The sequence below is a fragment of the Nicotiana attenuata genome, chromosome 2 (genome assembly GCF_001879085.1).
Source record: "Nicotiana attenuata strain UT chromosome 2, NIATTr2, whole genome shotgun sequence".
Taxonomy (NCBI): Eukaryota; Viridiplantae; Streptophyta; class Magnoliopsida; order Solanales; family Solanaceae; genus Nicotiana; species Nicotiana attenuata.
Window position 1 is genome coordinate 20,704,273 of NC_031990.1, and position 72,089 is coordinate 20,776,361.

At 38.0% G+C, this 72,089-nt stretch overlaps 3 protein-coding genes and 1 long non-coding RNA gene across 5 annotated transcripts; 2 read left to right on the forward strand and 2 right to left on the reverse strand.

Annotated features, from left to right (window-relative positions):
• On the forward strand, nt 18,542–26,775 carry LOC109245005 (arogenate dehydratase/prephenate dehydratase 1, chloroplastic). The gene is made up of 11 exons (XM_019412180.1): nt 18,542–19,205; nt 20,006–20,073; nt 20,165–20,257; nt 20,336–20,536; nt 20,753–20,833; nt 20,899–20,994; nt 23,247–23,324; nt 23,406–23,495; nt 23,574–23,641; nt 25,071–25,152; nt 26,287–26,775. The coding sequence occupies exons 1-11, from the start codon at nt 18,920–18,922 to the stop codon at nt 26,341–26,343; spliced, it is 1,200 nt and encodes a 399-aa protein (XP_019267725.1). The 5' UTR covers nt 18,542–18,919; the 3' UTR covers nt 26,344–26,775.
• LOC109245014 (putative lactoylglutathione lyase) lies at nt 27,148–30,964 on the reverse strand. 2 transcript variants are annotated; one of them, XM_019412187.1, is made up of 9 exons: nt 30,857–30,964; nt 29,838–29,959; nt 29,619–29,743; nt 29,058–29,122; nt 28,766–28,978; nt 28,225–28,272; nt 28,033–28,140; nt 27,552–27,704; nt 27,148–27,445 (listed from the first exon to the last, which is right to left on the reverse strand). In XM_019412187.1, the coding sequence occupies exons 2-9, from the start codon at nt 29,954–29,956 to the stop codon at nt 27,395–27,397; spliced, it is 882 nt and encodes a 293-aa protein (XP_019267732.1). In that variant the 5' UTR covers nt 29,957–29,959; nt 30,857–30,964; the 3' UTR covers nt 27,148–27,394. The 2 variants fall into 2 exon arrangements, with proteins under 2 accessions (XP_019267732.1, XP_019267740.1); XM_019412195.1 differs by having other exon boundaries at nt 29,838–29,962; nt 30,857–30,961.
• Nucleotides 53,887–57,075, forward strand: LOC109245027 (5'-adenylylsulfate reductase 1, chloroplastic-like). Its single transcript, XM_019412201.1, has 4 exons — nt 53,887–54,088; nt 54,553–54,705; nt 54,800–54,926; nt 55,703–57,075. Exons 1-4 carry the CDS (start codon nt 54,010–54,012, stop codon nt 56,724–56,726), a joined length of 1,383 nt encoding a protein of 460 aa, XP_019267746.1. The 5' UTR covers nt 53,887–54,009; the 3' UTR covers nt 56,727–57,075.
• LOC109222864 lies at nt 57,665–58,509 on the reverse strand. Its single transcript, XR_002067471.1, has 2 exons — nt 58,414–58,509; nt 57,665–57,937 (listed from the first exon to the last, which is right to left on the reverse strand). It is a non-coding gene; the product is annotated as an uncharacterized LOC109222864 (long non-coding RNA).

A 72,089-nucleotide genomic window follows, 5' to 3' on the forward strand; every position in this document is an offset into this window, starting at 1 on the left:
TAAGCATTGCCTGGAGTTCGTGAAGATCCTTGGAACTTTGACACGTCCCAAATAAGAGAAAGGCTTTGGAAATCTGCTCTTTGGAAGTTGGTCTATTTCATGTATCAGACTAGGAGTCTGAATTATGCTCTCCTTGGTTGGAATTTTAATTTTTGATGTAATTTACTTTTTCTGGATTCATTCAAGTTGTAATAACTATGGGGCGTATAGTAAAATGGGGAGGGTCTCTCATGTTATGCATGTGGGGTAGATATCATGCTTTAGGTTTAATCCTGCAATCACATCATCTTCGTTTGTGTATCTGCATATAGATATCTTGCTTATAGGTCATTTCATTTTACATTTAGAAATCATGTCTATAAGTTACTCACATCTGCATTTAAAAATCATATCTATAAGTTTATTCACATCTGCATTTAGAAGTCATGTCTGTAAGTTTATTCACATCTGCATTTAGAGATCATGTCCATAAGATTATTCACGCCTGCATATAGAGACCATGACTATAGGGTTTTCTGCACTTCTGCAAATCATTTATCACTAGGCAAACGGTTTGGAGGCCCAAATAACAAAATGCACTCTAGATACCATGTCTATAGGAATCCTGCACTCTTACAAATGTTTTAAAATTAATCACGCTTAGAGAGCATGCCTATAGGAATAACTAACTGAATCTGAATCGTCCATCTCGCTTGTAAGTCTAGAATCAGTGGTAAAGTTGTTTTAAAATCTGCAGAACTTTTGTTTGTTTCTAAAATCAATAATCCTCCTTAAAAAGTCGGTACGCCTTCTGCATTGTTAGATATCATGATTACAGATCTCACCTAGGCAAGCCACTAGGTAATTAACTAACTACACCAGTCTTTAATAATTACAGCCAGCAGGAAAGTCTAATTTGGACTTCTTATCTGAAAATATGTGATATATCAGCCACCCTTCCTTCGTTAAGTTTAATTAAAGACCTAACCAGTATTTGAAGTCATGCTATGTATTTGCATTTAAGTGAGGAGGCCTGTCTGAGCCCTAATTGCTGTTTGTCTCCCCCTATTTGACTATATGTTTTAATTGTCGCCTAGATTTTTTATCCTTTCTTGAACTTCTGGAAAGCCCATTCCCATCCCTTTAGGACTAGTAGTTCCAATGCCTCCGGAACTGATAAGATCGGGACGGGTAATAGCATGCAATAAGTAACGATACTATTCCGCGCTTTAATACCTTAACAGGGTGGGAAAGGGTAGACATGGAGATGATGATCACGCGATAACACCACGCGTACGATTGGTTACTGGGTGTTGCGTGGATGATCTATGTATTTTTACAAACCTAGGACCCCCTTTTCCTTTATTTAATTATTTTAGATTGTCAGTTTTCAGAATTCTGCATTTCGTTTTAGTCATTAAAATTCCCCCTTTAATTTTCGCACTGTCCTTTCCTCTAAAATCTTCTGCTCATTCCCTTCCTTGTTTGATAATTTGTATTCATTACTTGATCCTATTTTTCTGCATTTAGACATTCTTGCCAATAACTAGGAAGTCACCTATTCAAATTTCAGCATGTTTAGTAACTGTTATGCATACCTACTTGCAGTCTTTATGTGAAATTGTCTTGTATGCTTATGTGCTTTAAAGTTACAATTTTAGCATGGTCGGGAACCACACTAGTGGATCTTGAGGGGTGCCTAACACCTTCCCCTCGAGATAATTTCTAGCCCTTAACCAAACTCTGGTTATTCAACTCAAACCCTTCTTAGTGTCCTAATGCACTTAATCATTACGTGGCGACTCTTCAAACTCCAAAACCCAATTTCCAAAAGGGAAGAGAGTTGTCCTCCCAAATGTCGTAAACCCGATTTTGCCTTTTAAAGAAAAAGGGGGCTTCGACATTGGGTTGTCTCATTGATTTGCAAGCATGGAATACCACCTTCTCTTCTCCCACTCGGAATGTCAACTCTCCGCTTCAACATCAACCAAGGCCTTCCCTGTTGCTAGGAAAGGTCTCCCAAGAATAACCGGGACTTCAAAGTCCACTTCAAAATCCAATATGACAAAGTCGGTCGGCAATATGAATTTGTCCACCCGGACAAGTACGTCATCAATTATACCCAAAGGCCGCTTCATCGACCGGTCCGCCATTTGAAGTCTCATTGAGGTTGGCCTAGGTTGCCCAATTCCCAAAGTCTTGAAGACTGAATAAGGCATCAAATTAATGCTAGCCCCCAAGTCACAAAGGGCTTTAGCAAACTCCGCACTACCGATAGTGCAAGGGATAGTAAAAGCTCCAGGGTCTTCAAGTTTCGGGGCCATAGAATGCACTATCGCACTGACTTGGTGAGTCATCTTTATTGTTTCACAATCCATGGAACGCTTCTTTGTGACCAAATCCTTCATGAACTTTGCATAGCCCGGCATTTGTTCAAGTGCCTCCACCAAAGGCACATTGATTGTAAGGCTATTCATCATATCTATGAATTTTTTGAATTGATTGTCACTCTTTTGCTTTGCTAAACGCTGAGGATAAGGTGGAGGTGGTCTAGGCAAAGGTGCCTTGGCTTTTGGCACCACCGGCTCCGGCATGTCAATTATGTGCTCCCTAGACGGGTTCACGGCCTCTTGAGTTTTCACCTCGGCCTCATCAATATCTATTCTCACCTCATTGTTCACATTTGGTTCAACCATATCTTCAACAATCAAAGGACCCACATCTTCTTGGAACCCAACATTATCATCCACAACTTGATTTGCTTTCGAGGCATGCACATCACCGCCTCTCCCACTTCTTGTTGTAACCGCCATCACATGATTGTTACCTCCCTTCGGGTTCACCACCGTATCACTTGGTAGAGCACCCTTAGGTCGAGTATTTAACGATTGAGAGATTTGGCCTAATTGCACCTCCAAATTCCGAATAGAGGTATTGTGGGAAGCCAATTGAGCATCGGAGTCTTGGTTCTTCTTCATCATTTGTTCGAACATCATTTCTATTCTTCCCATATCACTACCCGAAGAACTAGACCCTTGAGATTGAAACGGAGGCGGATTGTTCGGTTGTTGATACATCGGGGGCCTTTGAAAACCTTGCCCCCGGTTGCCTTGATTTCCATTGTTATTCCACCCGCCTTGACCATTTTTGTTATTCCAATTATTATTGTTCTCGTTCCAATTGCCTTGATTGTTACCTTGGTTACCCCAATTGTTGTTGTGATTGTTGTTGTTCCGATTGCCACCAGCTTGTTATTGGTTGTTGTTATTCCAATTACCGCCGCCTTGTTGATTAATTTCCTTGGGGGTGCCACTGTTGATTCCCTTAGTTTCTCTATTCCCTTGGTAGTTATTTACATATTGACATTCCTCTCTTTGATCATCATAGCACTCACTCGAATAACCACCACCATCATTGTTGTTGTCAAATTGCTCACAATTACCTTGAGGTTGTTGTTGCCCTCTTTGCCTCCTTTTTAACATAGAAACACCTTCCATTGCATTGACTTGGCGCGGGTTTTGGACTTGTTGCAATTGCGCCTTCGCCAATTGATTCATAGTTGTTGTAAGCTCGGCAATAGCTTGGCCATGATCGTTCAATTCCTTGTGCAAATGGAAGACCGTGGGGTCACCTTGGGGCACATTTGCTCGGCTTTGCCATGCTGAAGAGGTGTCGGCCATTTCATTAAGTACTTCACATGCCTCTTGGTAAGAAAGTTTCATAAAGTTCCCTCCGACCAACTGGTTCACAATGCACTGATTCGTGGTGTTGATGCCCCGATAAAAAGTTTGTTGTATCATCGCCTCGGTCATGTCGTTATTAGGGCACACCTTCACCATTGTTCTATATCTTTCCCATATTTCATGCAAAGGTTCCGTTGGCATTTGCTTGAAATCTAGAATTTCATCCCGAAGAGCCGCCATATGACTTGGAGAAAAGAACTTGGCAATAAATTTATCCGCCAATTCATCCCATGTGGTGATAGAATGATTGGGGAGCCTTTCTAACCAATCCAATGCTTTACCCCGAAGAGAAAACGGGAAAAGCCTCAATATCAACGCATCCTCTGACACGTATGTTTGTTTGCTGCCCCAGCATGTATCTACGAACCCCTTCAAGTGCTTGTATGCATTTTGATCGGAGGCGCCCGTAAAATATCCTCGTTGCTCGAGCAAGGTCAACATGATATTTGTGATTTGAAAGTTCCCCGCCTGGATTCGGGGAGTAACAATGGCACTCGCATACCCTTGATTAGGGAGAACTCTTGGGACTGCTCTTGGCGGTGGCGGAGGAGGGTCTGGAATAGGATTGTTGTCATTGGACTGACGACCTCTACGTGGAGCTTGAGGTACGGGAACCTCATCATGATCAATATCTTCTACCTCCTCCCCGCCATGGTGTTGCCAATAGGGTCATTAGCATTCAAAGCCATAGTACCTGAATGATCGACACAAACAAAATTAGTAAACAAGAAGGAAAGAGAAGCAAAACACAAAACGAACTAAACAGATAGTCAACACCGTAAGCTCCACGGCAATGGCGCCAAAAAGTTGATCGCTGCCAACTCGATGCTACACCAAGGTAGGAAGAGCGGGTCGTAATAGCTTTTACCCGAATAGTGGTCGGGATCGATTTCCACAGGGAGCTAGTAGTGGAGTTGGATTTTCTGTCTAGTCTAGAGATGTGTTTGTGCTCCTAATATCACTTCAAACATTCTTGGTTTTTGATTTTTATAACTACTATGATAAAACTACTGATTAACGCTAAATTATGCTACTAGAATATTGCTAAGTTGTATCTAATGGGAAGAGGGGCACTAGGGTCGTGGCATTACCTAGGTGGCTAATTGACGGGTAGATGTTACTAAGGATAGATTGACATATTTGGGGCTTATGCTATAACCGTTGCACAATTGTACCCACTCTCACACCTCTGGGTAGAGAGAGTGATTTCGCCCAATTGACTCTCTCGAGACCAATTGGGTAGGACAATTAGATCAAGCAACTAGGGTTCAAGTAGGGTGATTACTCTCTCGAGATTTAACGCGTTAACTGGGACTATCATTACTCATGAGTCTATCCCAATTCCTTGTTGGGTCAATTTTGGGGTCATAGACTCTCTTTCTCAAGAAGAGTCAAACCCACAAAGCTTGAATCAGTGTTTTCAACCACAAATTCTTAAATAAAAACATAAAATCAACCCAAATAGCAAAAACCCATAATCAATCTAACCCTAGATGGCAACACCCATCAATTACCCACACTAGGGTTGAGCCACAACCCTAGCTAATGGGTTTAGCTACTCATGCTAGATACAGAAATTGAAGAAATAGATGAAGAACTAAGCATATTAATTGATTACTAAGAAGAAACTACAATAATCTATCGTTAATGAAGAGCAAAAGTGCCGAAAATGGTTACAAAATCGAGTCTCACGAGCGCAGCTATGTCTGGGATAAAAAACTTTTCCTAAAAATGGTAAAATGTCCTATTTATACTAGACTGAAAAAACTGGACAAAACTACCCCTGCAGGGTCAGTGCGGGCCGCGCAAAATGGACCGCGGCCGCACTGGCTCTTGGAGTTCAATTTATGCTTCTCTGAACTTGAGGACCGCGGACCGCGTGAAAGTGTACCGCGGCCGCGGTGGAAGTTGGCACGGCCGCACAAAAAATGAGCGCGGGCCGCATTGCTTGGAATTGGCGAAATGTGAGCTCTCTGAATCTCTGCTCCGCGGACCGCGTAAAAGAGTAGCGCGGCCGCGGAGCCTGACCGCGGACCGCACAAAAGAGTAGCGCGGCCGCGTTGCTTCCATCTTGAAAATGCAAACTCTCTAAACCTCCTAGTGCGGCCGCATTCACATTTGCGCGGTCCGCACTAGGTTCTCTTTTCCTCAATTTACTTAGTCTTTGACACTTGAGCAGGTTTCACTCCTTTTCGAGCCGTTCTTTGATATACGTCGCTTTGTCGATCAAACCTGCAATCAAGTACAGCTTGTGAGCATTTTGGGACTATTTTGTAGCAATTTATAACCAAAGCATAGGCAAGTAGGGGCATAAAACATGTTAAAATCCCGACTTATCAGCTGGATCGGTCTGTAGGGGTCTGGACCATCTAGTATCCTTGATCCGTCCAATGGCTGATACAGTACCCGATGCGTCGATGCTGAAGATGTATTCTGATAGTCGTGGTGCTTCTGTGGGCTCGACGTGTTTATCGAAGCCACTTTTACTCATGAGCCCTCGGGAGCTCTGTCCTCGGTCATTCCTTCAATCATTTCGAACGGGATTACATCCTGGGCCGTTGTTTCTGGGATCTGCGCTATATGGTTGATACCGATCTCTGTTTGATCTAGGTTCTCTGTTGATGTCCTTTTGAATTCTACCGACGGGCCTATTTGGGTAAACAGAACCGGAATGAGTTCCCAATTGATCATCATCGACCCTGATCTTCGACTAGTATCGACTATGTGCATCTACAGCTGGATATTCAATTAAATTCTGCTTTAGTTGCCGTGATGCTATCGAACTTCGTTCGTTCAAACCTTGAGTAAAAGCTTGAACAGCCCAATCACCTGTGACCGAGGGTAGGTCCATGCATTCCATCTGGAACCGAGATACGAATTCTCTTAACATTTCATTGTCCTTTTGTCTTACTTTCAAGAGGTCCGACTTCCTAGTCGCAACCTTTATTGCTCCAGCGTGTGCCTTCATGAAGGAATCTGCAAGCATGGCGAAGGAGTCGATGGAATTGGGTGGCAAATTGTGGTACCATATCATTGCCCCTTTCGATACAGTTTCACCAAACTTTTTCAATAGAACGGATTCAATCTCATCATCTTCTAAGTCATTCCTTTTTATTGCGCACGTATAAGAAGTGACATATTCATTAGGGTCGGTGGTTCTATTGTATTTGGTAATTTCTGGCATGCGAAATTTTTTCGAGAAAGGCTTTGGAGCCGCACTTGGGGGTAAGGCTTCCGCACAAACTTCTTTCGAATCCAAACCCTTTAGTATCGGTGGTGCCCCCGGTATTTGGTCAACCCGGGAGTTGTATGTTCCTACCTTTTTATCATTTGCCTCAATTTTATTTTCTCCTGATTCAATCTATTTAATGAGCTCCTCTAGCATTTACATAATAGCAGGGTCAGCCCCCGAATTATTGGCGTTCGATCTCTCCGGTATAGGTTCGGCCCTACGAACAGTTTCTGGTTCAGGCTCTGGTTCGATCTCACTTGGTGCTCGATGCCGATTCTGTAGTTGCGCTATAGCGGCTTGCTGAGCCTGTAGCATTTCAAATATCAATTGGAGGCTAACTCCACCATCTTCTCCGCCCTGCATACCTCGACCACCTGATCGAACTTCCCTGCGTACGCTACCTTCAGGATCAACGCCAGATTTGCATTTAGGGCGACATGCGAACTGACATCGACAGGGTCTGCTATTGGTACTCCCTCGTGGTCAGCCTGAGGCACTTGCCTTCGATCCCTAGGGCGGCTACATTATCGTTTTCTCCATTGAAATTGAGGTCGTTATCGACGTGAGTGGTTACTGCTTGCGAGTTAGACATGTTGATCCTGAAATCAAAAACACTCACAAGAACAAGCGTAAAGTAGTGTGTATTATGAGAATTAATACCAGGCAATCACTATTATCTTTAGCCCCGCGGTGGGCGGCAAACTGTTTACCCGTAAAGTTGGATAACGTAAACTTATAATGTGGTTTTAAGGAAACGTGATTTCACCTAATACCAAAATTGATAAATGTAAAGATTAGTAATAGGAATTAACAATGATATAATGCAAACCAATTTTGAAACGTAATTCAGCCCTCGAACTAGGATGCCCTCGAGCCGGTCAGTACCAAATAGTTAGAAAATAAGCAAGCTGATGAACAAGAATATAAATTAAAGAGAAAGTGTTGTATTGCTTTGATATCTCAGAGTGTAAGGTGTGTACAAGATGATTAGAACCCTCTTTATATAGTAGAGGAATCCTATCTATGGTAACATTCTAATTACGGAAGTAAAGCCCATGATTAGCTAAACAATTGCCCTTGAATTGATCTGTTCCGAGATTTTCGCCATGATCTTCGACCAGTCATGGATATCTCGCCTTTATGTTATTGTACTTTGCTTGATGTCTGCCTCATTTGGTCTCGATCGCTACTGGCCTCGATCTCGACAGGTACCTCGATCCTCGAACTCGATACCTTATCCTCGTGCTTTGGTCTGATCCACTACGGGGCCGACCTTTGATGCAACTCCCTGGTCTCGATCAAATAATAGAATCGGGTAGGCTCGGTTTTAACCGTATACACAAACACTATGGAAAAAAGGTAATGCGACGTGAAAATGTTTATCTTAATTCGTTTCTTTTGTTTTTCAGGAGAAAAATTGTCTTTTAATTGGGTCTGTGAAAAAGAGGAATAAGAAAAAAATTCTCTTGTTCCCTCTTGAGACGAGCAAGAGAAAAGAGGAAACGATGAAAATAACATGAATGATCCTTGGGCAGATGTAACTGATGAGTTACGTAGAAATTACTTTGAACTGGATCTTTTTATTTAAAATGCACTAAGATTTACGGCAATGAATTTTGTACCATATACCTAAAAGTCACGTCTCGTGGGACAAGTCATGACAAATAAACAGCCAATAAATATGTTAATAAATAACATGTCCTATTCAAAAAATGAAAGTAAAAGTCACGTCTTGTGGCACAAGTCATGACAAATATAGATGGCGTCTAAAAAGTGAAAGATAGTTTAATATAAATAGCGTCTAAAACCTGTATTTGTTTTTCACCCGATGTTCGGTATCTGTATCGAAATCTAACTAATCCGAAAGCGTATTGCGTAAGGCCCATTAAAAAGAAAAGTACTACTATATATTATTAGAATTCTCTCATAACTAAGGCACAAACTCGAGACCTCTAATTAAGTGTGAAGAAATCTTATGTATTATTTCACCAAAACCCTTGGTGGCCTTCAGCCCTTCAGTCCATGATAATAAGTGTCACATGGGTCATTTATGTTACTCGAATTCTGCCCGAGGTTCACCTCCGTGCCGCAGTCAAGCCCAGCTTGACTTCAGCCCAATACTTAGATTTATTTTAGGGACGTATGGACTTAGAATGATTTAGGCCGCAAATAAAGTAAGTAAAGGCACATACAAATTTACAGAATTTTCTTCCCAACTCGTATTAATATGTGAATACAAGAACACAATAAGCCAACCCTATGGCCAAGACAAAAAAACTCCCTAGTTCCCTGCCCCAAAAACGAATTTCCCACCCTTGGGAATTACTTAGATGAAATTTGGCTAACACATATGCCACAAGACTAATTTCTGCTCATTTGGGACAGCCTATGCACTTATTTATAGTGTAGGCTCCCAATTACACTTGGCAGCTTTTAAGACAATCAGCTGACAAGCCCCAACTGATGGGCAAACATGCTAAGACATGATACAAAAACGTGCCAACACTTTAGCCCATGATCAGCCATGTTTTGGATGTGGTTGTAATCGTCGACTGCTTGTCATGTGCACAGCACACGTTTCGTAACTGCTGCTCGTGCACTGCATGTGCCTGTTTTGCCACGTTGCAGCGCGCCCAATGCTGGCATTGCGCCCAGCCTTGCCCTTTGACACTGCTCCACCCTAATGTCATGGCCACAGCTTGCCGCCCACTGACTTAGCCGCACACGTCCATTGTCACAGCTGCCCGCTTATGTCAAGTCGCCCTCAACTTGATCAAATCTGCCCGCATCAATTGTCATTGCTTGTCCCGCATTGCCTTGCCTTGTCTTGACTTGTCTTTGCCCCTGCTTTGACATGACTTTGCCTTGCCATTGTTATGACAACCCGCACGTCCAAGTGAAATGCGCCTTGCCTCCGTTCAAGGTGCGTTTGTCAACCCCGCATAGTCTGTCATGCCGAGCTGCCCGTCATGATGTTGCACCATTTTTCAGGTCGTGTGCCAAGGCCATCATGAAAATACTTGTCACAACCCGCACCTTCCGAGAAACTTTGTTAAGGGGCTAACAAATCACCCCCCCGAAGAATTCGTCGTCCTCGACGAAGCAGTTTCCGCATTTTTCCGGACCACCATAGGCCCTAAATGTGCTGCTGCCTGCTCATGTTCTTCCTCGTTCGGCTCATCTTCACTCTTTTCTTCAGCAAACAAAGTTGAAAGCCGTTCAATTTTTGGACAGTCCATTGCCATGTGTGGTCCTTTGCAAATAAAATAGCCATCAAACTTGCTGTTTTGTCCCTTGTTTGTCGAAGGTCCAGCACATTGCTTTTCCTTTCCATTGGCATTGCTCTCAACAGCATTACCCTTGTCGTTTTCATTTTCTCCACTCTTTTGCCTTGTCCTTGTTCCCGTTTTTTGGCTTTGAAGTAATAGAGAAATCAGAACCATCTTGTCCCAGCCGGAAATCACCTAACGCATCCACAGCAGCGATGGCACAAGGAAGGTCTTTCACGTTCTGCCTTCGTAATTCCATCTGCGCCCACGACTGCAACCCGTAAAGGAAATTGTGCAGCTTGTCTGCCTCAGACATGTTGCTTATATCCAATATCAAAGAACTGAAATCTTTAACATAATCCCTGACCGTTCCAGTTTGTTTCAACTTCTTCAAACGATCTCTAGCAATCCAGCTCGCATTGCTAGGAAAGACTTGATCCTTCAACTCTTTTTTCAGCCCTTCCCAAGAGTCAATTTTCGGCCTACCAGCACTTACATCATCTGCTACGCGCGTCCGCCACCAAAGCTTTGCATCGTCCACCAAATACATAGTCATAATGGTGACCTTGTCTTCATGATGCACATGGCAGCCTGAAAGTACTGCTCCATATCCCACTGAAAATTTTCGAGTTTCTTGGCACTCCTTGCACCAATAAACTCTTTAGGCTCAGGAATTTTGACCTTGATACGATCTACCCCACGCTGTGCTTCATCATTGCTAACAGCACGACGCAGCAACACATTTTCCTCTTTCAGATCTATGCACTATTGGCTCAGCCTGTTCATCTCTGCCTCAAGATAGGCGAGACAAGTCACAATAGTAAGAAATTGATCACCATTAACAGTTCCGACGAGTGCCTCCAATGCAGCAACCTTTTCCCTCAGTTCTGCGTAGCCACCAGCCATCTTTCACGAAATTCAACCAATGAACGTCGTGTCTTCGCCCCGATCCAGCCACGCTCTGATACCAATTGTCACATGGGTGATTTATGTCACTCGAATTCTGCCCGAGGTTCACCTCCGTGCGGCAATCAAGCCCAGCCTTGACTTCAGCCTTTCCAACAATTAAAATTTATTTTAGGGACGTTTGGACTTAGAATGATTTAGGCAGCAAATAAAGTAAGTAAAGGCACACACAAATTTACAGGAATTCCTTCCCAACTCGTATTAATATGTGAATACAAGAACACAATAAGTCAACCCTATGGCCAAGACAAAGAACTCCCTTGTTCCCTGCCCCTAAAACGAATTTTCCACCCTTAGGAATTACTTAGACGAAATTTGGCTAACACATATGCCACAACACTAAGTTCTGCCCATTTGGGACAGCCTATGCACTTATTTATAGTGTAGGCTGCCCAATTACACTTGGCAGCTTTTAAGACAATCAGTTGGCAAGCCCCAACGGATGGAAAAACATGCTAAGATATGATACAAAAACGTGCCAACACTTTAGCCCATGATCAGCCATGTTTTGGATGTGGTTGTAACCGCCAACTGCTTGTCATGTGCACAGCACACGTTTTGTAACTGCTGCTCGTGCACTGCATGTGCCTGTTTTTCCCAACTGCTACGCGCCCAAGGCTGGCATTGCGCCCAGCCTTGCCTTTTGACACTGCTCTGCCCCAATGTCATGGCCACAGCTTGCCGCCCACTGACTTAGCCCACACGCCCATTGCCACAGCTGCCCGCTTATGTCAAGTCGCCCTCAACTTGATCAAATCTGCCCGCATCAATTGTCATTGCTTGTCCCGCATTGCCTTGCCTTGTTTTGCCATGTCTTTGCCCCTGCTTTGACATGGCTTTGCCTTGCCATTGTTATACCAACCCCACGTCCAAGTGAAATGCGCCCTTGCTTCCGTTCAAGGTGCGTTTGTTAACCCCGCATAGTCCGTCATGCCGAGCTGCCCGTCATGATGTTGCCCCATTTTTCAGGTTGTGTGCCAAGGCCATCATGAAAATTATTGTCACAACCCACACCTGCCGAGGAACTTTGTCAAGAGCTAACAATAAGTTTGAAGATAACAGGATCCAGCCTTTTCTTTTTGGAGTTAAACTGTAATTTAAAAGTTAGCCGCTATATTCGGAACTCGTATTAATACCAGTTTACCAATAACGAATTGATTCGTAGGTCACTGTTTGATGCAGAAAATAATAAGTTGAAATTCACTGTTCAAAGTTTTCTTTCCTTTTTTTTTTTTGGTCGAGTAGATGAGAAGAGAAAGAGAGAATTTATCGAAAATCGAACATTGTACATTTCAAATATAAAATAAAATTAGTAAATTACCACTCAATTCTCTATTCAAATCTGCTTTGTTATTATTCCCTCCGGTCCATAATAAGTGATCAATTTACTTTTTTATTTTGGGCCAAAATAAGTGTCCATTTATATAATCAAGAAAATATTCAATTTGTTTTTCCAAAATTACCCTTATGTACGTATCCCTAAAAAGTCTTACTTCTCACATTAAATTATGCTACAACATTTAATTAGGGGTAGTTTAGTCACACTAACTATTTTTGTCTAGAATTTAGTATTTCCTTAATGGGCATGCCCAAAGCAAATTGGTCACTTATTGTGGACCGGAGGGAGTAAATAACGATCATATTCCTTAAGCCACCAAAGATTAATAAGGGGTCTCTAGGTAGAATGTATAAAAATAATGATGAATAAGGTGTATAGTAATGCATGGGTTAGTAATGCAAGCATTAGTTATGCATAAATTATTTTTTATCTACTGTCTGGTATGGTGTACTAAAAATTAAAATGAATTGCATAATTTTTAAGAAAAATTAGTTGTTTACAAAAATGTCCTCCATATTCATTAGCTTTAAGGGGCTTTACGGTCAATTTTATTTTTAATCATGCTAAAGCACGCATTAATAGCCTTAGTTAGGGCTGTCAAATTTGGCCCAAGCCCAAATGACCCGCCCAACCCGCCCAAGGTTGGGTTGGTTATTGACCCGCCCATTTATTGAACTTAGCCCATCTTGACCCAACCCATCTCAACCCATTTAAAGTTGGGCTAATTTTTAGCCCAAATTGATCCATGAGTAAGTTTGTCAAATAACTTAAAAATAATTTTATTTTTTGTTTAATATTTTAAATATGACCATAACAAAAGCAAAAAAATCTTATTTAGTAATTATACAATTTATAAGAAAATAACACATACTAATTAAAGTTTAATAAGAGTTGGGCGGGTTGGGTTATGACCCGAATTTTAACCCATCTTGACCCAACCCATCTTAGCCCAAGTAACTTTTGGGCGGTCATTTGACCCGCCCAATTATTGACTCAACCCATTTTGACCCGCCTAAAATTGATCCAACCCGCCCATTTGACACCCCTAGCCTTAGTATTGCTAATGCCATGATTTGCTATGTATTCTATTAGTTATATATGGGATAATACCAAATAGGTTGTATAACTAATACTTGCATTAGTAATACATAGGTTGAAAAATATACTACTAACAAGAGATTAGTAATACCAAAAGCTAATGCATGCATTATTTTCTCTAATGCTTCCTACCAAACGACCCCTAATACTTGTATTAGTTATACATTCTATTTGGTATTATCCTATATATAACAAATACATAGCAAACCATGGTATTAACAATGCAAGAGTTTTTAATACCTGCATAAACATGGTTAAATACATAATTGCCCCTCAAACCCCTCAAAGTGTATAAAGTTAAAGAATGTGGAGAATATTTTTGTAAACAACTAATTTTTTAAGAAATTATGCAATGCTTTAATATATATAAAATCTTGGCATAACTAATGACAGTTGATAAGATATAATGACAGCATAACTAATTTCAGCATCATTACTACCACCATTACTAATATACCATATTCAGCACTATTCTAATACTTCCTACCAAACGACTCCTAAAGGCAATACCACATGCATTCGACAAACTTCTCTAAATTAAAGTTTTTTTGAATTTAAACTAGGTACTATACTAGCTAGTGTACTAATCCCTCCAGTTCAAAATAAGTGATTTTTTAGTTGTTTTCACACAGATTAAGAAATTCCCCTTTTAACATTAATTAGCAATAAAATTGATCATATTAACTTTTATTATCTCTTCACATAAATACTCCTAACACATACTCCAACACTATTTACTCCAAGGACAATGTAGGACAAAAATAATAAATTGATTCTTAAAATCTAAAAAGATTACTTATTTTGAACCACAAGAAAAAGCTAAAAAATCACTTATTTTGAACCGGAGGGTTACCATTGAATAGAAGTGCCCAATTGCCTATATTGTCATGGTGCCCTTTGGACCATCAATTGAGTATAATCCTAAGGGGCTGTGAGTACTTGTTTGTTGTTACTATTAACTTCATTTATCTCAATTTATGTGGTAATTTTCAATTTTCGAGATTCAAATTCTTAATTTTGATTGTGTATTTGGATATAGAATCCTTAATTTTTTTGAAATAAAATTTAGAATATTTGAAAATTATGTAAAAAATACTATATGTCGTCAATAATAATCTAAAATATTTAAATAATAATCTAAAATATTTAAAAGGCATATAAAAAAATTATGTTAAAAAAATAATTTATTTGACTCCCAATTCCGAAAATCGACACATAAATTGAGACGTAAAAAGTAATTTATAAGGATTTTTTAAACAATATATGGGTCCAGTTTTTTTTTTTTTTTTTTTTTTTTTGAAATAAGAATTTCACATTAAAAGGATTAAAAGGAATAGCAGAGGTGGGGCTACTAGAGCTCAAACAAAAGATCTTACACATATTTTTAAACTACATTATTATGGAGATATTATTTGTGGCAAGAAAATTCAATTTTACATACATTTATTTTTTAATAAAAAGCAATTTATTAATGGAACAAAGCACTTCTCCGTTATAGGAATTGAATTGAATCTTCTTGGACTAAAATAGGTCCGCACATATTGGTATGTGACAAGTTTTGTACACCGTCACTCTTTTTGTCTTTTCTTTTTTCTGGAGAGGCTCAAGTAGAGAAATAAAAATGGAATGGTCTAATAAGAGGAAATGATATATATATATATATATANATATATATATATATATATATATATATATATATATATATATATATATATATATATATATATATATATATATATAACTAGTTGGGAGCTATCTCTCAAGTTTCACCCTCTCTTTGCCTTTTTTTTTTTATTTAAATTTTCTTTTCTTTGATACAAGAGAAAAAAAAGGAAAATCTGAACAAATATTGTTTTTATTTCATTAAAAGTATCCCAAACTAAAAAATGTGCAGTAGATAGTACTAAAGTAAGTCATTTTTTTGTTGGGATCCGAAGTTTTTTCCTTTAAACGATAATTATGCCTTCATAACAAACTTCTAAAAAGTATTTCAAGATGAGTAAATGCAAAAGGGACAAATACATGAACTGCATTTAAATTTCGTAACATAAAAAATAGCTAGTCAAATACCAGAAGTTAGTCGATTTGTCAGAAGTTACAACCACATAGGTGAATTTGGCTAAGCGTCATCTTCCAACCTCCACCAAATTTCCAAAATAAAAGCACCAACCAAACCACTTTTTTTTTTAAATCGTAGTAGCTAGGGCGGTCAATTTGGCCCCAGCCCAAATGATCCGCCTAACCCGCCCAAGGTTGGGCTGATCATTGACTTATTCAGTTTATTTTGACTCAACTCATCTTAACACATTTAAAGTTGAGTTAATTTTTTGCCCAAATTGATCCATAAGTAACTTTATCAAAATATCTTAGAATTAATTTTTTTGTTTGATATGTAATATATGACCATAACAAAAGAAAAAAAGTCTTATTTAGTAATTATACAATTCATAAGAAAACAACACAAATTAAGTAAAGGAATTTTTACATTCCTATACCACATAGAAAACTTTTTTACCCTACATGTTTAAGGTTTGAGTAAATTACACTTAGTATACCAAATTACTAATCCTATACAATACTTAATTAAGGGTTTAATTAATGGCTATTTTTACTCCTTAATTAAAGGTATCCATATCTAATTAATGAGCAGTTTTTACTCCTTAATTTAAGGTATCCATATATCTCACGTTTCTCTCTCCTTACCCCTCACCCACGTTTTTACCCAACCCCACATTCTTTCTTGTTCTTCATCCACGATTGCAAGATCAATCAACGAAAGATGTCTTTGAGATGCATTAGCCAGCGAGATCTCATTATATTTGAATGTCGTGCCAATTTCCTCTGCAACAATTGTGGCATGTGATCTGATTTTCTGAAAGTCTACATGAAATCAAAAGTTGCAACAAACATTTTAATACGCCACGAACTAGCAAAACAATGAAAACAAATACACTTTAGTAGTTTTTTTTTTTTGGGTACCAAACAAAATTCCCTCTTTTGGAAAAGTCAAAAATGATAAATTTATTGGTAAAGAGACTAATATGAAAAGCTGCCGACAACTTCTCCAAACGACTTAGAAATACTGACTGTTGAAGCCCTCACCTAGATTTGCTGTTTGTCGTGTATTTGTAGTGTAATTGCAGTGTAATTGTAGTGTAATTGTAGTGTAATTGTAGATTTAGTGTAATGGATATGATTTGTTGAAGCCTTCACCTAGATTTACTGTTTGTAGTGTAATTGTAGTTAGTTTGTAGTTTATGTGAAACATTCCAAGATTAATTGTAGTCTAAAGTGTAGATATAATGTAGACATGATTGTGGATGATGTGTTTCCTGTTTGCCCTGTAACTGTAGGTAAATTGTAGTTATTCTTATATTAGGTACTTAAACTGTAGGTAATTTGTACATTCACTGTAGGTAAACTGTAGGTAAATTTGTTTGAATTGTAGAACTGGTTTTTATACATAATTGTAGAGTTTTTGTAGTTAATAGTAGTTATAATGTAGGATTCGTGTACCGCTTCACACCATCTATCACAGTATGGATATGATCTGTTGAAGCCCTCACCTAGAATTACATAACAAACAGCAATAAAAATATTTACAATCATAAAATAGTTTATCTACAACGCATCTACAATTATATCTACAAATTATCTACAATCTACAAATTAACTACAATTTGTCTACAAATTATATACAATCTACTATTTGATTTCACGATGTATTTGATTTCTACAAATTTTTTTTGTAGTATCAATTGATACTTGTTCTGCAATTGTAGAAATCAGGATACTGTAGCTTGCATTCTCATCTACCACAATGACATCAACTTCAAAATCTCTAAATCTGCCATAATTATCCCAATCCCCATTAAATTGTAGCATGATTGCGATTTTGGACATGATTTGTTGTTGATGTTGATGTTTTCTTTGGATTTCTAGATTGAAAGAAGAAAAGATAAAGAAGAGATATATCTGATCGATAATTTGATAGAAGCAACGACGAAGAACAAATTTTTTCAACTTTGAGTTGTTGAAACTCGAAAATTTTGAATTCTACAATTTGAATTCAGCTCGTCGAAACTCTTAGTAGTTGAATATGTTCTTATTTTTAGGAGCCGTTCGTTCTTTTTTTTTTCCAGAATTTGAATTGTAGTTCTAGAGAAAAAAACGCAGATGAGAAATCTCCTTTCCCTTTTTAAAAATTAAATTTAATGTAGAATCAATTATCACCAAGATTCTCTCCTTAATTTTAGCGCGTTTTTTAGGGAATATTCTGCTCCTTTAATGCCTAATAGTCGAATGGTACAAATTTTGTAGGTAAAATGTGGACTAGGCGGGTAATATACAAAATATGCACATTTTTGGTAATAAACTTTCATATATGGTATAGGAAGGAAAAAATCCCGTAAAGGAATGCAGGATAAGAGTTGGCGGGTTGGGCTATGATCCAAATTTTAGCTCATTTTGACCCAATCCATCTTAGCCCAAGTAATTTTTGGGCGGATCATTTGTCCTGTCCAATCATTGACTCAATCCATTTTGATCGGCCCAAAATTAACCCAATCCGCCCATTTGACACCCTAATAGTATAGTTTAAAATAAGAAAAATACGGATTGAATGCGTTCTAACGCAAGAGTAGCATTCAACTGATCTTGTTCGTTATTGGTATTTTCTGCATTTCTTTTATTTGTTCCCATATGGCTTTAAATTAAGAAATGTTGGTACATAAATACATACTAAAATTGAAAACCTCGACGCTGGCAAAAGGTTGCTCTAGTGGTAGAATATTTTTCATAATCAACCAATTGATAAACAGTTTATCCATATAGTATTAACTGTTTTAAATAATAAGTACCTTACTATAAAACAAATTATCTTAATTTGATTTATAAGAAATCTGATACTAGTATAGAAGTTTTTGACCAATGTATTAAATATGAGCTCCTTTTAATCTTAGGACTGCGTAAATGCAGAGGTTTTTCCATTCAACTGGTTTTCCAATGTAGGCCGTCTCCTTTTCAAGACTCTGTTACAACCATTGAAAACGTGTAGCCAACATTCTTCTTACCTACCTCTCCACCATTTCTACATCTTTTTTCTCCTCAGTTTCCCAAGAATTTTTATTCATTTTGACCGTTCTTAACTGAGACAAATTTCATAGAAAAAATTCAAGAAACTAAATAAGACAACATAGGACACTGTCTTATCTTTGTGTCACATTAGTCTGATGTGTCTGAATTTGTATGCTCATTTTTCACCACATTGGGAGTGGTACTACACTGAAACATCATGGCTTTGAAAACTGTGCCAATTTGGGCCTGTGGTACCAATCAGCAGCATTGTTGTACTTACCCTAAATCTTTGAAATTGGGTTTTCCAGATTATGGGTCTAGGCTTTCTGGGTCAAATTTCTTGAATTTCAGGCCCTTTAGGAAATGGGAATGTTTGGTTTTGTTGAGTGAGAGAGCAATCACTCCTGTGGAAGATGAGGAGCCATTAACTTCTCCTGCTGGTGCTGAAGACACACAGATCACTCACTCCAAAAGATTTCACAGGGATTTACAATCTTTACCAAGTTAGTTTTTTCATTTTATTTTAATGTTGGGTAATTTGGTATTGTGTTATTCAGAATTTCTTGCCTTTAGTGATTTGAGACAAATTCAGAAAAAAAATGAAGTCTTTTTAGAGGGGAGTATTACTTTTTTAGGTTCTACAGTTGGTGGGATTGTCACAGAATGAGAATAGACTTGGGGGGTTCTTTTAGAATGGTAAAAAAGGAGGTGTTTGTTATGATTAAATGTTAGAATTGGATGAAAAAGATTGATCTTTGCATAAAGTTGGAACCTTTTCTCAGTCCATGTCATTGTCTTATCAGATCTAGTTATATCAAAGACCATGTTACCTTAGTGCCATTTTTGGGTCCTTATTGTTTTCTTCCTGTACCATGCATTTGACATTTCTCCTCAAATATATGACCTTATATTTTCAGCAGCCACAAAAAAGTTACTTAAGTTAGAGGAATATAACTTCAATTTGTTGCCTCTGTTGACAGTGAACAAGAAAAAAAAATGTTTGGTAGAACATATTCATTCACCATGATGTAGACGATGTGTGCATTTCTATAGATGTCTTTTCAGATTTCATTTACTCCATATTATCATGGAAGCTACAACTGAAATGTAGGCAATAACCTCTTTCAATAATGGGTTAATGTAATGTACACTTTGTCATGGATGAAAATGTCAAGAAATCATTTGGCTACTAAATAGTCCGACGCACTAAATTTTATCAAATTAAATTCTTGTGTTCATGGGATTATTCAGTTCCTTCCATTTTTATCTAAATCATGACGCCCAATATTGTTTTTTATTTCAGAACCCTTATCTGCAACTGGTCCTTCCTTTGGTCAGGGTGATGGTTCAAAGGTCCGAGTTGCCTATCAGGTAGACAGCAAGGGCCTTCATTCTCTTAACTTTTTTAATTTTATTCTTAAATGAGATTCCTCATAAATTAATCCTTCTTTGTCTAACGTAGGGAATTCCAGGTGCATATAGTGAGGCAGCTGCACTTAAAGCATACCCGAAATGTGAAACTGTACCATGTGACCAGTTTGAGGCTGCATTTAAGGTATTTGTGTTATTCAACCAAAGTGATTTTGTTCCCGCAGTTTGTCACGCCTTTAAAGTATTAGTTCTCATTTCTCAGGCAGTTGAGTTGTGGTTAGTAGACAAAGCTGTACTCCCAATTGAAAACTCAGTTGGTGGGAGCATCCACCGTAACTACGATCTACTCCTTCGGCATAGGCTGCATATTGTGGGAGAAGTGCAGTTGGTTGTTAACCACTGCCTTTTGGGGTTGCCAGGAGTCAGGAAAGAGGAACTAAAGCGCGTCGTGAGCCACCCTCAGGTAATTGTTTCATTTCATTATTCAGAAGAATCTCTTTTTTCTCCTCATTAATCGTGGGAAGATATAGAAATACTGGATTAGCTTTTGGGGTTAAGTTAGACCCAAGTTCTTTTTCTTTTTATATAAGAAAACAGTAACTTCCTTTAGTTTCGCACATTGAATATCGGCTTCCATTTCTATTTAGTAAACGTTAATACAACCAGTAATTGCTTTCAGGCACTTGAACAATGCAACATTACGTTAAATAAGTTAGGTGTTACAAGGGTCAATGGTGATGATACTGCCAGTGCTGCTCAGGTACACCTTAAATTCTCACTCATTCTCTGCGGTTTGTGTTTCCACATTATTTGACACCTGGACAGATTGTGGCATCTGAAGGGACGAGAGATACTGGAGCAGTTGCAAGTGCTCGAGCTGCAGAGATTTATGGGCTTAGCATTCTTGCAGAAAGAATTCAGGTAAAGATTTTGCATTTCTGAGGTTTTCCTTCTGTGTTTACTCTTTACTGCATGTCATCTTTGTATCTTTTGAAATTGCATTTGATTTTCTTTTTAGTAATTTAGGTCTTGAGCCACATTCGCTGCCGGTCTGGGCGCCTCATGACTTGAATATATGAATATCCAGTGTGTTTATATGTCCATAACATAATAGCATCTGCTTAGACTGCATATCGACCAATAACTCTCTTGAGGATTTTGGCTGACCTTCGATGATGTGACACGACTCCAGAATGTTAAGACTTAAGGGTTTAGATTTGCTGGAGCATGGGACGTTTTCCTGGTTCATGAATTCACCAATTCCTGGAGGGTTTAGAGGTTTCCTACAGAAAAAGAAGAATGTAAAAATTTTACCAGTTTTTTTATTTATAGTTCTTGTTAATTGCACCCATCGTTTTGCTTGATTTATGTGTGGGATGACAAGACTCCACCATGGGGATTGCTAGTTCCCTTTCATCTTTTATCTCAAATTGCCAGAAGGGTCAGAGGAAGTTATTTCCTTTGTTAAGTGATGTAAACCTGATTGCTAAGTGGTTCATTTTGGTAAAGTTATTCGTTACTCTAAAAGTGTGAGACAGGATATTGCTCGTAATTAATCTTTCTTTTTTCCTCACTATAGTTATCCCTATGAAGGGGAGCCTTGGAGCAACGGTGAAGTTGTCTCTGTCTGACCTATGGGTCATGGGTTCGAGCTGTGGAATCAGCCGCTGATGCTTGCATCAGGGTAGGCTGCCTACATCGCATCCCATTGGGGTGCGGCCCTTCCCCGGACCCTGCGTGAACGCAGAGGCGGATCCAGAATTTTAAGCTTATGAGTTCCTATAACAATCTCAAGTTAATCTACATGATAACTGGACTAACGAACTAGGTTCCAAGCTAAATATTCTTATACTTTTAATGATTTTTTAGTATAAATACTGGGTCTATGCAAAAGTTACTGGGTTCAAAGGAACCCGTTCCATCTGCTCTACATCCGCCCCTGCGTGAACGCGAGATGCTTCGTGCACCGAGCTGCTCTAATATTGTAAATAATGTTGTTTACAGAAGATATAGTTTGCACACTTCTTATTAGCCCTTCAATTCTTGTCTCTATCTTCACATGGAACCATGTGAAACTTAAGGAGTAAAAGCTAGCAATATAGACAGAATTGATTAGTGAAGAAACAGATCATGTAACGAGCAAGAAATATATTTCCTATAAGAAGTTTGCATGCACGTCAAAATGAGGATGCATCTGTTTCATTTTGGTAATCTGGGAAAAGAAGGAATGAACTTTCAGAGGCAGTTCTGGTTGTGAACCTTGTCTGCTAAAACATTTCATCTCCATTGGTGTTTGGGCACAACTCCAGATAAATTAGGAGTATGGTAAATGGCCAGCATCAAAATAGTTAAACTACGAAGATGGTGTTTTGGGGTGTGGCGAGGTTATTCAAGGATAATTCTTCCTTGTCAACGCTCAGCATCAATATACACATTTTTGTTGCAGATAGTAATGCTTCTAGGTTTGAGTTCAAACCTCGTGGCTGTATTTGAAACTTTTGAGCTTCATCTCTTGCTCTATGAACCACCACACCCATGTCGATTTCTCCAAATATTCAAGTCATATCCCAGCACCCGTCGATGAAGTTGAATAGTAACTAGTAAACTCTGGATAATTAATTAAACATAGAAAGTCAAGTCATAATTACACAATAATCATTGGTCATTTAACTTAATTAAATAGAAGTCGAGTCAAATTACATTGTTGACTGAAAATATTAAGTAGTAATTTTTCAACAAAAAAATGTGCCGACATACACCTCTGAATCCTAATTTCATGTGATGACGAATCAGGTCTCTAGATCCGCACCAGTGTCAGATACCTACACCTGTATCTAGAGGCGATTCCAGTATTTAAATTTAATGGGTCCAATCTTGCACCGAACTCATTGTACTGTTGAAATTATGGGTTCGACAACATTTATATGCCTGTATCTAAGAACATAGTTATCAAGGCAGTCAGTGGCCTACTCGTTCTCGACGGTAGAAGATGTTTAATTGTTTAAATCTTTTGTCTGCTTTTAGCATCTTTATCACAATTACATGCAAATTATTCTACCCTCTTGACCAAGCAGATGCAGCTAAAAACTGCAAAGCTATATGTCAGATATATTTGCTGTAGTCTGCTGTAAAACTTCAGTAATATGAGTTTATTTGAATGACCAACTAACCAGGATGATCAAGATAATATAACTAGATTTCTGATACTAGCAAGGGAGCCCATAATTCCAGGAACTGATAGGCCATATAAGGTAATATCATATTTCTTATTCATCCGACTTATTTGTGTATGCAAATAATTGATATTCCCTTTTACATTCCCCAACATCTAGACTAGCATTGTCTTCACTCTGGAAGAAGGGCCTGGAGTTCTATTCAAGGCCTTAGCGGTTTTTGCTCTGCGAGAGATCAATTTAACGAAGGTATTTCTTTGGAAATGCTTCTGTAGTTCCCTTCTCTGGTTAAAGGCTCTGAGATATGTTTTTGTTGCATTCATACAGATTGAGAGCCGGCCTCAAAAGAAGCGCCCATTAAGGGTAGTAGATGACTCCAATAAAGGAAGTGCCAAGTGAGTAATAAAACTGTTTCTTGCGCTAAGCACTTGGAATAGTGACTGACTGAAACCATGTCTGCTCTGTTTGATTTATTTTTCCCACTCTGGATATCTTCCAATTATAATTCTTGGCTTCCATTAATATAATTTGTTATCTCGATTCAGTTAGGAATTTTGAGAAATGTAAGCTTGAACACCCAGTACATGAGTTTTGCAAACTATAGCTAATCGCAAACCCAAATAGAGGAGGGTAACGCTGGGCTAAAAGCCAGTGTAAAAATAGATTAACTATGATGAATCCTTTTTTATTGAATTTGTGAATAGAGTTAAATTGTTATAAAGGGTTCATATAGCTGACGTTTGGCATTGAGTGTAGTTGATTGATTGATATAATAGTTCTCTTGAGATTTTGGATTTACACCCACAACTTTTGCTAATTTCTTCCTAAAGGGAAAAATGGTTTCGTAAAAATCATCTTTTTTCAATTGCAATTTTGGAAAGAAGAAAAAAGACGAGATGTTTTAAGGTTGCATTTGACCAGTCGTCTCCCTCCCACAATAAATTCTTATTGTGACCTTGTCCCACTCCATGCCCCATAGCCCTTTTTCAAGGTTGAGGAGTAGTGAAGCATGTAGGTAAAGCAGCATAATTTGGAGGAAAGATGAACCTTCAAGTGAGTAAACTTAGTCCTTGCCTCTGGTATATGTTTAATATGCCACTGCAGCGCGCCTTGATGCATGGTGTACTTGCTTCTAATTTTCTGGTGGTCAAATTGTTAAGGGTACATTGTTAGATATACTGCTTCATAAACAGTTCGAGTCACGCTGCAGGGGAAGTGTGGAAACACTATCATCCTCCTAATTTGGGAGGGGTTTAAAAAAAAAAAAAAACAGTTCAAGTGCCTAAAGCTTATCCAGAAACCAAAAACGAAAGAAAAAGAAATAGTTCAAGTGCCTTGAAAAAAATGGAATTGCAGGAGTCATTCAGATGGCTGTGCTTGTTTATCCTTTTCATTTTGCTGGGGAAGAGAAGGGTGGAATTGGAAGTTTAGAATTTGTGTTCTTCCTTATTTAATTTTCATGGAAGAAGCAAAAGTTAAGGGAGGATTTCTGCAGCCAAGAATGTGACTTTTTCTAGTCCCTCATGACTTCCTTTTCAAACAATATATTTATTTCGTAATACTCCCTTCCGTTGATTATCATCTTTTCCTTCCCCACATTTCCAAACCATAAATGAGTTTGTTAAGTCATAGCATGATTGAGTAACATCCAACAGCTCCGGTCCTTTTAACTTTGCTGACTGAAGGATCAAATGCCAGGATGATACTTTACAATTACATACTTGCACATGTTGCTTCATTCTCTTCTCATGGCTAGGGTACATTTTAACTAGGCATATGAGTCTTGTCGTGGAGTGTGAGAAAGTGACTAAAAATTGATGGCAGGTACTTTGACTACCTCTTTTACATTGACTTTGAAGCATCGATGGCAGAACCTCGTGCTCAATATGCTCTTGGTCATCTTCAGGTCAGTACATCTATCTCCTATATGACCCCTCGGACAGTAGACAAGCTGCTAAGGTGGCTCTATTACCATCTACATGGTAAAAATATCATGGTATAGCCAATTTTCACACTGGTCAATGAAAAATAGCCAGCGTTTATCAAGTCAATGAAAAATAGCCACTATTTTGCTGCAACAGGGACCGGTCCAGTATAATATACGGGAGTTCTGGTGCATTTGTGTACGAACTCCAACATATTATGGTGGACCGGTGTACTTTGCTAACTCCTGTAAAATTTGCGGGAGACTGGAGCACCAGTGCTCCAAACTCCAGTATATTATACTGGACAATTATACTTGCTGGAACTCCCGTAAAATTTGCGGGAGTTCCAGCATAATTATGCTTGAACTCCCGTAAAATTTGCGGGAGTTCCAGCATAGTTATCCTGGAACTCCCGTAAAATTTACGGGAGTTCAAGCATACCGTAAAATTTGCGGGCGTATTTTTCCGGATTTTGAACAGTGTTTTCGCTCAGATTTAAAGTGGCTAAATTTCGATGACTTTTGAAACTTGGCTATTTTTCAACGACCAGTGGTAAATCAGGCTATTTTTGAATTTCTCCCATCTACATGTGTTCTCTTGTTATTGTTGCAATTGCTGCCTTGTGCCACCTACTCGTCACTTGATGCTCAAACTGCACTTAATTTTCTGGTAATATCAAATATCATTATGTTTGTCTGAAAATCCAAGAGAAATGTTGCTTTCTTGCCTTGCTTGTGGGTAGAGTTTTGGGCAACAGAACTAAGAACATCATGTGCCTTTTCTTTGGTTATCTCCTTCTGTTCCTTCTTGTGTCAGAGAAACTTATATATGCATGTGTGTAAACATAGATACATACATATATGCATACAGACATACACACACACATAGACACGTACAAATAGTTATATTTTTCAACTAAGACGGGCTTATTATAAAGGACAATGCGGAATACATCTAGCCAATCACAAACTCGCTAGAGATTGAGGCATAATGTTGTTGTCTTTCCTTCTATTTTATACACTTTTTCTCTCTTTGCAGCTGTATTTTTGGGCATGCCATGCTTGCAGGATTTGAACACCACATTTCTAAATTTTGTTAACATTTCTTCTATACAGGAATTTGCGAGATTCATTCGAGTTCTTGGCTGCTATCCCATGGACACAGCTCTATGATTGCTTACCTTCCAAAAGTATGTTATATTGGGAGATTCAACTTGCGAAGGAGTTTCCCAACTTCAAAATGTTGAATGTGTATTATCTGGTGGGAACTACCAATCCCATGGTTGTGCCTGCCCCGTGCTCTCGTATTCTTTACATCCCGCCCACCCCCTATTTTTCTAGGCTAGTTGTCTGCAAGAAAATCTCAGGTGCAATTTATCATTGCTTCACCTATAGCTTTTGTCTGATGATCAAATTGTAGGTCGTAGTGATTCAAATGTCCAAAAAAATTGATTGTTTATCTACCTCATTTGGAACTTCCCCCTCTGCTGAGGAAAAGGATGCACTTGCTAAATGTACCCAGAGACGAGATTCCAGTGCGCGGTGTTTTATACATCTTTTTAACTTCAATCCTTATAGTTATCAAACACCCATATTATGTCTTAATATTCAAAGTTTTCCGTTGATCTCAACTGATAAATAATTATTCAGAAACTTAATTCTATCAAGCTGGCCAGTAGGACCGTTAAATTAGCCCACCCCAGCCACCTTGCTTTGCTGATCAGTGTTCTATGTCTGAAACTATTGTTATAACATACCTAATTGCTAACGGAAAGATGAATCAAAGCTGCTAAATGTTAAGGTGTTGCAATTATGTCGCCAAATGTTGGAAAGGTAAAACCATTGAATCAGAATACAGTAACATTTATTGTTATCATTGACACTTCCTCTGGGCAGAGGTGGATGTAAATTTCAAGTCTGCACTTGCAGTAGTTACGATACATCAGCCCCTGCCTGTGGGTGTATAGAAACTAAACGTACTTGCTGATGGGACGATTTCATTCATTATAGAAATTCAAGGGAAGAGGAACCAGTACGATATACTCATAACAAGGCAAAGATGGTCATATATGTATTGTAACACACGAGAATGTCTCAGAAAAGTCCTTAAAAATAGTTGATTACGGTGCTAAACCATCCGCATAAATCTGCATGTGAAGATAACTACCACAGCTGACAATTTATTTATATCTAGTAAAACGCAACCAAGCATCTTCTTGACCAGTTACTTTGACGATTCCAGCTCCTTCAGGAAATCCTGATTATCTACCAGCACCTACACATAAACACACCATAGGCAAGGACACAGTAATGAGCTCATATCCCATTAAGATGCCTTGCAAATCGCAGTAATGATACAGCGTATGGAAACCAGTACTTACTGTTTTCCAGCCATCTGGATCCAGAAAAGAAGTTATCTTAGTGTTGAGTCCAGGAATTGGTCCTGGCTGTCTAGTTATCTTTCCTCCGAGCTCTTGGGTAACAAGATTGACAACCTCGGCACTTTTGTAAACATCATCAGTGCTTATTGCAACCTGGAACAAAATCACATGAGTTTTCAGCCTATAAGATATTTGTAGTGAAGTTCATGGTTAACCCTTGACCATGGTGATACCAAAAACTGTTCCAGGTGGAACTTCTACCAAGAAAGATCATAAGATGCTTTTATATTCTCATGTTTGGCCAGAAAGCATGGATTATCACACAAAAAAATTTAGAGAGCCCAAAAAGAATTTGAATGATCATTCCTTCAGTAAGTATTGCCACTCTTTAACAACATAATCAAAAAGGGGGAGAAGAGCTAGAATAAGGATTCAATTCTATGTAAGTCTATGAAACAAACATGCACGCTAGTAGATCAACCTGCGCATAAGCATTTCCTTTTGTGTACTCAGTCACACCATAGTTGTATGTCAACTCAAGTACAACCGTCTCGTGCTCTGGAGCATATCCCATCATAGCAATGGAGTACTGCACAAGCATAAAAGATAAGCGTCAGTCATATTGTATATGTAATTTGAGCTCCAAGGCTGGCAAGAGACTAATCAAACATGCCTTCTGCTCTGGTCTGTCAACTTTCTTCACCAGTTGCATCCCGAGTGCCTGCATTCAAAGACAAACTCTGTCAAATTACCACTAATTGCACACTACACTTGTAGATAAACAAATACATAAACATACATAATTATAATAACATGTTGACACGGAGTAACAACCTGACCTATATATCTTGAGCAACAAATACGAACACAATGCAATTATCCTCTTTCTGAATTGCTGTCATAGTGGGTGTATCTTGAACCAATTTAGGCCCACATTGTTTAAGCTAAAAGAAAAGTAAGGATTTATCCCACCAAACAGGTCTAACCCAATGTTATTCACAGTTTGGTTATGGGATCAAATTTTTTCATTGTATTGCCTCTACTGTATTGTATAAACTAGATTTGAGATAAATGCATATGTCCACAAAAATGGCAAGCATTCTCTTTTTCTTCACAGTTCATGCTAGAAATTTCTGTATGAACTTTGCATTTGGAAAATCCAGGACATACACGATAATATCTGTAAAGAGCAAATATCGGTAAGAAAAGGTCACCTTTTCATAGAATTTGATGGAGCGCTCAAGATCACCCACACGAAGCATCACTTGGCAAAGTGGTTCAGGAGTAGACGCTCGCTGGAGGATTTCGAAGAGGTAGCCATCAGGATCTTTGACAAAAGCAATAACAGTAGATCCACCCTTGACAGGACCAGGCTCCCTTGTGACAGTTCCACCCTTGGCCTTTATCTCCTCAACTAGTTTGTAAACCTTAAGAAAAGAAGCAAAGATAGCACATTTAGAAGAAAAAAATGGCGCCACATGATTTTGCTAACAAAAAAGCACTTACATCTGGTGTCGCAATAGCAAAATGCCCAAAGCCAGTTCCAATGTCGTACTTATCAACTCCATAATCTGTATAATGCTATTTATGTCAGATTTGAAAATTACACTTCAAGGTACAGTATACAGTTCAATTATTGATGTGGCATAATCAGTAAACTATTTAAAATATATGCTCCCTTAACCAAATAATGCACCTTTTGGTTCAGTAAATCAAGTCCTCTCCTGGCATCCCCTTCTCCAAGAGGCTCCCTATTGGAGGAACGGTAAGCTAAGTCTCATACTTTATCCTCTACCCCCCTCCCCCCCAAACACACCCCAAGAAAGAGAAAAGAAAACTCAGATAACAAAGCAAGAACACCAATCCATGTAATCTTCAGAGAAGGAGTTTTAAGACGAGAGACTAAATCTCAAAACTCACACTGTCTTTAGAGAAGCTTATCACATGGTGAAGTCCATAGAGATGGCCAACCTCCCTATTTTTCTTTTATGAACTAGACAGGGGCTATATCTAGAATTAAGAATCCAAATGTAAGTTCTAACAGACATACAAAAGCTTTTAACTTACTATATGTCAACTCCACCACAAACTGCGACTCTTCAGGGCCAAAACCAAGAAAAGCATTAGAGTATTTCTCCTCTGGGATATCTCTCTTCCTCAATAACTTCATTCCAAAACATTCTGTGTAAAACCTAGAAAAAAAGAAGGAAAAAAATTCCACTATTATCTGATCACAAAAACAAGATCAACACTTTGTAAAGGATCTCATTATGTTGAACCACATACTTGATGGTACGGTCAAGGTCACCGACGCGATACACGGCATGCAAGATCCTGCGCTTATCTTTCTTTGGCCACTCCAACAACTCATTACTTGGGACAGCTGGTGCACTAGCTTCCGCCATGTTCTACTTTAATGACAATAACAGATACTTCAATGAATCTCAAGATACATAACAAAAACATAAATCATACAAAAGTATTCAGTAATTTTTATCACAAAACCCCTACATGACATAAATCATGACTTAGAAGAACTCATTCACACAGTCCAAACATTAAACAATACCCTTAATTTTAAAAAGTGGAAAATCCCACCCACCCTCATGCGAACAATTTGTTGTTGATAAAGTCATATGTTTAAGTTGATCGATATTCTAGATTTCATTCTTTTTGATGACGGTAGCATCCTGCCAGATTGCGCACCGGGACTATTCCACTGGCTGGCTACATGCTACTCCCACTAATACATAACTCTGCCTGTCAAGGCTTAGGCGGATGTGAGAAATGACCTAGTGTTTTCTTGCCTCCACTGGATTTGAATTCATTTTGTAAAATATCAAATATTTGACAATATCATCAACACTATTACAACAACAACAGCCCAGTGCAATCCCACAAGTGAGATCTGGGGAGGGTACTATGTATGCAGACCTTACCCCTCCATCAACACTACTATCTCTTTTTATCCAGTTTCACCCAAAAATTAAAAATTCCTCCTTTCATCTCTTTCTATCCTCACTTGAAACAATATCAGCTGACACCGCCAAGTAAATCTACCATTTTTCAAGCTTAATTCACAACATTCATATGCTAAATCAACACTTGTTTATTTGTTACAATTTTGTATAGCATTAATAAAATATTATCAACAACAAAAGAAATTCATCCTTTATACTAGTAGTTTTCAAGTAATTTCTAAATATGAAAGGATTCACACTGCGATCAAGAAATGAAGAGCATAAAAAAACCCTAAAGTTGAAGAAAAAATGTATAGAGATATGAGAGAGAAAGGTAAGTGTTACCAGATTAAGACAGTGTGATTACTGGTAGAGTGAAGATTCCAATTGAAGAACCTAGACACAAGACGATGGTTCTAATTTATAATACTGAAAAGTTGATGAAAGCAGGGTACTAGAGTGACATGTAGTTACGCGTTTTATTCGTGACCGATTAACGTTTAGCGGCACGATGAGGACCAAATACGAAACGTGGATTGATAAAAGGCGTCTCTGTTTTCTGTCAAGTGATTTTAACATCTACTGCCTCTATGACGTGGCACCATATTTGTCGTGACTAAATTTTTGGTGAGAGAAAGGGGATGTGCTTCGATTTTATTCATTTTCTTGGTTGTGAAACTCAACCTCATTTTTATAAGACAAAATTGGGGTTCGCCCCGAAGCGAAGCACTCGTAAAATGCCTCTGAACTTATGTGTGGGGCTTAGTTTCGTGAGATTTACGTCTCGGCCAGCGGGGCGGATACGTCCAACGTACTAGACTCGCCTAATAGGACTTTACGCAATTGTATATAACTAACCTTGTAAATCCTCAAATTTTCTTAATAAATCGTTGACTATTCAAAATCACTTTTTTCTTAATCATAAATCATTAAGTTGAAAGTTTTTTATGTCATAATAAGAATAAAAATTATTGCACGTTATCCACTAAGACTGCTATGATAGTTAATTTTAATAAATTTTTCATTTAAGTACATATTTATTAACTTTTGTTATGTCTTTACTATATAATAGTCCATAATATTTTATAAATATTTTTCTCGGGAGTCGTGATGGCACCTACTCATGAAAGCTAGCAAGCCGAGTATTGTAGATTCATTAACCTTTTTGCTTAGCCTTTCTAACAGTTCAATATAACAGGTGATCAACAGCGGAATGATTAAAATAAACAGAAATGCGGAAGACGAAAACTAATAGTTTAGCCATATACTAGTGCAGAATCCAACATACAACTCTGCCCAGAATTTGGTGTCACAATGTCACGGACTATCTATGAATACTACAAACGGTGGTCTGAAAGATAAATACAAAGTTATCTCTGAAATACATATAAGAAACAGAATGGAAAGATAGAAGGAGACGCCAAGGCCTGCGGACGCCTGCAGGACTACCTCGGGTCTCCGCCTCTGGACTGAAGGCAGCAACCTCACTTTGGCCCAAAAGCTGCAGCACCGGGATCTGCACACAGTGTAGAGTGTAGTATCAGCACAACCGACCCCATGTGCTGGTAAGTGCCTAGCCTAACCTCGTCGAAGTAGTGACGAGGCTAGGACAAGACTACCAAATAAACCTGTGCAGTTATATCATATACAGCAAGTAATAATGACAGAAACTAGCAGTTAAAGATGGGAAGGGGAAATATGCTCGGGGAAATATCATGTACAAACCGAAATTCAGTAAAGAAACATACGGAACACCAAAATCAACTATAAGCAAGAATAGGGAAAACAAGACAAATGCACGACATCACCCTTCGTACTTTTACTCTCGTCCTCACCATAAGAATCAATATAATTATAATCGACACGGCATCACCCTTCGTGCTTTTACCTCACAAAATCATGGCATGACATTATCCTTCGTGCATTATCACTTATATCATGGCACGACATCACCATTCGTGCTTTTACATTTACAATATCGGCACGGCATCACCCTTCGTGCATTAACACTCTCTCACCAATATCATGCACGGCATCACCCTTCGTGCTTTTACACTCTTCCTTACCCAAGCAACAATCACAAAGCAATACGGGCAAGGGAATCACTAAAATCACAATAGAATCCCGGCAAGGGAACAATAGTATATCAATAATATTCTGGCAAGGGAAAAATGTCATGAGTAATAACATCCTGGCAAGGGAGATAATATCAAAAGCAATAACATCCTGGCAAGGGAGACAATATCATAAACCTCTTCTCATTTCCACAAATTACTTCACAACTCAATTCTCAACTTGAGCCAATGCTCTACAATGTTCGATTACCAAGAATACTTCCATAAGCCTTGTTCAACATTAGAAATCGTCATATTAAGCATGGACAATACAAAACGGAGTCACATCAATCATAGTATAAGACTCACGGGCATGCTTGACACCGACGTCTAGATACTCGGCACCATACCTATACGTCGTACTCAACAATTAAGACATAGCACATAAGACACAACTCCTAATCCCTCAAGCTAAGGTTAGACCAAACACTTACCTCAATGCCACGAACACAATCAAGCCTTAACTACCGCCTCTTGATTCCACCACCAATTCGCTTGTATCGAGCCACAATTTACTTAACGATATCAATAAATGCTAAATGAGTCAATAATAGGTTTTCTAATGATTTCTCCAAAAAGTCAAAAATCGACCCCGGGCGCACATGGTCAAAACCCGAGGTTCGAACCAAAACCCAATCACCCATTCACCCACGAACTCCAATATATAATTTATTTTGAAATCGGACCTCAAATCGAGGTCCAAATCCCCAAAAGTTGAAAATCCTAAGTTCTACCCAAAAATACCTAATTCCCCCATGAAACCCCTTGATTTTGAGTTGAAATCATGTAAAAAGATGTTATAGATTGGAGAAAATGAGTTAGAAACGACTTACAATTGATATGGGGAAGAACTTTTCTTTAGAAAATCGCCCAAGAGAGCTTAGGTTTTTTAGAGAGTTTGAAAAATGAAGGAAATTCGGTCTAAGTCCCAACTAACTGGTCGCAGATGTCGCAATTGCGACAGGAGCTTCCCAAATGCGAACAAGGCCTCGCATTGGCGAACTTGGGCATTGTCTGCTAACCTCGCAATTGCGAACAAGTTGTCGCAATTGCGATACTGGCCCTCCCCTGATGACTTCGCAATTGCGAAGGGAAAGATCACAAATTCGATCATAGGCTGGCCAGACTTCCTCGCAATTCTCAGGCCTGATAGGCTCGCAATTGCGACATCTGACCTCGCAATTGCGAGATCAGAGCCTGCAACACATACTAGATGAAAATCTGAAACTTCCTAAGTCCAAATTCACTCCGTGGCCTATCCAAAACTCACCCGAGCCCTCAGGGCTCCAAACCAAACATGCACGCAAGTCCAAAAACATTATACGGACTTGCTCGTGTGATCAAATCATCAAAATAACATCAACAACCATGAATTAAACCTCAAATTCATAAAATTGCTCAAGAACATCAAAATTTCTATTTTCTCAACTATACGTCCGATTTATACCAAATAAATTCCGATCTTTACCAAATTTCACAGATTCAACTTAATTATTATTTTAAACTTGTACCGGGCTCCGGAACCAAGATACGGGCCCGATACCATCAAGAAATTACATAAATTCTCTTCTAAAAGCTTTTGTATTTTCCAGCAAATAATTTTCCTTAAAAATTCATTTCTCGGCTTGGGACCTCGGAATTCGATTTCGAGATACGCCCAAGTCCCAAATTTTTCTATGGACCCTACGAGACCGTCGGATCACGGGTCCGGGTCCGTTTACCAAGAATGTTGACCATAGTCAACTTTAATCAATTTTAAAGGCCAATTTCCTTATTTTACTTAGATTTCACATAAAAGCTTTTCGGAAACGCACCCGGACTGCGCACGCAAATCGATGTGAGACAAAAAGAGGCTTTTAAAGCCTCGGAACACAGAATTTACTTTCAAAACGAGTGATGACATTCTGGGTCATCACAAATACTTGTTAATTTAATAGCTCAGTATTAGTTAGTAACTATTTACAGCTAATTAGTTATCATGAAATTGTATGGTGAATTATGTGTCACTTTACTAACTTGTTGAAACTTAAAAATAAATAATGCTAGAGAATCATATTTAAATTGTTAATTATGTTTTTATATAAATTCTCTTTCAAATAGAAAGCGTATTAAATAAAAGGAGTATTTTAATAAAAATATCAAATTATAATATCGAAATTCTTTCAAGATTCATTACTCCTTAAGAGATACATATAAGATTTCGTATCGAATATATTACTTTTGATATTTGAGTTGTAACGGCGTTGCAGCTAATTTGCATATTATGATATTTGTCATGCTTTTCGTATTATTCATAGTTGAATTATAATTTATAAATATTTTAAACAGATTATTTGTCATAATTTTGTGATTTCACTGTAATTTCTATAATTATTTTTTATTTTATACTATCTTAAAATTCTTGAAATTAGTAAAATATAAAGATCCGTGGGACTTACACCTCGCCTCGTCTGAGGTAAAACGCCTCGCCTCACGCCCTCACCTTTTAAAACATTGAACTCAACTATAAGATGAATTCGGCCTCGTTTCTCCATAAAAAAATCTTTTTTTTCTCAAAAAGGTTTAAAAGTATATTTGTCCATAAAATTTTACAAGTTTTTGAAAAAATTTCATTTTTTTCTTTTTAAAAACCAAAATTTTCAGAAAAACTTTTTCCCTTACAAAACTGTAACTTTTATTCAAGTGAAATGCATGTCCAAACATAATTTCAAATTCCAAATATCATTTTTAACTTAATAGCTTCAAATATTTTTTTTCTTAAAAAATTAGTACAATTTTTATGTCCAAACGCTTACGAAATCAAATACGAACCTTTGTTTTCTTTCACAGAGCTAAGGGGAGTTAAATCTAGCAATGATGAGGTTAATAAAATTCGAAATGTCTAAATTTGTAACTTAGTAAGAGAATATTGGAGAATATTCCATAATACTTCATTGGATATCATATTTAACTAGTATACTTGTCGCGTTTCGCGCGGTCTTAAAAATATAATCAAATATTAATATATAATTTATATAAAGAAGATCAGTATTTACTAATATCAAGCATTTTTTCAAGATTTTATTACGATTCTTTTAACGTTTTACATAAAATTCTATAACGTAAAGAATACGTGCAAAACTATTTCAGGTTAAATATTTATATTGGTAGGCTGAACTTTTATTTTTGGGGGTTCATTCATCTCATAATCGTCTCTCCTCTATGTATAGTAAAAAAAAAAAAAAGAAGAACTCACTTATATTATATATATATATATATATATATGAACATGAATAAGACAAAATAGAAAATAAAAGAATAATAGAAAGGAGATAATATAGTTATAAAAAAAAAAAGTTAAGAGGATGTAAACCAAGGATATAATATCCGCTCTCTTCTTCTTACTCTAAGGTATTCTTAAATCAAGTAATAGTATTTTGTTTTTTGGTGGGCATCTTCAACTTTACATTTTTTTTCTCTTTTTCTTTATTATTTTTTTCTTTCTTTCATTGCTCTCTTTTTTTTCCTACAAAATGGTGCTCCTTATCCTCTTTCATGGTACAATTTTTTATTTTTTATTTTACTTTCAATTTCTTTCTCTCTTTTCTTCCATCAGATTCCATTTGATCAACCAAACACATAATTCTCCTTCTTATTTTCTGTAAGATCCCACAAATCATTTTCTTTTCTCTTGTTATCTATTCTTACCATTTTTAATTGTCCACCACCCTTATATTATTCTGTTTTCTTCCTATCCCTTTTTCCTCCCAAGATTCCATTTAATCAACCAGGCAAAACTTTTATTTCTCCTCCCAGCTTTTTGTAAAATTTCTAAAATTATTTTCTCTTTCTTGTTAACTCTTCTTTCCACTATAACTTGTTCACCACCCTCCCTACATTGCCAAATATGAGACTGTAGTGCTATCTCACCTCACCAAGACTTACATAAAGACATAGAGTTACATTGTTTATACAAGAAAATATAGCTAAGTAATTAGTATCATATTTTCAACAAAAGAAAATACTAACCAAACATCTTATATCAAGTTCTTTGGCTAAAACGATTTGTGAAACATTCAGTTTAAATAGAATAACCCATTTGAATAAGTATATCTTAATTAAAAAAAACAAAAGAGGAATAACCCATTTAAATAAGGATATCCGAATTTGAAAAACAAATGATAAAGAATTGATGAAAGATAACAATGTAAATTACTGGATATCATCATGGTGCCTAATAATTATTTTTAAATATAAAAAAATAATAGAGTTAATCTCTTAGCTTAGTTTTGAATCAACTTTTCGGTCGTTACACCTTCACCTTTCATTATCCATGTAAGTGGTGAAAAAAAAATTATCCATGTAAGTGCCATCTATGATTTACGTTTCGTAAATATTGAACGAATCAATTGCCGTCATATCCCCTTGACAAATTAGTAGTAGAATGTAACATTCTTTTTCTAAGAACTCTAAATTAATATTTAGTTTCTAATTATCTCCTTATTTGTTGCCCTTTGCATGACGGTGAAAATAAATATCCCAACTCATTTTTCTACGCTTTCCATCTTTTTTTCTTTCTTTTTGTCGGCAAATTCGCCATCGAATATGCAGCCCCGAATTCCTAATTTATCTCCTCAAGATCACATCCATTGTGCTTTGTGGAACTATATATCAAAGATGTTTATACCAATTCTTCTCTAGAGTCATCTTTCTCTTCTACTTCCTTTCATCTTTAACCGATCGACACCACTGTCTTCATAAGGCAGTGGAAAAGAAGAAGTTAATGGTCGAGTAACAAATAAGAGTATGTACCCATAGGTACTATATTGGATTTGAATCAGATTTCGGATCAATCTATATTGAGTGACTGCCTCCATTATGTTGTTGCTAGCAAATACCACTATTTTTGGTTTTGGATCTTCCAAATCATTCCCGCAGGAGATCCGGACCCATTTTTTTCTGATCCTTCGAGAAAAAGATTCATTCTCTTCATAAAAAATAGGAGGTAGAACCAATAAAGATTTCTTTTTCGATTCATCCCTGGCCTCATTCAAGAATTGTTTTTGATCCAATCCGCCCCTATTTCCCATTAGAACCTCATCGGTGTAGTTGAAATTCACACAACCTAGCTATATGGACATAAATAACTAAGAACATACAGTGACACTTTATACGCATAAAATCATTCTAAGAAATCTAAAACCTTCAAATCCTTTGGTAAATAAATCGACAAATGGAAGTGAAAATCTCTAAAATTTGAGGGAGCAAAATCACGTGTTAGGATTTGGATCTTGGTGTGTTGGATTATGCCGCTTATATGAGACCAGAAAAGTTTCAAGACATTTATGAGTAATTACAATTGTCCGTTATGAAAAAACAAAACATAAAATTAGAGAGATGTGAGGGGTAGTTGCGAAGAAGAAATGACACAGTAATAACGGAAGAAATAATGGGATAGCAATAACAATGAGTGATAAATAGGTTACATTTATTTTCGTGGAATATTTTGGCCGAAAATGTGAGAAAAATCTCAAATAGCTGAGAAAAAAGATAAATGGTAAAGCTGGCCAAAGGAGGGTGCCACGCCAATTTTTTGTGCTCGGCTTTATATAAATATATAGATTATAAAACAGTTACATACCTTTAGCGTAATGAATAATTTTTTACACGGTCTAATACTCATTTACATATATTCCTCGCTCATAATATAAGTTATGAAAGATATGTCATTAAGTATTTTCTTTTTGAAAAGCATTATGAATGAATAGTGAATCTTTAACGCTCCAGTTTGACTTACTTATTGGCTGCTCAGATCGAATCCAAATCTTTAATTTTCAGGCCATGATTTTCCTTAATTACCATTAAGAAAGTTAACCTCTTTTTGTTTTTACTACTATATATAATTTATATAACCCCCAAAATCAATCGTTAATTAGACCAACCATATCAGTGGAGCAAATGAAGTCATATATATAATTTTGGACAACGTAATGACTATAAACAAAGAAATTTGAAAAGAAAGGTGGCGAGAATATACTCTTATCTCATGATCTTTGCTGAGATAGTTGACCACCACAACGATTAGCTTTCTTACTTTTTAGTTCAACAAACGAATTATTCTCCTAATAATTTTGACAGGATTATTCTCTTTCATATAATAATACAATGAGTAAATTAGTAATATTTCACGGAATATTCTGTGTATATTTTGTATTTAGTAATAGCATATTTGCTTTCCATGTGAAGACTGAAGAGATATAATTACTTACCGTATTATGCATAGTGAGGAGTTTCTTGCATATTGTCATTTATTGGAGATAATCTTTACTCTTTTCTGGTATCACAGCAAAATTTCAGAATGAAATTGACATGTCAATCACTTGTTAGAGTCCACATTTAAAATGTGCGTGTATATCATATGGACCGTACATTAGATCTAGCTCTAGACAAAATATCTTGCTACATTGTAACTCAAATGTTTTTATCATGTAGACTGTACATTATTTTAGTGTACTATCTGATATAGATAAGAAATGATACTCTGATATATATGGGATTTTTCGGTTTATAAAATCTTGTGGAATTATTAATATATGTAGGGAAAAAAACATCACGGCTGTGTTTAATATGAAGGAAAATATTTTCCACTAAAAATGTTTTCTCGGATATAAGTGAAGAGCGAGTTGAAATAATTGCCATCAACTTTAGAATGATGGGCTATCTTCAAGTTCATGTTTGAAAAAGAAAATGGAGAAAAGTTGTCGTCGTATAAATTCTCACCTTTTCGACCACATTTTACCTGGACTTATGCATAGCTTTAATTCCTTTTTATTTGAGGATAGGCAACAAATCAGTTAAAATATCATGGTATAGCCAGTTTTCACACTGGTCAATGAAAAATAGCCAGCGTTTATCAAATCAATGAAAAATAGCCATTATTTTGCTGCAACAGGGACCGGTCCAGTATAATATACGGGAGTTCTGGTGCATTTGTGTACGAACTCCAGCATATTATGCTGGACCGGTATACTTTGCTAACTCCTGTAAAATATGCGGGAGACTGGAGCACCAGTGCTCCAAACTCCAGTATATTATACTGGACAATTATACTTGCTGGAACTCCCGTAAAATTTGCGGGAGTTCCAGCATAATTATGCTTGAACTCCCGTAAAATTTGCGGGAGTTCCAGCATAGTTATCGATCAAGAAGTGTTTAGTCAACAAAGAAAATTGAATTGAAGTACGAACTAGTTTGAAGTGATTGGACCACAAGGCTCATGGCCCATAACCCCGATATTTTGGGCCAGATTCGCCTGATTTGTTTGAACTACTACTGACTAAACGGGGAGAAATTAAAAAATAGCCAGATTTATAAGTGGTCGTTCAAAAATAGCCCAGTTTCAAAAGTAATCGAAATCTAGCTACTTTCATGTAAAGATAAATTTGAGCAAAAACAATGTTCAAAACCTGGAAAATACGCCAGTATATTATGCTGGAGTTCCAGCATAAGTATACTTGAACTCCAGAATATTATACTGGAGTTCCGGGATAAGTATGCTGGAACTCCAGCATAATATGATGGAGTTCCAGCATAAGTACACTAGAACTCCAGCATAATATACTGGAGTTCCAACAAAGTATATCGGTCCAGTATAATATGCTGGAAGTTCATACACAAGTGCTCGAATCTCCAGTATATTATGCTGGAACTTTCCGTGTGTTGGAGTTCCAGCATAATATGGTGGAAGTTCATACACATGTACACCGAACTCCAGTATATTATGCTGGACCGGTTTGCAGCAAAATAGTGGCTATTTTTCATTGACTTGGTAAATGCTGGCTATTTTTGAATGACCAGTCCGAAAACTGGCTAGACCGTGCTATTTTTACGACTAAACTAGGGTCCTAGAGCGCACAAAATGGAGAACAAGTCGGAGGAGGAATTTTTTTTTTGGTTTTTAAAAGGCTACTTTATATTAATTAAACATGCATTACAGGGAGCGTCTGCGCTTGGGCAGTTGTATGAAAAGTCCCAGGAGAATTACTATCGGCAGTATTGTGCCTTGTTACACTTTGACAAAAACTATGAGTAATATTATGGACATGCTGAGGAGATGAGTTAATGCTAGATGCATTGCTTGTGGAAGGCACGTCCAGCATTGTACAAAAAGTTTGCGGTGAGCCATACATAGTGGGGTTTGTTGCGCTAACCATTCTAAGTTTCATACTGCCCTGCTTGTCTTCCATAAGTTGCCTCCATATGAAGTGTGGTGGATCTGCCAAAAAGGTGATGTGCTGCCTGATAATTCCATTCCAAAATGTACTAGTTGATCCGCTACCATATTTTGCTCCATGTATGTGTGAATACCTAGTGGGTTACTCAGTTGCTAGATCAGGAATCTGCAATCATTTAACAACGGTGAGTACAATAAGGCAGGAGTTTGTAGCATTTTTATTACCTCTTGTGCGTCCATTTGAATTTCCAGTGAACTTAGGTTGCGAGTGAGTGCAATTTGCAATCCACGTAGTAATGTCATGATTTCAATATCTATAATATTGGTCAGTGGGTGATGTCCAACATAGCCCATTATCCAGTTGCATGTGGTATCTCTGAATACTCCACCAAAACCCGCGTAATTGATTTTTTTGTACTGACTGCCCTATCCGTATTTAATCGAATGATTCCAGATGGGGGTAGGTTCCATTTGACATACATAGGAAATTTATTGCGTTTATGGGTTAAGTGATGAGTTAGATAGTGATATTCATTAGTTAGTTGGAGAACTGTCATGATAAAAGGCTTTTGTTGCACAGTTTCAAAATATTTTTTGTTTCAAATATTCAATATATGCCATAACATGAAAGGAATTAACTCTTTTAAAGGAATGGTGCCAATTTGTAGAATTAATTTTTTAAGCCACACATGATTTGGAATGTATGCATTATTTAATGAGTGAATAATGTACCCTAGATTGAGGTCTTCCCGACAATGAGTTGCATGTGTACAATGTAATAATATGTGGCTTATGGACTCTTCTGCTATTTGGCAAATGGTGCACATGTTAGAGGAAGTAATTCTCAACTTATGGAGGTAGAGTTCTGTAGGCAAACGATTATTGTTAATTAACCATAAGAAGTGTTTAATTTTTGGCAGCATGTTTAGTCGCCAAATCCAACCGTGGTGATTATCATCTTGTGAATACTTAGTGGCTGCTTTATAACATTAATTAACAGTGAAGTTGCCTGTGGGTTTTAGACCCCAAACAATACGGTCAAGTTTTGTTCCATAAATAGGAAAGTAAATGTTGTTTATTCTGTTAGTTATATGATTAGGTAATTCAAAGGAAAGGCTTGTTGGTAGGCAGTTAATAAGATGGAGAATAGTAGTGACGGTGAGATTAAGATCATTAAGATTTAAAGGGCCTTGAATAAGGCTTTGAATAGTGGTGCTGGGAGCAATCCAATTATTAGTCCAAAAGCGTACATGGGTACCTTTTTGAACATGCCATTGTAATCAATTTTGGCAAATCTTCCACCCATTCATAAGATGTTTCCATAAGATGGATGTTCTTTGAATAGGATGCTTAGGAGTAGTAATGTATTTATAGATGAGAAAGGAAGCCCAAGGTGTGTGAGGCTGATGAAACAGCCTCCAAGCTGTACCGGCTAATAAGGCATCATTTTTATCCCTTAATATTTGAATGCCTAGTCCTTCTTGTTCCTTTGGAGTGGTTACTATGTTCCAATTAATTAGGTGAAGCTGTCTTTTCTTAGAGGTAGAGCCCCAAAGAAAGTTCTTTTGATAGCTTTTTAATCGTGAGATTAAATGAGTGGGGAGAGACATAATTTGCATTATATGATTGGGAATTGTATGTAGAGTTGCCTTAATTAAAGTAGTACACCCTGTCATTGTTAGGTGGTTCGTTATCCATCCTGCAAGCCTATTTGAAGTTATCTATTATGAATTGAAAATCTCTTTTGGTGGGCTTTGAGGTGAAGATAGGAAATCCCAGATATTTACCAAATGATTTACCTTCTGTCATATTGAACGAAGAAAATATGAAATTATTATCAGCCGTTGGACAATATTTGGAGAAGTAAACCCTTGATTTTTCAAAATTGATTTTTTGACCAGAGTGTTGAGTGAATTGGTCCAATAAATCGATAATGTGATGACATCTAGAAGTGGTTATTTTGGATTCCAAGATGATGTCATCTGCAAAGAATAAGTGGGACATTTGGGGTGCTGTAGCATTCAATGTAATAGGTTTCCACTGATTGTAATCCACTGCGTTGTTTATCCTTCTAGATAACAGTTCCATGCACATAATAAAAAGGTATGGGGAGAGCGGGTTACCTTGCCTAATATACCTCTAGAAGGTGTGGAGAAATTTATGGGGGATCTATTAAAAAGGATTGCAATAGAAGTGGTAGAGACACATGACATAATGAGAGAAATTAACTTTGGAGGAAATTAAAGAAGGTTAATGAATGGAGTATAAAACTCAATTCCCCCCGATCGAAAGCTTTTTCTAGGTCTATTTTAAGTAGCATGTTTGAGCATTTTGCTATAGAATTTCGAAAATAGTTAGTTAATTCTTGAACTATTATGGCATGATCTGCCGCCCTTGGATTTTTTTGGAAAGCAGATTGGGTAGGGTGGATATTGTTATCAAGAAAAGGCTTAATGCGATTAACAGTAATTTTGGTGATGACTTTGTAAATGGTGTTACATAAACTAATGGGTCAAAAATAATTTGTAGTGGAAGGGCTCTTAATTTTTGGAATTAAACAAATGTAAGTCTATTTAAATCTATTGAAATATGGCCATGTTGCAAAGTAGTTTTGCAGAAATGAATTACTGAATGTTTGATTTTAGGCCAAAATTTTTGATAAAATAATGGGTGGAGTCCATCTGGTCCAGGTGATTTTAGGGGTTGGAAGGAATGCACAACGTCTATTATTTCTTGATCGGTCAGTGGCATGGATAATTTAGTAGCATCAGCTTGAGATAGTGTGTTATAATTGTTAGGATTATAATTCCCGGAGGACGTCGTATGAGAGGTTGTATAGAGGTTTTGATAGTAGTGAGTAATTAATTGTTGAAGTTGGTCGTTGTCTGAAATTCAACTGCCCGAAGAATCTTTGAGAGCAATTATTCTGTTCCAGAGCCTTCTTTTGAGATTAGATAGATGAAAAAAATCTTGTATTGGCGTCCCCTTGGTTAAGATAATTAATACGAGATTTTAATTTCCAAAAATCTTTTTCAAGGGATAGAATTTGATTATATTGGTATATAAGATCTTTTTCTAGGTTCTGTAGGAAGTTACTAGTTAGGTAATTAGGTGATTTTTGAATTCCCGCTAGTCGTGCCGTAAGGTGATTCTTTTTAAAAAAATAAATATTACCAAAAGAGTCTTTGTTCTCTATTTTGACTAGGATAGTAAAATTTACTATTGCCTCTAATAAAGGAGGATCGTTATTCCAAATTCGATCCACTAATTGGGGGAATTTTTGGTGAGTCATCCACGTGGTTTCCAATTGAAAAATATTATTTCTAGGCGGTGCATTTTTATGGAGAGTTAACAATAAAGGACAATGATCCGAATGAGTTCTAGGTAAATAGTGAACACGTGCTCCAGGGTAGATATTTAACCATTCATAGTTGGCCACAATACGATCTAGTCTTTCCAATGTCATGGCACCCCTCCTACGTTTATCCGTCCATGTATATTTGCTTCTCCTAAAACCTAAATCTATGAGTTTACAATAATAAAACAATTAAGCATCAAATCTGCTCAATTGTTATTTAATGCACAACCTCCAAATTTTTCATTCGAGTATAGAACATCATTGAAATCACCCCCTACAATCCACGGGCCGTTATAAGTATTAGCTATTTGTATTAAGTTTTGCCATAAAATATTCCTTGATGATAATAAGGTACTTGCATAAATAGCCGAAAATAGAAAAGGTGGACCTTGTGGACATACCTGGACCATGCAATGTATCTCCTGATTTGTGATGAAGATCCCGTAACATTAACTAGATTATCATTCCATTAAACCACTATACCCCCTGCATGTCACTCAGCTGGTGCTTGTGAGAGGTTGGTGAAATCAAAATCTTCCTCAAGTAGGTTATGCTCCATTAGGTGTGTTTCTAGGAGCACAACCAATGGTGGTTGGTGGTAGTTGAGCATGGAGTGAAAGTTCCTTCAAAAGTGTGGTGATTGGGCACCTTTGCAGTTCCAAATGACAAAATTCATGGATTTACTGCATTGGGGTGGTTGCGGTGGGGCCAATTCCCGATCCGCCAGTACTGGATTCTCCTTGTTGGTTGGCTAAGTCACCTCCCTGAGAGTTGGTGTGATCACCACTAAAAATTTCCCTGCTTCTGGATTCACTGTTGACCTCAGTTTGATGAGGCACTCGGTCACTTCTGGTGGACAGTTGAGTAGTACTATTTTTTGTATATCTCTTTGAGGACGGAGATATGGCATGCCCCTAGCCACACTGGTTCTGTTATTATCTCCCTCATTTCTTCCATGACTGCAGCTATTTCCTGTGGTGTTAGTATTTATTGATCTTATAGGCTTGGAAGTTGTGGGCTCATTGAGGTTGATGATGGAGTGAGTGGCTCGAACGGGCTCATTGGTGACATGCGCATCATTCAAGGGATGTGTATGTATTTGCGTATCCAAGGTATCTAGGAGTGGGACTGTGGGTAGAAGGGTAGTTCTGCATAGGTTGGAGGATTGAATTGGTTCTGGAAGTGAGGAAGTGGTTCCACCATGTGGTGTTGGTGTTCATTGGTGTTGTCGCCCAGTGGTACTGACCATAGTAGGTCATGGCTGTTGTCATGCCCTATATTAATATTTGGGCCAAATCTTGTGGATTTTGGAGGCTAACTATCACTTCTGATTGTTTACTATCATAGAGAAGGTAAGTGCATGATTTTGCAAATCCATTTCCAACCATGATTGAGGCGGGTTGAAAGGGTTGGGTGCTTGTGATGTGTAGATCACTGTACAAGTTGCTGGAGGTGGTGTATTATTTAACATGGTTGTTGGGGTGAGGAATTGGATGTTGAGTGGCCTGAAGGGGAGTTGAGATGGTCGTTGGTGGTGAGTTCTTAGAGGAAAGGTTGGAACATGGTGCCTTTACATGGCTAAAGTTTCATATAGAGGAAGATGGTTGATTAGTAAGTTGCGTGTGGTGTCTTGTTGTTAATGATGGTTTGTTAGTATTTGAAATTGTATGAGTGGTTAATTTAGGCGGTTGTGTTGATGTAGTAGTGGGTGTGTCGTGTATAGTGGGCTTGTCACATGGGCTAGGGAGCAATTAGATGGTTTGCATGGAGAGTGGTATGGCAAATTTGTGTATTGAGTTGGACTTAAGATTTGATGTCGAGGGGTCATGATTGCCTTGTGCAATTGTGTGTGGGCTTGCACTAGGGTTTGGAGAGTAGATGGTAGTCGTTGTTTGATTGTGAGATGTGAGAGCCGCTGCAAACGTGGCGTATGAAAATGAAGGATTCGTGTCTCTAGGTGTACTATTCATTTTAGGAGAGTGTGATGTAGGGTAAGTGGGTAGGTTATTTTCTAGAGGTGGTAAGGGTAATTGGGGTGGTAATTGGGTAAACCCGTCGGATATCACCATGTTATGTGGTTGGGCCTCTAGTTGTAGGGTTGGGCTTGTAGGGTGATCCATTAGATCATTAGATATATTTAATAAATCAAAACTATTTTTTATTGCTAATAGATTTTGAGCAGTTAATTGAGATAATACAGTGTTTGAGTATTTAGCATGAGAACGAGAGACGTACCTGATTGGTCTTCCTTAATCTCCTGCATATGTGAGTTTAGTAGTAGATGTCCTTTAGGTTGACTCGATGAATGTGGCAAGTTGGTAACCTTGCTGCTTGAATTTAATGTGTGTTTGAGCAACATGGATTTTGGCGGCCGTTTGGGGAATATAACCATCTTCCATTCTGAATCTGGAGCTTGCATATCCTGACGTGCATTTGCAGTAGCCAATGAATTGTTTAATTGTGGTGATGTAGTTGTTGGCGTGTGATTAGTGGGAAAATTTGCATTAGTATGGCCAATTCGTCCACATAGGATACATAGCATATTTAGACCTTCATAAAGGATTTGTTGGCGATGGGTCCCAATGAGTACATGAGACTGTAGTGGTTTTTCGAGTGGTACTTTGATACAGATTCGAGCATAGCGCCCTCTAGTCGTAGCGACATGCATGTATCGATTTTACGGAGTTTACCTAGTTTATTTCCCACTTTTTGTAGGATGTCAACATCGTAGAACTCAGTAGGTAGCTCTGGTAATCGAGACGAGATGGCAGTGTAAGTAAGTTTCGCGGTAGAGGCTAGAAACTTTGGTTCCCATCATCTTACTGAGAGGAAGTGATTTAGAACAAACCACGGACCCTCGTGTAATGCCTTTTTCAAATTTTTCTCCTTTTGATATTTGATGAGGAAGAACTCGTTCCTTAGATCATCAATGAGTGACAGTCCGTGGGTTTCCATAGAGTTTGTAGTTTTTGTTTGAGAGCTAAGTGGCCCACTTTTCTTCCAAACACTTTAACTATAAGTGAGTATTTCCAAGGGGAATAAATCCATGATTTGTCTTCAGTGGAAATGGGAATGAAATTTTTTGGAGTTGAGTCCTCCAGTATTTTGATGGTAGGCTATATATAATTGCGTATTTTGGTCATTAATTGCACTCTAATTCGCTGTACTTTACTAGTGTTTGAGCTTTAAATGGTACTATTTTGCACTGAGTGTGTGTTTTATGCCGTGTGGGAGAGATTCCGAGTTATGATGAGGTTGTGGAGCTAATTCGAGCTATTTTAGAGCTTTGATGTTTGAGTAAAAGCCTAAGGATTAAGTTGAGATCATGTTCGGGGATCAACGAACAATAGTGCACTCAACAGGAGAAACAAGAGTTGAGCAGGAGGCTCACCTTGGTGCACGACCGCGCATGAGATCTCTCCAGCGCGCACCTGAGAGCGCAAGTAAATCAGAACCTGCCAGATGTGCGCGGCATTATGCGCGATCACACCTCCAGGTGCGCGGCCGCGCACGTCCAGTTCTGGAAACTTTTCCCAAGCCTACTTTTGTAATTTCGGAGGCGACTCCTTTTGACCTATATGAAGCCTAGCTCGTCAAAAAATAGGGTATCTTGGATTTTTGAGCAACTTCTGGAGAGAAGAAGGCAAGGAAACAACGGAGACGGAAAATACTTGATCCAATTCATACAAAACGGAAGTTTGTTGGATTTTTGGGAATTGTAATGTCTTCTCCACTATGGATTTATCCTTTTTAGGGTTATTGATGGATGTTGTGAATTGACTATTATTTTGGGTTTTACTCTCTGTTAAAGCTCGAATTCATTGAATGAGTTATTAATTTAATTGCAAGGCTAATTGTGGTTTTACTTTAATCGAAAGAGAAGTATTTCTGCAATTCGCATTGTGCCATATTGTTTGGGTTGATTTTACGCCTCTCATAGGTAATCGAAAGAGCTTAGAGAGTTATCAATTAATCCAGTTTAGAAGAATAGTCGAGAGGCGTTCTTCAATAGATCATTCATTCACTGTATTTGTGCATATGTTCATAGGACCTGTTATATTAGGTTGATTAAGGGAACTCTCATTCATTCGAAAGAAGAATTTGAAACCCTAAGGTAGCCTAATCATCTGTTGGAATCGAAGGATTCAATAGAAGTTAAGAGTAAATTTAACATAGAGTTACTTGGAATAATAGTTGATCACATATCTTGTCATAGCCCTTACTTCACACTTTGATATTCAATCGTTCTATTTAGTCATTAAATTGCCATTAGTTTCTTACGTCAATAATTTTTGTTTTATTAGAAGTCGATAATAACATAAATCAAAGATTTATTATCCTAGATGGTGTTGAGATGGAGATTTATTAGAACATTGTTTAAACCAATCCATGTGGAGATGATTTAATACTATACTATCTTTGACTAGCGAGCCTAAGTTTTATACATCGATTTTTTGCTCGTCATGTTTCAGCTGACATGTCAAGATAGTATTGGGTACTGGAGATGGTTGGTATACGCGTATTGTGATTGTGTAGTAAAGTTTGCAGAAAAGAAGGATTTTGGTGGATAGCGATTGGGTCATCAATGTTCATTGAACTTAGGTCAGGTGGAACAGTGTTTGGAGCAGGTGGAATGTTAGTCATTTTCGATAGGTTCAAGGTGGTCGAAGAAAGAGGAGGTAGTGTAATTATTTTTTTAGTGAGAAGTTTGAGTTTCTCACTCTACATCCTTAGTAGTAGAACTTTTGATACATAACTAGAAATCGGAGGAGGAACTAAACCATAGTACAACGTGCAAACGTAAAATCAAGTATGTTGATCAATCAATTCTACTTGTCTACTTGATATCTATATCAAAGACGAATGTCATTTTTTTTTCATTTACCCTTATAGAAAAATTATTAGCCGATACATTACTTAAAAGCAAGTTACACTAAAGCAATTACAAACACAATCAAAATCTATGAGAAACCCTGTATTATTGGATAAGCAATTAAAATAAACTAAACGAACAATGATAGTAATTGAAGTATTTCATTGAATTGAAAAATAATAGATTAGGAGACTTACTAGTTTCTCCTTGCAGAAGCGCATCTGCAGCAACCACGACTTGAGTTAGGAATAATATTAGAAAAATTAGGAAAAAATTAATTTTTTTACACCCATAATGGTGCATTTATAAATTATAGGGAGGATCTAGGGAAATGACAAATTAATGGGCTAACTTTTTCCAACATTAATGAAACTCAATCATTCTAAAAGATAAGAGGTGATCAACACCTTAAGTTGATATAGTTGATTTTACTTGATTAAAGTTCTCAAATGATGGAAGGCTCTGCTTTTTTGATCATACAATATATGAACTTCAAAATTGATGAAGAGTTCAAAAGTTGCCTGTTGATAACAGCAAGAGAGCTTACGCGAACAGTCCCCCCCCCCCCCCCCTACTAGTATTAATTTTGACTTATGATTGTTTCTTTTTTCAACATGGGAAGTTGTAGGTCTCTCCATTATTTTCATGTTATATTGTGGGGTGGGGTGTGGCCTTACTGTTTTTTGTTTCTTTTGTTACATTTTTCATTTCGCTTTTGATTTTAAGCTACTATATATTAGGGTTAAAGGTGAGTGCTGAACAATCTTATTCTTAAATCTTAATTCTTCTCTAGCTATTCACTGTGTGCGTCAAATAGCAAGGGTCCCCTCCTATCTTTGATTTCCAGAATTTATATATGGTGGAGGCCAAAATAAAAGTGCTTGTAACCCTTCTGAAATTCAAAGGGGCAGCAGAATTTTCATATTCTATGAATTACACTTTTATTAGTGGGCACTCCATAGCCAGACGTATCTTTTTCCCATTATTATTTTTTATTCTGATACCTGACGTTGATATTAATAGGATTGTTTCTGTGGAACAATATATAGGAATATAATGTTGTCGTTTACCATCTAGACCTAAAAAAAGTAGTAGCAAACCCTATAACACAAAGGACTAGGATGATATTATAGTATTCATACCAAAAAAGAACTAGTACAGTCTAGTGACAGACCATTTTTGTACGGGTAAAATCGGGGTAATGTCTATCCTGATTTCCCGGTAAAAAAACGGAAGAAGGGCACGGATGTACAAGATTGTAATCGAGGTTAGAGACCCTTCATGTCGAGATCCAGTAAGAGTGAACGATGTGCTTGTCATCGCGTATGGTAAAGCGACGCGCCCCAGGCCAAGAATGAGTTCTAAGACCTGGGGAAATAGGTGAATGGTTACACACGACGGATAGAGGGTCGTGATATCGCACCCAACCGGATATCACGGCGTGAATTTCGCTCGATGTCGGCTATGGATCGATAATTAACGAGAAAGGAAGATTTTTACCTTTTTAGACTTACACTAGGGGTAAAACTCTCCTACTATATAAATGAGAAGTTTTTCTTTTGTAACACACACCTTGACACGCGAATCAAAGAAATACAAGTTTATCTCCTTCCTTTTAGCTACTGTTAAAGTTCTTATTCACTTTTCCTGTTCTTCATTTACGACCGGGCTTGAATCGGCGGTCCATCGAGGATGCGGTCGTTGTTCAATCCAAGTTCAGGCTTGGCCATAACATCACAACTGATTTGATCGCTTATTTTATCTTTAATTCGTTTATCTAATATTCTTAATTATTTGTGTTAAATCAAACCACGTAACTTTAAAACGGCGTACAAATTTTGGGGTAAACACCATTATATAGTAGAGTTGGATTTAAGGTTTTATACCAATATGTGTGCTGATAATCAGTAAACACATGCTTTCATGTGCCAATTAAACAGAGTTGTGAGTATGTCCACTCCCTAAACTCACACTCATTAAAATCTAACATCTCCACCTCAAAATCACTTATATTTGTTACTTCACAAATAAGGATATGTTGTCTTCACTAATCATGGATGAACCATTCCCGAAAAAGAAATTCAGTTTCATTACTCATAATTTATAATCACATGCCATTGAGCAATAAATATTTGTTATTTTACCACTACGTATTATTTAAAAACTGATTTAAATCCTAAAGTTTGCCAAAGAAGCATAGGTAAGCACATTTGCGTCTAACAGCATGTTTGGCCAAGCTTCTCCCCACCTCAAAAGTATTTTTTTCTTCTAAAAAAGTACTCTCTCCGGTTCACAATAAGTGTCCAATTTACTTTTTTATTTTGGTTCAAAATAAGTGTCCAGTTATGTAATCAAGAAAGAATTCAATTTGTTTTTACAAAATAACCCCTATATACAAATCCCTAAAAAGTTTTCTTACTTCTCACATTAAATGTTTAATTAGGGGTAGTTTAGTCATACTAGGTATTTTTGTATAGGATTTAGTATTTTCTTAATGAGCGTGCTAAAAGCAAATTGGACACTTATTATGAACCGGAGGGAGTACTTTTTTCTTAATTTGAGGTGTTTGGCTAAACTTTTTGGGGGGAAAAGTGCTTTTGGGAAAAAGCAGAAGCAGTTTAACAGAAGCAGAAAAAAATAGCTTCCAAAAGCACAAGCAGTTTTGACTTTTCTTCTTACAAAAAATACCCTTAGCAAAATATGGTATATATCAAAATAACCTTACTTATTTTAAACCTAATACCTAGAATTAGATATTATATTATTGAACTCTCCTAATGTATAAATATTTTTTTTTTATTTTTAGGATAACTTTCTAATATATGGTGACTTTTGAGGAAGAGAAAGAATAAAAAAAGTGGATTCAATATTCGGGTGTCAAGACTCTCTAGTTTATGGCCGCTTCTCTATGGTACCAGTTGTTGCTTCATTGAATTTGCTTCACTAATAGGCTCACGCTTCGACTTTGATCGTTATGGACTAGTACCAAGATCCAGTCCTAGACAAGCGGATCTAATTTTAACAACCGGAACAGTAACAATGAAAATGGCCCCCTCTTTAGTGAGATTATATGAGCAAATGTCTGAACCAAAATATGTTATTGCTATGGGAGCCTGTACAATTACAGGCGGGCACAACCGGCCCAAAAGGGAAGTACCTTTCTGAATGTTTTTATATTCATCTCAAAAGTACTTTTTCGAAAAACACTTCTTAAAATAAGCTGATTTTTCCAGCTTGGCCAAACATGCTATAAATGTGGTTGCTACGAAATCAATTGACAAACTCTATCATATGACTTCTGCCACAAAATTCTCTTTACTTATCTGATCCATGAGCTCGAGAAGTGACAGATCGTTTTTCTTTTCGGCAAAATGCCAAATATATCTATATACTATGAGAATAAGTTTAATTATATCATTTTGTTATACTTTGGGTCCAAATACACCTCTGTCGTAATACTATTAGTTTAAATATATCCTCTTCTGTTAAGTTTATTCAAGGTGGACATCCATTCCTACGCGGCACTGATATTTGATGAGATGGATACCACATGTCATGCCACCTCAGTGCCACTAATCCTTATATAAAAGACTAAAATTTTAAATACAACATTTTTCGTGGTAGCGGTAATGATGACAATAGTGGTGGAGGGGAAGGAAATTTTAGTGGTAGGAAAAAAATAGAAAGGAGGGGTAAAATGCGTTAGGAGCGCTGAGGTGACAAGTCATGTGGCATCCATTTCATCAAACGTCAGTGCCACGTAAAATTGGATGTCTACTTTGAATAAACTTAACGGAAAAAGTATATATTTGAACCAATAGTATAACGATCGTTATATTTGGACTCAAAATATAATTGTTTAGATATATTTGACCCTTTCCTGCTTTTTTTTTCCCTAGGCTTTGAGGATTAGAATCTTTTAGATACTCAGCATTTTTCCAAGCATCTAAACATAAGGTGAGAAAAAAAGTAGTTAGCAGCCATCCATAAAAGGCAGATGTGACAGATAAATTGTATATACTCTATACTTGTGGAGAGAAAAAGAGGACAACATTCGTGTGGATATCACGCTTATTGGTTATGAACAAGTTGGACATAATTCATACTTCTTGTAGTTAGAGTCAAATTAACAATCTCCTGTTATTTATAAGAGTTAAATTTAGTTTGATCATTTAATTTGAGTTAAATTTCATTAACATTCAAAAAAATTGGCAATCAACTGTAAGTACTGAATTTGATGCTATAATGTAAAAAAAAATTTATTAAAGCCGATTTATTTTTTAAAAATTAGTTTGACAAAGAAAATACTGCAATATAAAAATTCAGTTGTTAAAATTTATTTATATGAAAGATGGTATATTGTAGTTACAAAATTTAAGTATTTTTGTGAAACAAGTTAGTGTATGTACCACCCATAATCCGAATTTATATTTAAAATATTTTCTTATACATCAAGGAGATTAGCCTCAAATCTTTTCCAAATATACAACTGGAAGCCACAAATCTAAATTTGCCAAAATAAAATTAAAAAAAAAAAAGAGAAAAAATATTCAAATAATCCAAACCAGAATCTAAAGAAACTTTTGACTGGTGAGAAATGAGTATTCTCTCTCCACCACGATTCTTCCTTTCCTTTGTGTCTTTCATCTCTCTTCCTCTACCCGGCCCGCCACATGACCAAAGCGCTGATGAAACCCAAATTGACGCATTATCCAATCATATTTTGCCACGTAAGACTCACGTTCAAATCCTAAATCACGTCCAGGTTCAATGAACCTAGAAGGCCGCCCTGTCTTCAGGTCTCCTTTTATACTTCCCACCATGTTTTCCTCTCTCTTCAACCCACACACTCTCTTCTTCCCATCGCCATTTCTCCCCACATCTCACAAAGAATTTTTAGAGTTTCTTTGCTGAAACAAATCTTTCTTTGTGTGTGAAAATATGGCTTTGGCTTTCACTTCTTCATCTGCAATTCATGGCTCTTTGTCCTCTTCTTCTTCTTCCTATGAACATCCCAAAGGTAACCCTTTACTTTTTTACCTTTCAAAGATTCAATCTTTATCCTAAAATGTAATAATTTCAAGCTTTTTAGCACCTGATTTTGAATTTTCTTGTGTGCTTGTATCAGTTTTCTGTAGTTGTTTTTTTCTCTGTTATTTCATGGCTCTTTTTTCTTCTTATGAACAATCCAAAGGTTCCCATTACTTGTCCCTTTTAAAGTTTCAATTTTTATCCTAGATTTGTTTGATATATTTAGACAATTTTAGCATCTGGGCTCCATTTTCTTTGTTTCGGAATTTTGGGTTGTTTTGTTCCTTGTCTTCTTATTTAACAACCCAAATGTATCTGTTGATTTTTCATTTAAGAGTTTCAATACTTATCCTGAGTTTGATTGGAGAAATTTCAGAATCTGATTTGAATTTCGGGTTGTTTGATTATCTGTTTTATCTATTATTTAATTAATTTGTTATTGTGTGTATGCAGTGTCCCAATTGGGTACCTTTCAGCCATTGGATAGGCCTCAAATGCTGTCAACGGCTTTGAATAGTCGGAGGCGTTCGGCTGCGAAGCCATTGAACGCTGAGCCTAAGAGGAATGATTGCATAGTTCCCTCTGCAGCAACCATCGTGGCTCCTGGTACATTAAAATTTTTAAGTTCCTGTCTTTGCATGTGGATGGTTTGATGATAAAGAAGGAAAATAACTGTTGGATTTTGTTTTATTTTTTGCAGAAGTAGCAGAGAAAACTGAGGAAGAGGACTTTGAGAAATTGGCTAAGGAGCTTCAATATGCTTCCCCTCTTGAGATTATGGACAAGGCCCTTGAGAAATTTGGGGATGACATTGCTATTGCTTTCAGGTACTTATTTTTTAAAATTTTAAATCTAGCTTCAATATAAGCGAATTTTTACTCATAATTATTCAGGTTGTATTATATGGATGATGTTTTCTTTGATGAAATATGAAAATCCACTTTAATGTGCAATAAATATTGAAATACATATAGTGGCTTTCTTCTAACTGGGGGAGTGGAAGTGTTTAGGACTGAAATGGAAAATAACAAAATGAGAAGGTTTATGATTTGGGGACAAAGAAGAATCTAGTCATCTAAAGCATCAAAGCTATAGTTATGATGCTTATTTCTATTGTTTGAATGGTTGCAAACAAGAATACTGATGAACTTTAGTATTTGAAGCAAATGGAAAGTTCTTTTTTCATGGTACATGGAATTGCCTGAGAATGAAAGTCATATTTATATCATGAGTTTATCATTATGAACGTTGTTATGGAGATTTGCATAAATTGCTCATTGATCGATGCCATTGGAAAATCATTTTGCTTTTCCAAATTTGCTAACTGTATCTCTGTCGCTGAACAGTCTATGTTTTGTTTGAATGCTATGGATGCTGTGGTGAAAAAGTTCATCTGAGCTGGCTCCATTGCTCTCTTTTATTTGTTGTCCGTTTTAGCATTATACTATTATGCCCTTTATCCTGATATGTGAGCTATTTTACTTGTCCAAAAGTTCATTTGGGAGTTGGCTCCATTGTTCTCTTTTATTTTGTAGCAGAATGATGACATTCCAAAGTGATTCTCTCCCTAATGCAGCTCTTTGATGATTTTCTTATTTTACAGTGGTGCTGAAGATGTAGCTTTGATTGAGTATGCACATTTAACTGGTCGACCATTCAGAGTTTTCAGCCTTGATACTGGGAGGTTGAATCCGGAGACCTACCAATTATTTGATAGTGTGGAAAAGCATTATGGCATTCGCATTGAGTACATGTTCCCTGATGCTGTTGAGGTTCAGGCCTTAGTTAGGACCAAAGGGCTTTTCTCTTTCTATGAAGACGGCCACCAAGAGTGCTGCCGTGTACGGAAGGTTAGGCCCCTGAGGAGAGCCCTCAAGGGCTTACGTGCCTGGATCACAGGGCAACGTAAAGATCAATCCCCTGGAACTCGATCAGAAATTCCTGTTGTTCAGGTGGACCCTTCTTTTGAAGGGTTGGATGGCGGTGCTGGTAGCTTGGTGAAGTGGAACCCTGTGGCTAATGTGGACGGAAAAGATATTTGGAACTTCCTTCGTGCAATGAATGTGCCGGTTAACTCATTACATTCACAAGGTTATGTCTCCATTGGATGCGAACCTTGCACAAGGCCGGTCCTACCAGGGCAACACGAGAGAGAGGGAAGATGGTGGTGGGAAGATGCCAAGGCGAAGGAGTGTGGATTGCACAAGGGCAACATCAAGGATGAAAGTGTGAATGGTACTGTCCAAACAAATGGTACTGCTACTGTTGCTGATATTTTTGATACCAAGGATATAGTTACGTTGAGTAGGCCTGGTGTTGAGAACCTATTAAAATTGGAAGACCGAAGAGAGCCTTGGCTCGTTGTTCTTTATGCACCTTGGTGCCAATTTTGCCAGGCAATGGAAGGATCTTATGTTGAATTGGCTGAGAAGTTGGCTGGTTCAGGTGTGAAGGTGGGGAAATTCAGGGCAGATGGTGAGCAGAAAGCATTTGCACAGCAAGAATTGCAGCTTGGCAGCTTCCCTACAATACTCTTATTTCCAAAGCACTCTTCAAAGGCCATTAAGTACCCTACAGAGAAGAGGGATGTAGACTCCTTGCTAGCTTTTGTGAATGCTCTCAGATGAAAGGCAAATGGTGTTTTGATCAATCACCATTGTTTTCACAAAGAAGTAATACAAAAGGAAGATAGGGGTTGTAGAATATATATGGTTAAAAATTGGTGGCAAAGTGCACCTTCCTATTTATCCCTTTTAAGTTTTTCTTCTTGTATAGAATTGGTATATGGTGGCTCTCCCTTTTCCTCCTTTGCATTTTTGTTTTCTTAGTTCCTTCTTAGGACAAATAATTTTATACTTTTTCCATCCTTCTCAAGTAGAGAAGTATATATGTCTGGGGGCTCAATTTTGTTGGTTGATGCAGAAGTGTTCTTGTGGTTACTTTCTCCACATAATAGATTTTGTTCATCTTCTCTCATTCTTCTACTTGTTTTATGTTTATTTAAAATTAAAAACTCTTTTCTCTTAATTCTGATAGTAATTCTCTTATGTACTTAAAAGCTTGTAGTTAATAGGGCGCTTCATTAATAAGAAGGAAAACGAGCTTAACTGGTGTAATAGTTGCTGAATATTCAAAATTTGTTTCACTGACGAAACTCACTCTTTCCTTGAGAGTTGTATGTCAACTGGCTCCTGGCTCTACCCCTGTTCTATTGGCTCCGATTAAACTAAATTCAAAAACTGACTAATGGTAATTTCCGTACTTCAAACATGTCATTATAAAAAATGAATGTATTAAGGGGATGTATTTGTGCGACAATCTTAAAAAGTATTAACCGTTCAAAAAAATAATTGGAAGTAACTAATCATTAAAATAATGTCTTAGAAATACTTCAATTTTAAGATTTCATTAGGACCATTCCATTTGACCGTAAGATATGATCGTACAGGATTAGTCCAATACCATGCAAACACCTCAAAATGGGAACCCGAAAGAAATAAATAAAGAAAAGCAAAGGGAATTGCAGTCGTAAAACCACAACTCGAATTCGTACAAGTTACATAAGTTTAAAAGTAGGACCAGTATGTTTTTTGTATAATAGATTAATGCCTTCTACTAAGTTACATGAAATGGATCGGAAAACAAGGAATCATGTTACAATATATTATGCAACCAACCAAACTTTTACATCAAATTTTCTTCTTAATTTCTGTCCCTGTTAATTTCAGTAACTGCAACCAAAGATGGGTGAATGACACACCGCAAACCTCACCACAATCCTCATCTTTCTTGCTAGGCAAAAAGCTAACATTCCGTCCTTCAACCTTTAGCCAAAAAACTGCAGAAAATTATACTAATTCTTAAAATATATCTCAATGACAGTCTCAGGATGAAGATATTACAATTCGAGCTACGTGCAAAAGCCCGAATTACAGCGACATTATCTTATTACTGTTGAGTTTTTCCTACTTCCTGCTAATTTTTTGAAAAGTTCACAAAAAAAAAAAAAAATAATTCATTATATGTATAAGACTTCACCTTAGAGAGTTATGTTGAATATATGTTGTTCGGTTTTGTGTAGCATAATCTTGTCCTTAAAAGTGTTTGATAATCCGTGATTTAAAAGTAAGCAACTCGACATAATTGTCTCATCAAAATTTTGTTTTTTCGAGGGAATTTTTGAGGTATTGAAAAGGAAGAAATGAATGAACTGTAAAAACAAACGAAATTGCTAAAAACAGATTATCCCTATGTACAAGTTATACATCTGAGCTCGAAAAAACAGAAATTCAAGACAAGAGTGTAAGGACTTACAAAATCCAACCATTGTGAGAATGAGAAAAAAGGACAAAGGTTTTGAAGCCATATCAAAATGCTTTGCTTTTTGTGGTGGATAATTAGCAAAGGTAAAGGAATTGGAGTAGGTATTTGATTATGTTCTTTTTTGTTTTTTTTTGGTGCTCTATTTATAGCAATATTAAAGCCGAAAATCTTAACGAGCAGATTTGAACATATCATAGCACACTAGAGCAGTATCTAATTAGAAAAGAAAATAATTCATTACCTTGGCAAATTCTGTAAAAAAATCATTAGTTGTCTACTTGTCTTTATATATCTACTGTTTTGGATCCAATTTGTCATTTTCTTAAGTAGCATCTATTTTCTAAAAGAGGATTATGCTCCGTAATACATCATCACTTATTAAACATCACTACACCATGATCACAAATTGGTTGGAGTCAGTTATATAATGTTTTCATCGTACTTAATTACTTCAAGGATTCATGAAAATCCTAATTAAGAGGACAGCGAGGAACATTAAGCCCCAGTTTGAATCAATTTAAAACCTTAAGTTTCAGAATTTATTTTGACAAATGAGATTCAACATAAGTAACTTTAGGGGTTTGGCAACTAGAATATTAATATGATATATAGCAGGGATAATTTTATAGAACTTCCCTCTTGGTTTTATCACACTGACCTTCCTTGTGGTTTACGATATTATGATCACCTCCTTTTTTTGATTTATTGGTAACAATTATTTAAATTTAATTTACTTTTAATGTAAGAGAACATGATACGACAATTTTATCCTTTTCTAATATACCATTTTATTAATTAATTCAGTAAACATAATTTTTAAAGAATTCAATGAAAAGTAAATGTGCTATACTGATTCATGCGCTGCCCTGCTAATAATCAACTAAGAATGTAGAATTGAAGATTCATGGTCCGGTGGAGTGGTAAGTACTCCTTCATCCTTAACTAGAGGTCTCAAGTTCGAATCCCTGGGTATGGAGTCGTCTTTGTTAGGGAGCGCTTTATCCCCAATGTGGGACTTCCCCACGCGAATCCGGATTAGTCGGGCCCTAATGTGGATAACGAATACCGGATGAGAAATAAAAAAGAAGAAGAAGAAGATTCATGGTCCATTTAGATGCTAATTGACGTGTCGGGCATCAGAAAGACATCTGTCTTTGCTCCATCATCAACATGATTTTTTCCACTAATCATCATCCAGTACTACTGCAGTCAAATTGGAACGATGTTGGCGTTGTAGGTAAATGTAAATTTGTTGAATGTCGTCCAACTTATGAAAACACAACAACAACAACTATTCCCCAGATTCCACGATGTGGAATAATATCGGATATATTGTTGTTGTTATGAAGATATTTTATTAAATTTATTTTTGTTTTTTTTAGGACAACAAAATCATCCAACTATTACCGTTTGACTCAGAAAATAAATATCACACATTTTAACATTTTACTATATCATATTAAAACCTTATTGTTTTATAATAATAAAACTCATGTAAGTCTAGTAGAACTCGAGCAGCTCAGTTCGTCAGTCGTTGTATTAGTGCTTAGAGTTGTTGTAGTTCTTGCTGCAGACGGGAGATGTTCATCTCCTTTTACTTGGACAGATTGCCATTGATAATAAGAAAAAAATTTATTTATCAAAAAAATAAGATTTATTTAATGTCACGACCCAAACTAATCCTGTTGTTGTATGGGTCATCTAACTGAGAATGGTCGTCCTTAAGTGGGGTAATAAGAGGTCGATCAAGTGGCGATCATGTCCACGGAGGGAGGCAGCAAAGAGCACCATGACCATCGCCTGTGTGAAAGCGGTGAAAGGTTTGCCTCATACAAAAAATGTTACGACCAAGCGAACAAAAAAGTGCACCGTCGTCAGAAAGTACGCTGGTCAAAGACCATGGGATAGGGAAATTTAGTATATTATAGGAGGGGAAAACCCCGAGAAAGGGGGAATTTTTTAGGTCCAAACAGCTTCCATAAAAGAGACAACAAGGAAAACCTCTTGATGATCAACAGTCTCCTCTCTTCTCTTCCGTTGCTTCCATGTTTATGATGTAAGTCTACCCGAGATGTAAGCTTATCACTCATGATTGATGTACAAATCGATGTAAGCTTGTCACTCATGATTGATGTACAAATGTTATATAAAGAAATATTACCCGCTATTGTCAAATTTCTACCATTTTAACACTTTGTATGTTTAGATCTGAGATTAATTATGTTTGGCTAAGATTTACCTTCTATAATATTAGTAATTAGTTCGACAAAAAAGGTTTTATACTTTTTGCTCTAACAATTTGGCGCCATCTGTAGGGATTTCTTAGCCAAATTTCGTAGTTTCCTTCAGATCTAAAACCGGCGAAAATGTCACCACCCACTCGAAAGAACGGTAAATAAACCTTCGAGACAACCATACTAGTCTAGGTCAGGCTGCTACATAAAAGTAGAAGTTATAACCAATACCTATGCAAAACCCACATCTTGCCTGTAGCGATAGGTTTAGCATGACACATGTACGTTCAAAATAGGATCACGATTATCTGGTGTAGCCACATCCCCGTTCAATGCATTTACCCTATATATTGACCCGCATTCCCATCCCTGAGGAGGACACGGAAGCTTGCTGTGCGGTCCTCTGAAAGAATGGGCACATCCAGCCCTGCTTTCACATTCCCTCCCCCGCATTGGATGATCTATGAACGAAATATGACATGTTTTCCTTGTCATTGGTACACATCGAATGAGATCGGACCAGGGCTCAATTTCAACACTTCATCAAGGGAAACGGACCCAACCCACGCGAAGCTTGGACGCTGTTAGCAACGAAGCTGAATATGACCGCCAAATCTGAAACCACCATTCAAACATCAGGCGGAGCGAGTAATATTATAGCACCGCCCTCCTCCACCGACTCGCCGGGTAAAGGTACAGAAAATCTCATTTTTTGGTTTATCCCCTCTTTCATTGGTTCAAACAGGAATGCAAGCACTCGCATGGGCAAGCAAGCAAAGGAGCATTCCAGCTAGAAACCACGAAAGGAAAACTACCACGAAGCAATTGGAATGTCGCTCACCTCAAATACTTCAACGCTTGAAAAAGAACGCCCCCCAAAGTCGTACTCTTTTTCCCTCGCCTGGATTTTGTCCCAATTGGATTTTCTCGGGTAGGTTTTTAACGAGGCGACGAAGGGGACGTCTCAAAGTTTAAAGTATAATTCATCGCCCCGCCTACCGATTGTTTCTGCAAGCCGAACAATGAAAAGACTAGATACATGGGAACTTCTCCAACATATGTATGAAACAGACATGTATAGTATTCCCAGTGAATGAAATAAAGCAACATTTCGTACTCCCCATCAAGGTATTCTCAAATGCAAGCTAAATTAAGCAAACTAGGACTCACCCGGGAAATACATCGTGCTCTCCAATGCAAGCAAAGTTAAGCAAAGCCGGGACTCCCCCAGAGAATGCCCAATGCTCCCTAGTAACAATAAACCGAATATGCCAGGATTCATACCGACGTATGCACGAACAATACGACGACCTGTGAAATCCTCTAATATTTGATAGTGAAACAATGGGTTAACATTTCGACCTTAGTTCGAAATAACACCCCTACGGCCAAAGGCCATCGCCAGAGGAAGAATTCGACCTTGTTCGAATTACAACGGGTTAACATTTCGACCTTAGTTCGAAACAACACCACTAAGGCCAAAGGCCTTCGCCAGAGGAAGAATTCGACATCGTTTGAATTACAACGGGTTAACATTTCGACCTTAGTTCGAAATAACACCCCACAGCCAAAGGCCATCACCAGAGGAAGAATTTGACCTCGTTCGAATCACAACGGGTTAACATTTCGACCTTAGTTCGAAATAACACCCCTACGGCCAAAGGCCATTGCCAAAGGAAGAATTCGACCTTGCTCGAATCACAACGGGTTAACATTTCTACCTTAGTTCGAAATAACACCCCTACGGCCAAAGACCATCGCCAAAAGAGGAATTCGACCTCGCTCGAATTGCAACAGGTTAACATTTCGACCCTAGTTCGAAATAACACCCCTCCAGCCAAAGGCCATCGCCGAAAGACGATAAATTTCGGGTTAACATTTCGACTTTAGTTCGAAATAACACCCCTACGGCCAAAGGGCATCGCCAGAGGAAGAATTCGACCTCGTTCGAATTACAACGGGTTAACATTTCGATCTTAGTTCGAAATAACACCCCTACAGCCAAAGGCCATTGCCAGAGGAGGAATTCGACCTCGTTCGAATCACAACGGGTTAACACTTCGACCTTAGTTCAAAATACACCCCTACGGCCAAAGGCCATCGCCAAAGGAAGAATTCGACCTTGCTCGAATCACAACGGGTGAACATTTCTACCTTAGTTCGAAATAACACCCCTACGGCCAAAGGCCATCGCCAAAAAAGGAATTCGACCTCGCTCGAATTGCAACGGGTTAACATTTCGACCCTAGTTTGAAATAACACCCCTCCAGCCAAAGGCCATCGCCGAAAGACGATAAATTTCCTTTTGAATTTGTTCAAATAAATCGAAAAATCAGGGACTAGCCGTATAAAAACCTAAAGGCCCATGCCAAAACAAAAGATGTAACAAGCAAGGAGGAGAAGAAAAGTCAAAAGATGTACAAGGACGATACCAATTTTTTCATTCATACATACACAACGGCTGCACCTTACACGGCCAAAACGGGCCCAAAGAAAGAAACGAAAAAAAAACATATACTAAAGCAGCAGCAGCTTTTCACTCGGCGTCATCACCGCCGCTCTCCCCGTCATTATCTTCAAATTCCTCATCGGCTTCAACATCCTCGCTGGCCTCCGGTGTCGCAGAGTCATAGCCGCAGTTGATACGAGCATCTCGTGCCTTTGCCCGTGCTCCTTCATAGGCGGCCTTAGAAACATTAAGCGCCTCCTACAAGCTCTTGTATATGTCTCGCTGGGCTTCGGCATGAACCCAAAGCTCATGCAAGTGATGAGGAACAGCGGCAGAGGCAGAGGCAGATCCAATTTGGGCCAGCAATTGTGCCTTTTCAGCCTCGAGGGTAGCGACCCGATCTCCCAAATTAGAAGCCTCCCGGTCAATCTCGCCGATACGCTCTTCGAGCCTCGCCTCCCTTAGCGTGGTCGTTGCCCTTTCGGATTCCTGCTCTGATTGATGGACACAGATGGTATCCTCCAATGCCGTCGCCCTTGCTGAAGCCGACGCCCGAGCATTCTCGGCATCCTCCAACTCAGATACTTTCCTTTCCAGCTCGGCTAACTTCCCTATCCATTCTGCACTTAAGGCCTCAACTCTAACGACATTCTGATCAAGCTCGGATTGCAACGATAGTACCTTCACCTGGAGATCCTCACACTCTGCGGCGACCCCTTTTCCCAACTCAAGCTCTTCGTCCTTTGCACGAAGTAGCTCCTCGAGCTCACTACACCTGCGAATGGATTGCATTAGCTCCTGATCCCTTTTCTCCAATTCCTCCCCATGAGACTGGCTGCCAGTGATCGCCCTGAGCCACTCATGCATCTCACGGCACTTGCTACGATAGCGCCTATTTTTCCAACATCTTCAGAAATATCTTGGCCCGGGTATCGGCCCCACGAGCACTCTCGATCTCCAACATGTTAGACTGAAAGCAAAAAAAAAAAAAAAAAGAGGGGGTTAGTAGAGGCCAAGGCAGCACAAAGGGGGGCGGGAAGAAAAAAAGAGGAAACCTACTCTCAAACCCATCGCGGACACTTCCTACGATAACTCGATGTCACTGACATTCCCAAGAGCCTCACATTCTGCAGCGGAGCATAGAAGGTCGAATTGTGGCACCAGACCCTCCGTGTCTCGCAGGAGATTGAGGTCCGATGGAATCTCAAGTATTCGGGAAGGACCTCCCGCTTGTGCCACAGTACGGGTAAAGCCCTCCTCAAACATCCTAACGTCATCGGGATCGAGGTCGGAGTCAGACTCGTAGTCATCAACAACGACACCCTTTTCCCTCTCCGCGGCCGAAGAAGAGGCGCGATTCGGTCCGGATGACGAGGGGGCGCCCAAAATATCAACAGCAACCTCGGGACTACATCTGTCCGTCGCAATAACCTGTCGATCACTCACAACGGCTGTGGTCTCTGCCATCGGGTTCAGCTTCGCAATCGGGTTAGCACCACTGCCTCTTTCGGACGCCGCCAAAATAGGGTCGCCCCCTGAAGATGCTACGGTTGGAGGAGCCACCTCTAACTCTACTCGCCGTCTTTTCGATGGACCCTCTCCGCTGTTAGCACGGGAAGATTCGCTCGTTGAGCAAATGGTGGAAGCCGGGGTCTCTGGTTGAGGAGTAACTTCTATACCCACGGACTCGGCCAAAGGTGCCGATTGAGTTCTCAATGGGGGCCGGGCAACGGGCCTCGGCGCGGGCCGAGTAGAAGGCGTCGGCTGACGGAATGCGAGTGGAGGAGCCCTCACCCTCCGCACTCTCCCTGTCAATAGGAAAATAATCGTATAACAATAGAATCAAACTACGAGGCGAAAAAAATAAAGCGACAGAGAAACTGTAGCAGGCGGACTCACCGGTAAAAGGCTTGCGTCCGTACTTCTTATCAAAGGACGCCCATTCGCGAACCCCCACCATATGGGGAAGAATGGCGTCACCCATTCACGGATGTCGTCAACGGGCGGGGGAGGTAATCTCTCGGCTGCGAAAGTGAAAACAACTTAGCAATGCCACCTGAAGAAAAATGGTCGGCCACCACTTCGAAAGGAGTTACAAAGAATAGGAAAACTTACGTGCGAAGTTCCACCTCTCAGGGAACCCTGCAGAGTCCGCCACAAGGTGCTCAGTCCACACATAAAAGTAGCTTTCCCAGAAACGGCGGTTAGCTTTGTCATCCATCTTCACCACCAGACTCTTTGTTCCTCGGTGGCGCATGTGGATCATCGTGCCTCGAATAAGTTAGGGGGCAAAAATATTAAGCATATGTCCCAAAGTGACCTCTCGACCGACGAGCTCCACGAAGTTGAGCAGCATGAGCAAAAGCTTGTACACGTACGGTGAAAGTTGAGCCGGGCATACTTCATAGAAACGGCAGAAGTTTGTCACTAAGGAGGGGAGAGGAAGCGTATACCCAACAACAAAGGGGTATGCGTAGAATGCGCGATATCCTGGGCGGTCCAAATGTACAATATCATCTCCCGTCGCCGGCAACATCTCAATATGGTTCGGAATCCCCTATTTGGTCTTGAACGCCGCAATCACCGCTTTATCCATAATAGAGGGTACATGATCCAGTTCTTCTCCGGCGTGGCTGTTGAAGTCAGTCCATAATTTCCCCGGACGGGGTAGTATCTCGGCCGCTGTTGGAATTCCCTCATCTTTCGTCGCCTCCACCCCATCTCCAAGAGGAGGTATGTCATTTTCCGGCACCAGAGCTCCGACGAACCTATCAATCTGGGAAGGTGTACCAGCCATCTGTTTGAAATGATCGGAGTGAACAAGTATGATGGAGGAAAGGAGAGGATTGTAGCAAGAGCAGAAATAGAAAATCAAAAATATGAAATCAGAAATAGGAGATCAGAAGCAGCAAAGGAAGTGAAGAAGGTAAAGGTTTGCAAAATTCCTCAGATGAATCGATAAAGCATAACAATCGGGTGGCGGTTTCCCCCATATGTCGGAGCATAAATGTCCCGAGCGGGAAACCCGAGAGCCGTTAATCAAAAACTAATAGGACACAGGAAATGATAAGGTACCTGGGAAACGTGCGCCATAATGACACGTGGTGGACATTCACGACGCACCCGATCGACGCAACGATTCAGTTCCGAATTGACATAACGGTCCGACGATATCATTGAAGCATCACGTCGCCACCTCGACCTAAGAATCTCGTCCATCGTGTAGCATTCAGATTTCTCCTAACTTTTGAATCTACAAAGTCTGTTCGTTGAGCCCACTAAGAGGCGACCTCGACGGACGGAGGGACTAACTGTATGGGTCAAAATCTGATTGAGAATGGTAGTCCTTAAGTGGGGTGATAAGAGGTCGACCAAGTGGCGATCATGTCCACGGAGCGAGGCAGCAAAGAGCACCACAGCCATCGCCCATGTGAAAGCATAGAAAAGATGTTACGACCAACCGAACAAAAAAGTACACAATCGTCAGAAAGTACGCTGGTCAAAGACCATCAGACAAAAAGGAAAATTTAGTATATATAGGAGGGGAAAACCTCGAGAAAGGGGGGATTTTTTAGGTCCAAACAGCTTCCATAAAAGAGACAACAAGGAAAACCTCTTGATGATCAACAGTCTCCTCTCTTCCCTTCCGTTGCTTCCATGTTTATGATACAAGTCTACCCTAGATGTAAGCTTATCACTCATGATTGATGTACAAATCGATGTAAGCTTGTCACTCATGATTGATGTACAAATGTTATATGAAGAAATATTACTCGCTATTATCAAATTTCTACCATTTTAACACTTTGTATGTTTAGATATGAGATTAATTATGTTTGGCTAAGATTTACCTTCTATAATATTAGTAATTAGTTCGCCAAAAAGGGTTTTATACTTTTTGCTCTAACAGTTGTGATGGTGCCTATCGTGGTACTAGGCCAGCCGACACATTTCCAAAACAAAACGATATTTTCATTTTCAAGACAAATTCCAAGCTATATAATATAAAACCTTAAATAAGGAGTTCAAATCAAAACAAAAGTGCGGAAAAGAAAGTGTTACAACCCATATTCACATACGAAAGTTCATTCCATAAGGTCGTCGATGTAAATCCATGAAGAGATTATCTTTGAGATGATAAGAGATTAATCCTATTGGTCTTAAATGATACAAAGGTGTATAAGGGTGGTTAACAAGTATTAGAAGTTAAACGAATCAAGGATGTTGTCAGCCGTATTTTTGGGTAAACCTAGGGGTGCTTAATACTCTCAAGAGGTCGTATTTTAAGGTATATGAATCATAAAATATTCGTATCATAGTCTTGAAGTCAAACGAGTTATGAAACAAAAGTCGACAAGAGTTGTTGCAACTTAAGTTTATAGTTTTACTTAAACTTTAGGTCAAATATTATTAAGCTTTTCTCCCAATATACTTGGAATTACGGGGTGATCTACCCACCAAATTGAAGATCTATGAGTCTAGTTTCCAACGCATTAAACCTTTTATCAATACGACATTGGAGTAGAGAGATATTTGCGTTTTCGCGAGACTGCGCCAAGCACCTCTCTATGGGACCCACTTAGGCGGTTTAAGACATTTGGATCTATATAGGACGCCTCCAACCCGTTTTAAGTCATTTATTTTCACTATTTTCAGACCTTAGAACCCTAGGAACACCCTCTCAAGGTTCTCTCAAGATTCAAGACCCAAACAAAGGGCAAACAACACAAATCAAGTGTCGGGAATCCCGTGGCGCTAGTAAGTCTCTTGTTCTTCTTGTTGTTGCTCATTTTTGTGTTGTTCCAGCTCGTGTGGGAGGTTGTTTTAAAGGGTTTATGTTCTGTAAATACTCCCTCAAGTTCTTAATATCAACCCTAGGTGATTTCAAGCCTTCTAAAGTGATTCTAGTGCCAAAAAGAAACACTAATTGATTGCTAGTTTCGCTTCCTTGTTGTTGTGGCAGAATTGGAGGGATATTTCGTGGAGAATTAAGGTCAAATTGGAGTTGTTCTTTCTGTATAAAGGTAAGGAACCTCTTAATCTATATGTATTTAAGATTATCCAANCTGAGTTATCCAACAAGTAAGGTGAGTTTACTGCTATCTTTCATACATTTATTCTGCTGTGAATTCATGGTAATTCGTTCTATACATGTAAGAACTCACAGGACGGTGATCGGAAGCCGTGAGTTCGAGTTATTCACTTGTAGCGGACTGTTTTGTGGACTGTTTTGTGTTGCAGTTGGGCTGCGTGTTTTACTACTGTTTTGTGGAGTTTTGGAGGAGGAAGGGTGTGGAGAAACACCATATAGATGTAGGGTTGTGAGCTGGTAGTTCTTCGTAACATTTCCGGGTCGTTTGACACGACTACGGTGGCCGTCGTATGTATGAAGTGATTTGGTTGTGCGTGGACTGTTTTGGGAGGCTAGATATGATTATTATTGATGTTGTTTGGGCTGTTTGGTGATTGTTTGGAATTGTGTGAAGTCATATATATAGGGGAGGTGCTGTCCGTTTCATCGTAAAATAGGTTGTGGTCGATACATAATAGTTATGACGCTTGAATGGTAACTATAGTACCGTTTCTCTTATTGTAGACTAAGGAGTCGTGAAAATTGCATAGCTTGAGATTGGGGCAGTATATACAAGGTATGTGAGGCTATCCCTTTCCTTCTTTTGCACGACTCCGATTGTACATAATGTAATGAACGAGCTTCCAAAGATACTCTACTCTTAGAAGCTAGCAGTACTTACATTGTTTCCCCTCTTATGGAACGATTGATGTTGATGTTGCTTCTCTTATTCTTATGTTATCAATGTTATTGGTACTTCCTGATTCTTATAAGGTTCATGGTGAAGAGTTAGTCCTAATAACGTGTACAGAGGATACCGACCTTACGTCACTCCGAAAGGTTTAGAACGTGAGTCCATGAGTCGAGCATGCATTATATATATGTATCTATTTTACTCTACCGAGCCGCGCTATAGTCGGCCGGGTACGGCACCTATTGTGCAACCACTGATCAGTTGGGTTTTACCGAGCTCCACGTGGCCGGGTACGTTTTTACCGAGCCTATTACGGCCGGGTACGATATGATGATGATGATGCCCACAGAGGCGTATGTTTTAAAAGTTTATGTATATATATATATGTATTACGCATTTCATGTCAGTAGCCTTAGAGGTACCCAGATGTTACAGGTTGTTTATTCTCTATCCCTGCTTACATTACTGTTCGTACTTATGGTTCCCTGCCTTACATACTCAGTACTTTATTCGTACTGATGTCCTTTTATTTGTGGACGCTGCATGTCGTGCTGCAGGTCCTGATAGACAGGCAGGCGCAGCTCCCCACCATAGAGGCTGTCCAGTTCAGCGGTGATTGGCGAGATCCCTTCTTCGGACTTGCCTTGGTCTTGGTATGCATTTTTGTTATAGATATTATGGGTATGTCGGGGCCCTGTTCCGGCTATGTTGCAACACTTATGTTCCTTTAGAGGCTCATAGACAGGTGTCGACTCATGTATAGTTTGGTAGGCCTTGTCGGCTGGTTTTTGTTGTATAGTCTCTCATGGTAGTGTGGTAGCTCGTACCTTATATATAGTTTCTTGATTGTCTAGTCATCCCATGTTATGTATGTTCATGCCATCATATTTTATTGTTGGTTGTCCATGACCCATGTCTACCATTTATATTGATTTCGTCAGCCCTAAAAGATAATAAAGAAGGTTAGATAAAATGTATGTTGGTACTCGGTAAGTATGGCCGGGTGCTAGTCATGGCCCTCTGTTTGGGTCGTGACAGAAAGCCCGACATTGGGGTGTCACTAAGTCATGAGCAACGACTACAATTATTCTGAAAATAGCAAGAGTAACATAGTTCGAGAATAACCAAAATACACTAAAGGGAAGATAAAGAAGGAGAAAAGCAGGACTGCGATCACCAGGCAGCTACCTCGCTATCTCCGATGATGCGCTACTGAGTAAATCAACAACCGCTACCATGGCCATAGATACCTGGATCTGCACACAAGGTGCAGGGAGTAACGTGAGTATACCAACTCAGTAAGTAACAAGTCCAAACTATGGACTGATAGGTAGTGACGTACTTAACCTCAACAGGTAATGAAAATGAACTGTGCAGAAAGGTAGGCATGCTTTAAATTCAAGTATTCAGCTCAAGCAGTACAGTGAGGGGCAGCTCGATATAAGTGGAGGCCTAAAGCCAAGCTTTATAAAGAGGCCTTAAATATTTTTTTAAAAATATTTTTTATATTTTATTTGTAATTTTACTTTTCTGGATTTTAAAAATGACTAATTAGATTTATAATCAATTTCCTCTAATAAAAATTTTTCCCGATTCATAATAAGGATAATTTATCTTTTTTGAGACATTGTTGGTCTTAGATAAGATTTTGATTAATTTTAATTTTGAAAAGAACATTTTCTCCTTGTTAAAAAATTATCAAGAGCACTTTTTTGAAATTGTATTTAAGTTTCAATTCTCTTCTTTCTTTCTTTTTTTAGTTTTTGGTCACATGATTCGTATTTTCTAGTAGAGATATTATAACTAAAAAGAATAAATGCCTATAAAATGAAATTTAAAAAATAACAAATTTCATATTAGAAAAGGCAATAGAAAGTTACAAACGATATAACTTGATATTGAAAGATGATAATGTGATAGTTCATATCAAAATAAATCAATTTGTGAGAGAAGTTCGCTGCTATAATTTGCTTACTTCAATGCTTGAATACGTGCAAAATAAAAATAATATTACATCTATCTCAGTTTATGATGCGTTTTCATTTTTAGTTTGTTTCAAAAAAACTGATGCCTTTCTATATTGAAAAATAATTTATTAAACTTCTTATTTTACTTTAATGAGATTATTATAGCAGCAAAAAAATGTATGACTTATTTTAGATTACAATTTAAAAAAACAACCTCACATAAATTAAAACGAAAGAGTATGCAATTCAAATTATTAAATGCACTATTTTGTTTGACAAAGTATATAAATACTTATGAAGAAGAAAAGAAAGAGCATAAGTATGAATATGAATTGAGAAGTGATAATAGGTGAATTTGACTATAATCACACCTTAAATAATCACCTTCTTGTGTAGTTTTAATGCTAAAAGTGATAACAAAATGCTCTTATTAGTGCTTTTCATGATTGGCAGGTGATATATGTATAAGGAAGGCTAAGGAGCAGTTTTGGAGTCAAAATTGAAGAAAAAGAGGCCAACTGTGAAATTCCCCAAGTACACCACGCAAAACAGGACTGAAGATTCAGAGAACTGGTTTGACCGCGGTTCCACCGATAAATTCAGATTCAAAGAAGGCTTTTGGCCGCGGTTTGACCGCGACCGCGGCAGAACCGCGGCGGACGCAGAAAACTTCAGGGACTAAAGTGTTAAACACGGGATTTTTAGACCTAAACCCTATTTAAAACATTAGACTTCGCCCAAGAGAGGCATGTATTGATTTTTAAGGTTTCTTAGCAAGGAAAAACATTGTGAGAGAATACTCAAAACATCTTTCTTCTTTACTTTTGATTTTTATGATGAATTCAATCTTAGTTTATTTTTCCATAGCCATGAGTAGCTAAATTCCTTGTCTAAGGTTTTGATGGAACCTATTGGGTGATGAACTTCTTGTTTATGTGAATACAAATTGCTAGTTTAATCTCTATTTGTTCAACTTCGTGTTTGTTGTAGTTAATTGACAGGATCCTCAATTAGCTGTGCCTATTTAGTGTGCATAACTTGGAAAAGAGTGCATATTTAGGGTATTGTTGAACAACACCACTCCTAGATTATTAGAGGAATCTATAATTGCGGGTTTAAAGGCGGGATTAGGGATAAAGAAGCTGTGGGTGTAATCTAAAGTGAATCGTGCTAAATAAAGTAAGCTAGTGTATCTCGGGAGAGTGCAATAGTAAATTACTGTGATTACTCGGGAGAGATTTACGGTAAGATT

Coding starts and splice junctions, on each gene's coding strand:
- LOC109245005 (XM_019412180.1), top strand. CDS start 18,920: ATGGCTTTGAAAACTGTGCCAATTTGGGCCTGTGGTACCAATCAGCAG. Junction 19,206..20,005: donor GGATTTACAATCTTTACCAA/GTTAGTTTTTTC, acceptor TTTTTATTTCAG/AACCCTTATCTGCAACTGGT. Junction 23,325..23,405: donor GAACTGATAGGCCATATAAG/GTAATATCATAT, acceptor CCCAACATCTAG/ACTAGCATTGTCTTCACTCT.
- LOC109245027 (XM_019412201.1), top strand. CDS start 54,010: ATGGCTTTGGCTTTCACTTCTTCATCTGCAATTCATGGCTCTTTGTCC. Junction 54,706..54,799: donor AGCAACCATCGTGGCTCCTG/GTACATTAAAAT, acceptor TATTTTTTGCAG/AAGTAGCAGAGAAAACTGAG. Junction 54,927..55,702: donor GACATTGCTATTGCTTTCAG/GTACTTATTTTT, acceptor CTTATTTTACAG/TGGTGCTGAAGATGTAGCTT.
- LOC109245014 (XM_019412187.1), bottom strand. CDS start 29,956: ATGGCGGAAGCTAGTGCACCAGCTGTCCCAAGTAATGAGTTGTTGGAG. Junction 28,141..28,224: donor TTGACAGACCAGAGCAGAAG/GCATGTTTGATT, acceptor ATGCTTGTGCAG/TACTCCATTGCTATGATGGG. Junction 27,446..27,551: donor ATCCAGATGGCTGGAAAACA/GTAAGTACTGGT, acceptor GTTTATGTGTAG/GTGCTGGTAGATAATCAGGA.